A 64,742-nucleotide genomic window follows, 5' to 3' on the forward strand; every position below is an offset into this window, starting at 1 on the left:
ATGCATCAATTTTCTGAGAGCAGGGTTTCATTTGCTGACAGAATTGCAAGGGTGCCAAGATGACTGAACCCCCCCCCATCAAGATGGTTCTTGTGAAGTCCAGTTGAGACATCCAATAGCCGTGGAAGCATATGGCTATGAGTTAACCCAAAGTTTTACAGGACTCAACATTACCCCCAAAGTCGGCACCTAATTATAGTCTAAAATGCATCGATTGCAGCTTGCTGACTTCTACGACAACCGAACTGAGGTTTTATGAAAACAGCTGCAGGAAAGGCTGCAGCGTAAACATGCATTTCAAACATTTTTCCTATGCCACAGTCAAAAACGAGTGGTGATTCTTCTGCCACTGCACTTAGTTTTGAGCTAATTCTTTGTTTGCACACCTTATCATCATGAGAAATGTAAACTAAATGAAACTTCTTAGCTTTCAAGATGCCATGACACTCTTATTTATTTATTTATTTATTTATTTATTTATTTATTTATTTATTTATTCATTCATTCATTTATGTGACAGACTAACCCAGCTACCTGCTGTAGAAATAATCCCCCCCTGCTAGAAATTAAGATTTTTCCAGCATTGCCTCTGCTCACCAGAAGATGGCGTTCAAACCAAATGCGATAGGGGCAAAGGCTTGCACATGGGCATACATGGTTATGTGTTTTTGCATCTCGCCTGTTGAACAGTCCTGCAGACCTGGGAAGCTTGCACATTTGAGGTATAGTTGTAAGTTATATAGTTGTAAGTTGTATAGTTGAGTTTTAGTCATAAAGCGCCCAAAGTGGCCCTGGCAGCCAGAAGGGCAGTATATCAAATAAATAAATAAATAAATCAAATAAATAAATAAAACTACTGAAGGTATTTTACACATTTGCGCAACAATTCACATTCTTTCTCCAGCTGAATTGAAACTGAATTGATGGGAGGGGCCGGGAGGGGCGGGGCGGAGGTGGAACAGGCACGAGGCTGGCTAGATTGGATTGGCAGAGAAGGCGGGGCGGGGCTCTTAGATTGGTTGCGAGGGCGCCCCGACGTGTCGATCCGCCTCTCGCCCGCCCTCCCGCTTGCCTGGCGCTTTCTCTTTCAAGCGTCCTAGCCAATCGAGAGAGCCGGCGTCGCCCATTGGCGAAAGCGAGGGCGCGCGGGGAGGGCGGGGCGGCGCAGCCCGGCGCCGATCACGCGCGGAAGAGCCAATGTCCGGAGCGGAGGGGCGGGCCTTAGCCGGAGCGCTGGGCCAATAGGGCGTGGCGGGCCCGCCTGAGGGGATTCGGAGCAGGCAGGGAGGAGGGCGGCTCTTTTTCCCTCAGCGGTGGCGCCGCGGCGGAGGCTGAGGGGGAGGCTGAGGGGAGCGGGGCGGCCAGGCCATGGCCAAGAGCCGCGGCGAAGGCGAAGGCGAAGGCGCCGGCCAAGGACGGGCCTCCCCCGGGATGGACTCGGCGGCCCGCGCCCCGCTGGCCCAGGATGAGGACGTGGCGGCGGCGGCGGCCGGGGCGGGCGGCGGCGAGACGGACTCTCGGAGCTCTTTGGGCGGCGGCAGCAGCAGCGACAGCGAGCGGCGGGTCGACAAGTTCGGCTTCCTGGTGGCCGAAGGAGGCGACGGGCCCGGGCAGGAGGCGCCCCCGTGAGTGGCGGGGCCGGGAAGGGCCGGGCGGCGCGGCGCTCTTGCTATGCGCAGAGGCACCCTTGCTCGGCAGAGCCTCCCCGCCGGGAGGGTCACATCTCTCTCAAAGTTGGTTTTTTTATATGTTCTGGGGAGGAAGAACAAGGGCGCTCTTGCTATGGGCAGAGGCACCCTCGCTTTGCACGGCTTCCGCTTCCTGCGAGGGAGGGCGAGCGGAGCGTGGCTGGGAGTGTCGGGACTTCGTGATTCGGGCCGTCTTGCCATGGGCAGGGGCAGTCTTTTGAGGCTCTGGGTGTGAAGATGGGGGGAGGGGCGACGTGTGAGGCGCTTTTGACATGGGCAGAGGCCCCTTTTCCCCTCTACTGACTTCCGACTCTTGTGGTGCCCGGGAGCGACGCCCCTGAGGGCGAAATGGGTGGGAGGTTAATTCTCTTGAAAGGATGAGAAGATGGGGCGTTTTTGGTGGGAGAGTGGTGGAGGATGATGATGAAGCGCCTACTTTTGTGGGCTGGCCTCTCTTGTCATCCCAAAGTCTCCGGCCCTGACGGTGGTCCTGGGAAGTGGCGCCTGTGGAGGGGCAAAAGCACTCTTGTCATGCTCAGGAGCACTTTTTTGGTGGGGGAATTTGCTGCCCAGGGAATTGGGAGGAAGAAAGCTGCCCCCCTCCAGGTCCTCACTTGTGCTCTCCCTTTTAGGTGTTGGGTGTGCCCTGATTGTGAAGGGATGGTGGGAGCAAGATGACTTAATCTGTACAATAAAGAGCGGTGTGTGTGTGTGTGTGTTTGCGGTGGCCATCAAAAGGGCATCTCAGTATTTTCTCCTGAGGAATTTTCTTTCTTTTTTAGGGAGTTTCTCCTCAGTGGGTTTGGACAGGCAGCAATGTGAAATGAACAGATGCAGCCGACGGGGTTCCCTTCTTAAAGGAACTAAAGGGTCCTGTTTTGGGGTGGGAACACAGGAGGGATGGAAGAAGTAAATATACCTAGTTTACTGGCCTCTCTATCACAAGCTTGTGAAGCCTGCTACTTTCTTGTCCTGTATGGGAAAGGAATTAAAAGTGCATTGGCAATTAGTAGTGTTGGGATTACCCCCTTTTTTGTTTTTGTTTATTTGTTTGTTTCTAAGGGGAAAGCCTGCAGAGGGATTAAAGAGCCAGTATAGTGTCACCCTTGGAATGTGGATCTCTTGACCCAGTGGGGACTGGATTATAGTCGCTGCGGAGCTCGAAAGCTTATTTGTGACTTTGATCCAGCCATTCTCCAGCAGTCTGTCTGTCTTCACAGAGTTGTTGTGAAGTTGGAGTGGAGGAGAGCCGTGGGTCCTGCCCTGAGCTGATTGGACGAAGGGTACCATCTACATGTAACTGACTAATTAACTAAACACTAAACAGGGAACAAATTATGGTAGTATGATGTATGGCTATCGATTGTCAAAGTCTGCCTCACTGGAAAACCTTTCTCCCTTGCTGGCCTACTTTGAACTTAAATTTATTTGATGTTTTACTTTACACAGACAGATGCAATGTGTTTTAGTCCTCCATGCTATGCGGATAAATTATACAATACTCCTTTGAAGCTTTCCCATTACCTAGAAAAAATCCTGTGGGCAGTCTTACCAATGGTGGTAGAAAGGATTGTTCAGGTTGGTTGTCTTTGGTTGTGGTGTGTGTGTTGGTGTGTGAATTGTAGCCCCTCTTTCTCTCGATGTTAATGGTTCTATATGGTATTGGAGTGTAGGGGTAATTCTTTATGGTAGGATGTTCCTGTTTCCTAGAAATGCTCCTTGAGTGAAAATCTTATTGTAATCCTCAAAAGTTCATTGTGCAAGCCCCCAAACCATATGTTTTTAGTTCTGACTCAGATAGATTGCAAAATGTTCTTTAGGTGGGCTGCATCAGCAGAACCTTCTTTTGATTTTAAAAAAGTACTGCTGTATAGAGAAAAAGTAAATTTAGCATGAGAAAATAGCTATGCGTCGGGTTGGGATAAAGGAATCTAGCAGAAGTACGTTGACTGAGCACTTCTCCACAGGTGATGTAATGTGGTGGAGGGTACAGAATTCACAAAATATAAGAGTGGGTAATTGTGCCTCAAATATGGTAACCATGTAGGCATTGGGAGTCTGTTCAGGAAAGAGAAGATACCTTGTTCACCTATTCTCTATCTCCACCAATTTAAAAAATTGCTCACCAATTAAATTGTACTCTCTATTCCACACAGGAATTTCAGGAGGTTTGACATTTAAAGAGAGAGTAGTAATTTTTTTTAGTAACAAAGAACTTGTACTGACAGTTGAGGGAATATTTCAGCTGGTTACATTTATTCATCTATTTATTTCCCTCACTTTTTATTTATAGCTTTCCTTTCAGCTTTGCTGGGAATGATGGTGGTTACAAAAGGATGTTTTAAACATTGCAAATAAAAATACAGCATTTCAGAGTATTGGAGCATTAAAAAGTTAATGTTCAAAGATTAAAACATTTTAAAGTACATTATTTTTTAGTTGGAATGTTTGTATCAGTGTTACATCCAAGCCTAGCTCCAAAAGATGGTATTGAGCATTTCAAATATCTGAGTGCAGGAGTGAGATTGTAGTCAAGGATAACAAAACAGCATTTAACCACATCATGGTTCAGTGACCCCTTTAACATCAGTGGTTCCAGGTGAAACTGGATGAAGGTGTAAAGTGAGAATTTTCTCATTATCTCTGACTCCCATGGGTGTTTCCTGGAAAAGGGTAATTGGAAGGAATTTGGATGGGGAGCTTGTCCTTCCCTTGGGAAAAGAGGGGTGGGAGTGACAGCAAATGCTCTACTTCACTCTCTTTTTACTGTCAAGCAGGATGTGAGTGGCAGGGATAGCTGAGGTCTTGGGGATCTTGAGAAAGTGGTTTGAAAGCTGCTGGTTATAAGGCACAGTTGAATTAATAGAGTTGTTTCAAGTGTGGGGAATAAATCTGGTTGAGGTAGGCAGAGCAGCAACAGCTGAAATTGTTAAACAGGCCCAGTCAAAAGGTCTGGAGTTAGTTTTTGCTGCCCCTTTTGGCTAAAGGAGTTGGAGAGATTGGCTGGCTGAGTTCCTTGAGTCTAGGAGTTAATGTTTGGCATCTGCAAATTGTGGAGGTTCAAAGGTAGGGCTGGTGCTTATGTATGCCTGGAGTAAGAAACATGGGAAGAGTGTCTATAGCTGTCTGCAGAAAACTTTACCAGACTAAGAGAGTTTGCTAGAGGTGAAAGGATTATCTCGAATAGGGGACAAAAAGAAAGGGAGACATGACTTTCTTCTATTCCTGGTGCCAAGGCTGCTCTGTTTTGCTTTGCTCCCTCATGTATCAGTGCAAGAGTCTCCCGTGTGTGTGTTGTTGTGGAATGAGTACTTAGACATGCAGTACCAGGACTGGAAAGCTCTGAGCCCTACAGGGCTGGGGGCACTTCTCACTGTGGATGCTGCTGGGGGTGGAAGCCATACTAGATGCTCCCTCACTCTCTCCCACAGCTGGGGAGCCTTGTGAAGTATCAGCCCATGTCCTGCCCAGTGTATGTGTGCTGATGATGCCTAGGAAAGGACTTGGGATTTACCAGGAACTTCGCCTATCGTCCATGCTCCTCCAGCCAACAAGAAGTATTCCAGAAGCATGGCTTTAAATGTTATTTATTTATTGGACTTATATACCGCCCCATAGCGCTACAAGCACTCTCCGGGCGGTTTACAATTTTAATTATAAAGGCTACACATTGCCCCCCCAGCAAGCTGGGTTTATCTTTTTGATTTTAATATTGTATTCTTATAGGACCCTCGTGGTGCAGTGGTTAAACTGCTTTACTGCAGCCAAAACTGTGCTCACGGCCTGGGGTTCAGATGATCACTCACTGGGGAGGCTGTGCTGAGATGGCAGGGGAATTGGATAGAGTCAGGAGGAGACCCTCTACTCTAGGGTTGGGTGCTGTGTCATTGTTTGAGGCAGAAGCAGGGAGAAGGGAAGCCCTAGTAGATGCAGGGGAGTAAAGAGGCTCCTGTTTAGAAAATAGCAGGAATGGCGACTGGTCGTTTCTTCTTAACCCAGAAATGAATCACAATTCACATTTAAGCAGTGTCGAAGAATATTGTGTGTCCAACTTTATCCATATGGCACAGGATGAAGTTTAATCAGAGATGGGGAAATTGGCTTTGCCATTCTGGCTGGGGCGCTGTAGGAGTTGTCATGCCCCCCCCCCAAACAAACAAAAAACCATGCTCAGGCTTGCCCGACATTTCACAAGCGTTACTGGTTTCTAATTGTTATCGGTTCTCAAGTATTCAATAGCCTCTCTTTTGGTCCACAAATGTTGATGCCAACTGCTGTGTCAACAGCCCGAAAGGAGATAAAATCAGGTCCATCAAATCAGATCTGTTGTTGCCACTTGAGCAGGAGTCCATTGTCCTTGTGAGCTGTTCTTCCAATCTGTGGGTGAGTTGCTTAGCAGTTATAGAAAGACCAAAACTCCTTAGTTGGTCTGCCTTTGGCTGCTAGCTGTTTCAGTGGCCTGGCTTTTGGCTGCCTGCTAGGTATGAGGAGGACATGCAGTTTACATATGGCATGCAGCATATGGATTGGGACCCATAGAGAAGACTTTCTGCAGCTTAGTTTTGAGCTCCAGTTCCAAACCTGACCATTGTGTTGATTATTTTTCTAGTCAACTCTGTGTTCCGGGTGGCACGTGGCTAAATAAGTTCTTTTTTTTTTAAAGGCATGCACAAAAATCTAGAAAGTACTTGCTTACAGCAGTACTGGTGATGGGTTTCTTACTAAGCACACATGGTTTTCAATGGTGCTCCTCCTACAGCTGGCAGAATTGCTGAACCAGACGGTGCCCCATAGCCTAATTTACATGGTCTCTAACAATGGCCGAGTTTACCTATAATTTTGGTCACCTTGAGCCTAAATGTCCTTTTTTCCAAAAGTCAGAACCCACAATTCCCAGCTTCCTGTCTCTCTGCTAGAATGGGTACAGTATGTGTTCCAGAGGCCTGGGTTCTTCTGAGCTTCCGATATTGTTTTGATCCAAAGTATCTTGTTTCCAGGAAAGATAGCGACAAAAGGGCTGGAGAGCAAGAAAAACAAAAGTTTAGGGAAGGACAGATGCAGCTGTGGTAGAAACCAAACACATCCTGCTTGGATAGGTGCCTGAGCAAATGGAAGGAGGGCTCGAAAGCTAAGCGCTTGAGTGGGAGGCCGAAGGGAGAACTATGGGCAGTACATGTATTTCCTTTCTAGCCTTACATGGAGAAGAAGCTCTAAGGATGACAAATCTGTAGTTGGAACACCTGGTGGGACCGGGAACCTGTCTTTTGCCTTGTTAGTCTTGCTTGTATTTTGTGGACAGAGGTTGGCAAAATGTGGCCATTCAGATGCTCTTGGATGGCAGTTCCCATCAGCCTTAGCCAGCATCACTTATGGGGAAAAATACTTGGAGTTGGAGGCCAACAGCCTCTGGAGGACTGCCCCTTTCCTAGTCTGGTTTACAGAATTCAAACAAGGCGCCAAGTATGGCCTTCCAGATGTTGGACTGCAACTCCCAGAAGTCCTCACTGCTGCCTGTGTTAGCTAGGGCTGCTGGGAGTGGTGTCCAGTAACGCTGAAGGGCTATGCTTTCCCCACTCCTGCTGTAGTGTTGTGCGCACCTTGGAGGGAAGACGGGTGGACTGTGTACATTCTGCTGTAACTAATATTTTTGTCCTTCTTCTTTAATGGTCTAACAGCTGTGGCGAGGGCATGTCTCCTTGTGCTTCTGCTGGAAATAAACGGTAATACGTTCGTAGGCATGTTGAGTATAGTAAATGAGCAAATACCCAGTGTTAGTCTTTAAGACAGGGCTAGGTTTTTTTTTAACCAATACCCTCCTATCCCTGTGGATTTCTTGCATTTGGTTATCATCTTCCAGAGTTAAGCAGCTGTTCAGTACCAACCCAGTGCAGCTGGTCCAAAACAGGGCAGCCAGATTGCTGACTAGAGCCAGTAATAGGGAACTTGTAACTCCCATTTTCCAACAGCTCCTGGTCCATTTCCAGGAACAATTCAAGGTGCTGCTTATGTCTTATAAAACCCTGTATGGTTTGTGTCTAGGTCATCTGAATGGGTAAATCCTCTCATAGAAGCCAACCCAGGCTTTAAGATCTGCTGTATAGCCCCTTCTCATGGTCATGCTTAGAGATGGAAAGACGGGGGGGGGGAGAGAAATTGGGGGAAAAACAGTTTTCCCCACATTTTTTTCCAAAGCAGTTTTTTGTCCTCTTCCCCCGAAAAATTAGAAAACAATATAGTGTGAAGTATTTTCTTATAAAATGATAAATAATATGACTATGATATGGTATTCAAACCTTAATGAAAGACTTCTGAGACTATTTGTATTTCAATTAGAGAAGACTATATAAATGTATGTAAGTTCTCTTGCTCCCTTTAGGGTCCCGGGTGGTGAGGGACTCAAGAGGCCTTCTCTGTGGTTGCACCCAGGCAACCTTAGGAACTCCTTGTGAAGAAAGACTGGGTTTGCCTGATCACAGAAGGAAATAGAAATGGGGTTTAAGTCTTCAGCTGGAAGGAATGGGTACAGGTCCTGATTTTGAGATCTGATTACCGTTTGGTTTGGAGATACTTTCCTTCATTTCCTGCTGCCTGAAGCAGAACCAGATTGCCAGATTTGGGGCAGCTGTCATTTAAAATTACTGCTGGTGGAGAGCCTGTCTTTCCCATATGCTTTGGCCATGCTCATGTAGCTTGTCCTGTAAATAACATCTCTTTTAATTGGATTTAGCCCACCCTTCTCCGTTCCCCACTGGCAAACAAAATAGATCCTGCTTTTTAAAAAGGATGAGGAGGATTGAGAGATGTGGTGTGGGGAATGAATCAAGGTTTGAAATTAGGTCAAAACAAGGGCTTTTTCATTACGCATAAAAATGCCATCTGCTGTTTTAAATCACGCTAAACAGGGTGGAGTGGTGGTTGTGATGGAACTGGGAAGTTGCAAAAGTAATTAGCCTGGGGAAACACATGCGCCTATGCCCTTGGTAGTAAATTTGTGAACTGAACTCTCATTCCCAGCTGTTAACTTCCATCCGGTGAAATAAGTTGTTTTTAAGAGAAAGAAGGTTTAAAACAAAAACAAAAAACAGCCAATCCAGTAGCCCAGAGCCACGTATGAGAAGCAATACAAGGATCAGTGGATGAAAAGAAGGAATAGAGCGTTGCAGTAAATGCAATGTAGCATTTATGAAAACAGAAGTGTTAAAATCTTTTTAATTTCCCTCCACTTCCTATGCTAGCCATTGTTAAAGAGGAGAAGGCATATTGGGGGGGGGTAGGAAAGGAGGAACTTGAGAAGGCAAGGATTATAGGCAATGAGGCTAAAAAAAGTAAGAATTGGCACCAATAAAGGCTTTAGTCAGAAGCACAGCCAAACTTGGACTTGGGGGGAAAAAAACTGATTGCTGGAAAGGTTTTTATTTATAGAATTATTACTTCCCAGCTGGAAAGCTGTCAGAGCGGGTTACATAAAAAACCCAAACATTCCCTGCCTTCCAGCTGACATTCTTAAAAAGATATGGCGCGTAAGGGAAAGGAGAATGAGGAGAGCTAAGGAAAACAAGATAACTCGGGGAAAATTTCTTAACATTGAGAGACTCCTCAGCCTAGTGGAATGGCTGCCAGAGAACCTGGAGAGATAGAGCTGGCTTTTCAGGAGGGCTGATGGCGTGGCCCATCAGGGGTTTTCAGCCTACAGTAAGAGGCGAGGCAGAAGTTCATTCCCACATTTTCCCTTCATATTTTCACACGTCAGTTGCTTTCCGTCAGCCTTCTCCAAGCTGGTGTCGGAGAAGCTTTCCTGATGGTGTGGCTCTGTTTATTAAACCTCATGAAGATGAAAAATCAGACCTCAGAAAGTTATTTTTAAAAGTAATTTGTTAGTGTAATGGGTAATGTTTTAAACCACTGCATTGCTTATACTCAGCAGGAATAAAGTGAGAAGGATCTTGAAATTATTGTAGATAACAAGCTAAATATGAGCCAACAGTTTGATGAAGCTACAAAAAAGGCAAATGCCATTTTAGACTTCATTAACAGAAGTATAGTTTCCAGATCCTGCGAGGTACTAGTTCTCCTCTATTTAGCACTGGTTAGGCTTCACTTTGAGTATAGTGTCCAGTTCTGGACACCACACTTCAAGAAGAATGCTGACAAATTAGAACATGTTCAGGGGGAAAGCAACAAAAACGATCGGGGGGCTGAAAACCAAGCCGTATGAGAAAAGTCTGAAAGAACTGGGCACGTTTAGCCTTGAGAAAAGAAGACAGAAGGATCATGTGAGAACAGTTTTCAACTACTTGAAAGGCTGTCATGCAGAGGAGGGGTGGCATCTGTTCTCGATCATCCCAGAGTGCAGGACACGTAACAATGGGGGCGGCAGATTTCAGTTGAATGTACGTATCAGGAAAAATTTCCCAACTGTTAAAGTAGTACGACAGTGGAACCACCTACCTCGAGAGGTGCCGAGTGCTCCAACATTGGAGACAATCAAGAGAAACTTAGGCAACCACCTGGCAGATACCCTTTATTTTGTATTCCTGCATTATGTAGGGGGTTGGGCATGATGGCCTTAGAGGCTCCTTCCAACTTCACTGTTCTATGATTCTACTGTATTTGGGTTTTTTATGGGGGCCCCGACATCTTTGGGGGTCAGTGTTGTAGAGTTAATAAGAGAAGAATTGATCTTGAGTGTCTGTAAAATGTTCTTAAAACTACAAAGTAAACAAGGGGTTACATAAAGATAAAGTTGTTCCTACTTATGTTACATTTAAAATATAACTTCCTCAAGCTCTTGATGTAATCTGTTACTTATAACTTCTTATTTCCAAGCTTTGAAAAAGATACATTGTCAGGCAGTGGGCAAAACCCTTCTGGAGAGCAGCTGCCAGAACAGACCATATGGGACTGGATGAACTAAACTTCTAAGGCACCTTCAGACCTTGATCATCAAGCTAGTGAGAAATCCACACTCCTCAACACCATATAATAGCTTGGATTTTTCTTGTCTTGGAAGAGGATGTGAGGGTATGGATTCACATTATTCTGAATGGGCCAGAATAATTTCAAACCCAAAATGATCAGACATTTAAAACCATGCTTTAAAGTAACCTCAAGCTCTCTTGCATCACCACTGTAGGGAGAAAGGCTGCCTAGAAATGCCATAAATAAAACACAGATTTTCATCCTGTGTCACCTTCTAATTTGGCTTTTGAAACCAAAGGACGTTTAATTTGCCTAACTGGTTCTTTGTTTCTGCCCCTGTTCCGGACAGCCTGCCTGTTCCATCCGGATGCCCTTGAATTTATCCTCAGAAACCTCTGTGAGTTAAGTTAGGCTGGGGGTTGGTTACTGGCCTGACTTTATGGTTGAATGAGGTCTTGAATCTGAGTCTCCAAAGTCCACTAAGTGAACATTAGCCTTTCTGGATCTTAAATCATTTCCCCCCTGGAATTCAAACATCGGGCCTGTCATAGCACTTAAAATAATGGAACTCAGCAAAGTGATGCAGAAAGCAAAGTCCATTTTAAATACGGAAGCAAGTCAACTTGTTAAGCAAAAAAGCTGGAACCATTTTCACACGGTTGCCTGTTTTTGTTGATATATTAGCATCATTTCTTTTCTCCCTTTCTTCCAGTGAATGGGTATATACATTTTCTTTTTCTCCCCACTGTGTCATCCCAACAACTCTGTGAAGTATGTCAAGCTCAGGGGCAAACACAGACATAGTCCCGTGACCCTCGGTCTACAAGCCTATTATTACTGTTGGAGAGAAACCTTTGGTGTGCTTTGTGAAACCAGATTTCAAAGGAATGGTGTGCTTAAATGCTGAAGTCCAGTGGCTAGATGAAGCCGGCTGATTTGTATATTCCTGGTGGGGAGAAATTCCTGCTGTTAGGGATGTGTCTGTCAGAAACCTTTGTTTGTTTGTTTCATGGGGTATTTCTTTTGCTTTTGTGTGTGTGTGCACTGCTTCTTTTGTTTATCAGGAAGGGGAGCACCTCTTTCAGATCATTTTGTTTCATTTTTCTTCCTATTTGTTTTTCCGTTACTAGTCCAAAACAGCCCTAAAGAACCCAGTGGCAGCAAAAGCCAGGAGAGGAAGGGCAAAGAGCAGGGAGGGTGTAACAAGGAGTCGTGCTGTGGTGAGGCAAAGAGAATTTCCTCGCCAAAGTTTTTTTGCTTTTTTAAAAAAAATGTTTTTATTTTGTTTAATAGCAAGCCTAAAACATAAACAGGCAATCCTAAAAAAATAACGCAAAATATCCAAAACAACTGTACAAAATGTGCTCCCCCTCCCAGGCTATTTGGAGATAAAAGCAATTTTGCCTCCTTTTATGGAGTTCTATTTCAAAATTATATTGACCCTTAATAATAATAATAACAGTTGACAGTTGGTCAAGATGGCGGCGCAAGTATTTGCAGCGGCTAGGCATTCCAGAGATCGGTCTTTATTATGGACTCTACGTGCTCAGGCACAAGTAACTTACAGTCGACAAGAATTATTATCTATTGGCAGAGACAGTTGCAACTTTGAATCGAGGGTCTCAACTTACAACATCCCAGCTGAGCTTTTAAGACGGCCTGCTCTCCCTGTCAGGAAGAAAAGAACACGGAGAAAACGCAAGCAGAAAAGAGGTTGCAGGGCTGGTCTACGAGTGAGGTTAGGCAAAAATCCTCACAAGCCTGCATTGCCAAGTCTTTTTGTCTCAAATGTTAGATCTCTACCCAACAAGATTGAGGAGTTGGAACTTACTATCTCCCTACAGAAAAATATTCGAGACTGTTGCGTTATGATCTTTACAGAGACATGGCTTGACTCTTCCATCCCAGGGGAGGTAATTGAACTACAAGGACGCAGAGTACATCGAGCAGACAGGTCTATTGAATCTGGGAAGAGCAGAGGTGGAGGGGTTTGTGTTTACACAAACGATAATTGGAGCACAGATGTTAAAATAATGGACATTCACTGTTCTCCTGATTTGGAGTATTTGGCAGTGAAATGCCGCCCCTTTTACCTGCCTCGTGAGTTTAATGTTGTTATAATAACAGCAATATATATACCTCCTGATGCTAACACAACCACAGCTTTGAGTTGTTTGTTAACTGCTATCAGCAAACAGCAGCAGGCCTACCCAGATGGAGTGCTGGTGGTAGCAGGTGATTTCAATCAAGCCAATTTAAAGACCGTCCTCCCTAACTTTTATCAGTATGTGGACTGTCCCACTAGAGGGGAAAATACCTTGGATCAGGTATATTGTAACATCATGCATGGATATAAGACGAAGCCATTGCCTAGCTTGGGACAGTCAGATCATATATCTCTTTTTTTTGATTCCATCGTACAGACCCCTTGTTAAAAGAATCAGACCATCAATTAGAGAAATACAAGTGTGGCCAGTGGATGCAACTGAGCAACTTCAAGATTGCTTTAGGAGCACTGATTGGACACTGTTTGAGGAGGACAATGTTGATACTTATGCCTCGACAGTACTGTTTTATATCAAAAGCTGCATCGATGTTATTGCTACAACAAGACAAGTACGAGTGTTTTCTAACAACAAGCCTTGGCTAAATAGAGAAGTGCGCCTTTTATTAAAAGCCAGAAATGCTGCTTTTCATTCTGGTGATGAACTACAGTATAGAGAGGCCAGAGCTAAACTAAAAAGGGGCATTAGGGATGCCAAAGCTATGTACAGCCAGAGAATTGAACGACACCTTGGAAGTTCTGACACTCGCCGAGTGTGGCATGGCCTACGACAAATCACTGGTCAGAGTAACAAAAACAGTCTGTGTAGCAGCAGTGATTTTTTGGCTGAGCAGTTAAATCAATTTTTCAGCCGTTTTGAGGTGGAAACAGGAACAACCATTATTCCAGCACCTACTGTCCATAATACATCACTAGAATCTACCATCAACAGACAACCACTAGTACTGCAGATTTCAGATGTGAGACGCGCTTTCCAGAATATTAATATTCGAAAGGCAGCTGGACCAGATGGAATCATGGGACGAGTTGTTAGGGGCTGTGCTGCAGAATTAGCTGGAGTTTTTACGGATATTTTCAATCTATCCTTGTTGCAGTGTTCTGTCCCCACTTGCCTGAAGACATCTATTATAGTGCCAGTCCCGAAGCAGTCAGCTGTGGTATCTCCCAATGATTATAGACCAGTAGCTTTAACATCTGTTATTATGAAATGTTTTGAGAGATTGGTGCTGGATTACATTAAGGCTGGTCTTCCACCTTCTTTGGATCCATGGCAATTTGCATACAGGAGAAATAGATCTACTGATGATGCTGTGTCCATCGTACTCCATACTGTATTGAGCCACTTAGAACAACAGGGAACTTATGCGAGGCTGTTGTTTGTGGATTATAGCTCTGCTTTTAACACCATTCTACCAAATAGGTTGTTTTTAAAAATGATCAACCTGGGATTACCTCAGGAGATCTGCATGTGGATAAAGGATTTTCTGACAGATAGGCCACAGTCAGTAAGGATGGGATCCCACCATTCTTCTACCCTGATACTAAGTACAGGAGCTCCCCAGGGCTGCGTGCTAAGTCCCTTCCTCTATTCCCTGTACACACATGATTGCACCCCACTATATAACACCAATGCAATTATTAAGTTTGCAGATGATACGACAGTGGTGGGGCTCATAAATAAGAACAATGAGTCTGCTTATAGAAAGGAAGTACAAAGATTGATACTATGGTGTAAAGAAAATCATCTCACACTTAACATCAAAAAAACTAAAGAACTCATAATTGATTTTAGGAGGAAGAGAAATGTACATTTACCACTGTACATAAACGGTGAGGAAGTGGAGAGAGTTGGTAGTTTTAAATTTCTGGGTACTTACATCTCAGAGGACCTCTCATGGACTATAAATGCCAACATGCTAATAAAGAAGGCACAGAAGAGGCTGTATTTCCTGAGAATGCTCGGGAAGTTAAATTTATCACAGCATTTACTTCTGTCCTACTACCGTAGCACCATTGAGAGTGTCCTAACTTATGGCATTCTGGCATGGTTTGGGAGTAGCTCTGTAGCGGACAAAAAAGCTCTACAGAGAACCATTAAAATTGCCCAGAATATCATCCGGCTCCAGCTACCAACCCTGGATGACATCTTCACATCCCGCTGTCTGAGGAAGTCACACAGCATCCTGAGAGACTCTTCCCATCCTGCTTATAACTTTTTTGAACTGTTACCGTCTGGCAGAAGATATAGAACAATTAAGACTCGGACCACACGTTTTCTAAATAGTTTTTATCCTAGAGCTATAATTGCAATTAATAATGAGCTTAAAGACCACCAGTAGTGAATAATTAGTTGGACTGTGTTACTTGGCCTGAGGTGTAGATGTTTGTATTTTAGTGGGGGACTTTTAGTGGGTGGGGAGTGTTTGGGGAATGTTATGTGTGTGCATGTGTCTGGTCTCTGGGTGTCTGTGAATTTCGTTGTATGGTATACTGTGTATATACTTACAATGACAATAAATTATATTATTATTTATTATTAATAATAATAATAATAATAATAATAATAATAATAATAATAATAATAATAATAATAATAATAATAATAATAATAATAATTTATTGTCATTGTAGGTATATACACATACAACGAAATTCACAGACACCCAGAGACCAGGTGTCATTGGAAGTGCCCCCCCCTTTCTGAGCAAAGTTGAAGAAAAAGTTTAACAAAAGGGGGGAATTTTCATGTTCTCATTTCGCATTTGAGAAGCTCTCTTTTGCAAATTTATTTAAAAACCTTTTTTAAGTTGTGGAAGAGGAAGCCATGCTAGTCTGTCTGAGCACTGTAGGTAATAGCAAAATTGAAATCAAAACATAAAAAGAAGGGGGGAATGTGGTGGTACTGGAATCTGAAAGACTAACTTTTACATTTTTTAATGTGAGCTGTTGTGGACAAGGGGACGTGGTGGCACTGTGGGGTAAACCGCAGAAGCCTGTGCTGCAGGGTCAGAAGACCATCAGTTGTAAGATTGAATCCACGCGACGCCCGTCCCTTGTCCCAGCTCCCGCCAACCTAGCGGTTCGAAAGCATGTAAATACGTATTCGCGAAGGCTTTCACGGCTGGGATCTAATGGTTGTTGTGGGTTTTTCGGGCTTCTTGGCTGTGTTCTGAAAGTGGTTCTTCCTAACATTTCACCAGTCTCTGTGGCCGGCATCTTCAGAGGACAGCAAACTGTTGCTGTCCTCTGAAGATGCCGGCCACAGAGACTGGCGAAACGTTAGGAAGAACCACTTTCAGAACACGGCCAAGAAGCCCGAAAAACCCACAACAACCATGTAAATACGAGTCGATAAATAGGAACCACCTCAATGGGAAGGTAACAGCGTTCCGTGTCTAAGTCGCACTGGCCATGTGACCACGGAAGATTGTCTTCGGATAAACGCTGGCTCTATGGCTTGGAAATGGGGATGATCACCGCCCCCTAGAGTCGGACATAACTGGACAAAAATTGTCAAGGGGAACCTTTACGTTACCTTTGTGGACAAGCCCACTTCATCAGACAGAAGAGAAAGAGATTTAACATGATGAATACATGGCATCAGAATAAAGATCTTCAATACAGAGATGGTGGTTGATTGTCTTGTAATCAGCAAAGAGGTAGTAGTTCTCCTGTTCCTTTCAGATATAAAGTTTTGATTGTCTTCGCACCATGTGTTTCCTCATCTCTTAAAGTCACTTGTGAAGTTTTTCTTTGTGTTTTTACATTTTCTTTCTCTCTCAAACATTTTCTTTGGGTTTCTCCAAATCCTGTTTCCAGAACCTCTGGTGCTTCTCCATTTTCTTGTTTAGGCTTTTCTGCAACACTTAGTTTTTCTGTGATAAGAGCAGCTCAGTCAGACCTCTTTAGAACAGGAGCAACAGGATACGTGGCAGCTAGAGAGTTAATCACTGCCAGAGGCTTCACTATAAAAATGAGCAGATTGCATAATTTAAATGAGCAACAAAATTGAATACCGATGGCTAGATACTGAATTGCCTTGATGCACAATTCTGTTGCCTTTTACAAGTGTCAAAATCACACAGGGTGTACATACACCTTTTTGCTCACAAATGTCTTTAGGTAGATTTTGCCTTCAAACCCACCCACCCCCCAATTATACAAATGCCTGAACACACATGCCTTTGTTAGTGTTTGATGGCGCAGTGAAACTTGAAACAGCTTGACCCTTTGGTAAAGAAAGAGAATAAGCATGTAGTTGCAGCTGAACCTTGAAAACTGGGAGATCGCTGGCTTTTCCTGGCAATTCCTGCCACCTAGAATGGGCATTTTGGCCAGCTGAATGACATAGGCATATGAGAAGGTGAGTAAGGCCAGAGTCTGTAAAAGTCATTTTTAATTTTGTATAATTCTCACGATTTGCATAACCTTCTCAGTCTTATTGTTCAAAAAAGTAACTTTACCAGGCTGCAATTAGGAACCAGGAGGGGGAGGAGGTAGTGAGTGGTAGCTGCCAGTTGCTCAAGATCTTGCTGTCCCTCTTCTGTCAGTGATGCCAGCTTCAGGCTAAAATTGTAAAACAAGTTTTCTTTTTTAGCATTTAGTCACCACCTGCTTGACTTGCCTATCAAATCAGCTTTATCTGACTCTTCAGGTAAAGCTGTAGGAGTAACAGTGGGTGTTGGGAACATCTGCATCTGTTTTGCAAAGGTAGAGGCCGTGCGCCTGTGTGTGTTTGTACATGTGTGTGTGTTTGTGTGTGTGAGGGGGACTCCTGTCTTGGTCCAGACATGGGAAATAAGTTGCCTTCTGCATGTTACGGAACTGCAACTTCCATGATCATTCTCTGTTCTCTTGGCTAGGGTTGTTTGGGAGTTGCAGCCACACCTGGAGGATCCCCATCCGTGCTATAAAAAGGACTGTTGTGTTACTGGAAGTGTCTTTTCATATCCACACAGACCACTGCATAGAATTCAGAGGTCATCCACTATGGTCACTGTTTGTAGCCTTTACCAATTTGAGGTCATTATGTTCAAGAGACTAGATTTGCCCCACAAAAAACAGAGGTTTGAGTTCAGATCTTACTCTGCTGTACGGTCCCTTGGTGTTTGTAGGAGTACATTCAGCCTAATCTGCATGACAAGAGGATGGGGAGATATGAGGGGACCCTAAAAGACTTGAGGAAATAGTATGGTAAAGCTTAACAAGTATGCCCTTTGCACAGAAATTAGACATTAGTACACACATACCTTTGTCTCTGAGACAGAAATTGGAAGTAGCCCTCTGTCTTCTGTGAACTTTGATACTCTCTTTCCTGCTGTGGAACCAGAGACTCATGCTTGAGTGCACTGAGCATCTCCCAGAGCCAAGGATCATCTTTTTTTAATTTTGTTTTATTTTTGCTGCTGCAGGGTTTACTTTTTCTATCTTCTGAGGAATCTCTGGTTCAGGAATTTGTAACTGTGTCAGGCTTTAAAAAAACAGATTTTGGGAGATGTTGTAATGGAGTTGCGGGAATCCAACACCTGCCTGACTATTATTAGGCTCAAATATGCATGAGACCATTCACTCATTGATCTGCTAGGAATGTGTAAAATAAGTCTCTAATAGCTAAATACTTTGGGAGCCTTCATTGAGTTGTAATATGCTGGAAGAGAAAGGAAAACAGAACCACATATCTCAATTTCCACTATTGCAGCTTTCCTTGCACTTCTGTCTCCCTCCTTTGTCTCTATCATGTGGCACAAGAAGGTGTTTTAGATGACAAACCCCCTACACCTTTTGCCAGAGTGCTGTGCAGAGCTAAAATGATGTGCATGGGTTTAATTCTACACCCACTTTCGGGAGGGAAGAATATTGGGATTATAATCCTTGGGTTACACAGCCATCTGGTTGGATGCAATTTTGTGTAGAATGCTACAAATTTCTTCAGCTTTATCTTGTAGAGAGGAGTCCCAAGTACAAGAGAAGGGTGTTGTTGTTGTCGTTTAGTCATGTCCGACTCTTTGTGACCCCATGGACCAGAGCACGCCAGGCTCTCCTGTCTTCCATGGCCTCCCAGAGTTGGGTTAAATTCATGTTGGTCGCTTCGATGGCACTGTCCAGCCATCTCATCCTTTGTCGTCCCCTTCTCCTCTTGCCTTCACTCTTTCTCAACATCAGGGTCTTTTCCAAGGAGTCCTCTCTTCTCATGAGATGGCCAAAGTATTGCAGCCTCAGCTTCAGATCTGTCCCTCCAGTGAGCACTCAGGGTTGATTTCCTTCAGAATGGATAAGTTTGTTCTCCTTGCAGTCCAGGGGACTCTCAAGAGTCTCCTCCAGCCCCACAGTTCAAAAGCACCAATTCTTCGGCTATCAGGCTTCTTTATGGTCCTGCTCTCACTTCCATACTTCGCTGCAGGAAAAACCATAGCTTTAACTATTCGGACTTTTGTTGGCAAGGTGATGTCTCTGCTTTTTAAGATGCTGTCGAGGTTTGTCATTGCTTTCCTCCCAAGAAGCAGGCATATAACTGGTAAAATGAGAAGGGTATAACAGGTTAAATGTATACAGTTTGTCCTTCTTGTTGATAGATTCCTTAGGAGTTCTTCTCTTCTCCCCCCAAGTTGAGCCCCAAACAGGTTTCCAGAAGTGATTTGTAGGAGTTCTCTATTTCAAATGGATAGCAGCTCATTTGGAGACAGATGCATTTTCCGTTGATTTGGGCCAGAGGACACGCAGGAAATTCCAAGAGGCAGCAGATAGATATTCAGCCCCTCTAACAGAAACAGAATTCTTGGTTTCCAGGACTGTAAACCTTGAGGCAAAGCTCAACTGGGAAGGATTTCAGCCAGATAAAAGCCTCCTTGTTTATAACTTTAAGCTTAGTTTCTATTAGGGCTGCTGAATTTCCAGGAATGCTGTGGACTTGCTGATCTTTGGACACCAAACAAGGACGATGAAAGCTTGCATTCTGCACTCTTTGTGTTCTGGGCCAGGCCACACCCTGGTCTAAAGAGCTGGCTAACTTCTCAGGCTCTGTGGAATGCCTTCTTCTGGCTGCCTTGCTTTTTATTTCTGTCTGGTTTGGCTGCATTGCTTGTTGCTAGACTTGTGTCTCCTTTTTTGGCAACACCCGGAAAAACTGAGCAGTGCAGGTTCTTTTAGACACAACTTCATAGTGTGAGGACGACGACGAAAGCACAGTTAGCTGTACATAGTTCAGTTTGGCGTCCTGCTTTTAGAACTACTGCCGCACCCGCAGATTTCAGACTCTTGTTAGTGGTTTCTCTGTCCTGGAACTGATAATTAAGTCTAGAATGAGGCCAGTAAAGCTAGGTGGTGTGTATCGAACTGTTTATACTCCTAGGAGGAATATATTATTAGATCAACCGGTGCAAGTTGAATTTTTTAAGGAAAAGCAGACAAGTGCATATGAATGCCTACCTCAAAGCTCAGTGCTGAATTACACTGGGGCAGATGTATAATGGTTAAATGTTTCCAAATGGCTTCCTGATCAAAGTCCAGTGGGAACCTCAATTGATGATTGCCGTGGTTGGATATAATCTGTAATGATGGATGATGAGATTGGAACGTCTGCTCTCTGGAGGAAAATATAAATGCTGACTCCTCATCTCTTGGGAGAGAGTTGACGTATTCCCCAGCCTACCACATACTCAGCTTTCCACATCTGTGTACCACAAACATACAGAAGGCAGGAACATGCATGGGTGCTGATGATGACCAACCCTGCTTGTCCACCCATCTTAGCTTTCTAGGGCTATGGGTAGCAAGAAACACATGAAGGTTTCTTCTCAGGCTAGTTAAGGCAGCTGAGCTAGTTAAAGAGGTGGGTAATGAATACATGCCTTAAAAGTGGCACTGTCCTTTACCACAAACCTACATGGTTGATCTTTTGGCAGATGACTGAAGTAGCAGCGGCTCCACTGATGAAGAGGGGGCCTAAATAAATGCCCTTAACTGCTATCCAAGGCAAGTTACCCCAAGGTGTGTCCTTTCTCCAGCCCTTATACACAGTCACCCTTACCCCCATCAGCATCCTGGTGCACCCCAAATGAACTACAACTGCCAGGATCCCCAAGCCAGAGTCGCTGGCTCATGTGTTCTAGGAGTAAACAGTGTTTGCACTTTGTCAATAATATTTACAGCAGTTCTCCCTCCTAGTTCAATAGTTCCTTATACCCATGTTGCACACATGAGAAAATGAGTGCCCTGAGACTCATTTGGCAATCACTTGCCAGAGATCTCTGAAGAAAATAGATGAGACTGTTTTTATGACAGGTTTAATTTACAGTGGTGCCTCGCTTAACCACAACAAACCGTTCCAGGAAAATTGCTGTTAAGCAAAAAGATCATAAAGCAAAATTTAAAAGCCCATTGAAACGCATTGAAAACCCCTCAATGCGCTCCAGTGGGCTAAAAACTCACCGTCCAGCGAAGATCCTCCATACGATGGCCATTTTCGGTGCCTGTATAGTGAGGAATCCGTTCCTAAGCACAACGGGGAGCCATTTTAAGCACCTGGTGGCCATTTTGAAAACCCAACCATCAGCTATTTTTGATTGTCGTAAAGCGAAAATCGGTTCCCGAAGCAGGGAACTGATCATCACTAAGCAAAATTCCCCCATTTAGACCATCGTTTTGCAATCGCAATTGTGATCGCAAAAACATCGTCGTAAAGTGGATTTGTCATAATGTGAGGCAATCGTTAAGCGTGGCACAACTGTATACTGATAGGCTGTAAAGCAATAAAGTATATATAAGTGTAATCAAAGTGGATCAATTTAAAAGAGACTAATTAGCAAAGAAACAGCATCTACTAGATTAGACATATTTCATGGCCTGTGTAAAAACCAGAAGCCTGTGTGAACCCTTTTACTTTCGTCCGTCTTGCTGCAGTCAAAAGATGACTTATTAAGGTTTTGTATGAAATGGGTTCATTTTCCCCTAGAAAAAAGACTGAGAAGTGCTAATTCTGGAGATTTATTAATCCACTGGTTTGCAATTTTATTTATTTCATCAAGCACTTCTTCCCAAAATTGGTCTACCTTTTTGCAGTACCACCAAAGGTGTTGAAAAGATCCCTGTGTGGATTTCAGTCCCTTTTTTTTGCATGGCATTCGAAGGAGAGGAGGAAGGAGCCAGACCTTCCTAGGCAGCAAATCCTCACAGTCTGCCGTGACTCTGAGAGCAGCAATGACTTTAATGCAGTTGCAGGCATAACCCCCAGAAGGACCTGGACACGATGGGGCAGGTAAGGTTCCAGATTCTACCATGTCTTCTTTTGTGGTAGCTCTGTGGAGTTCTTTATTTTTCCCCCCAGCTTTCCCTGAAAAAAACAAAGGCAACTTTGTCCGGCATCCTCAGACCTCTTGCTCATTTGTTTGGCCTGCTCATTCACACCCACAAAGGCCTCTTCAGGCAGAAGTGGGTGCCTCGGGGGCTTGTTTCCATTCCAGGCCTGTAACTTGGAAAGCAAAAAATTCCCAGACTTTTATCTCGCATCCCTTCTGCTGTTTTTCATGCAGACGCTGGGCAGACCTCATCACTAAGGCATGCGGAGGGAAATGCCCTGGAAAGGGGAGGGAGGGAGGCTGGCTCTGGCCCACAGTCCTAACCTGGCCCATGAGAGTCCAGAGATGGCCTACGTGGTGAAGTTAGGAAAATTGCCCCTTGTGACTCTCACCTTGCCAGCTGAGAAGGCAAGTGGCATCTGGAAGAACCCCATTCGTATCAATGCACGTGAAGCAAAGGAGCTGCGGTTGCTTCTCTATTCGCACCATAGAGAAAGCTGGGGAACAGGTTTGTTTCCTTGTGTGCTTCTATGTTTCCCTTCTCCTCAAGCTTTATAGGGTACTGGCAGGATCTGCATTGAATCCTATCGTCTCCTTGTGGAAAGAAAAAATGTCAAACTTGGTGGCTGAAGGGATCGGTGCTTCCTTGTCTGTCTTGGATACAGTGCTGCTTGCAAAAAATGCTTCTGCTCTCGCCGTTGAAGACCTTGTGCACAGGAGGGAATGTTCCTGGTGGAATTGGGTTCCTTCGACGAGTTGGGTGCTTCCCCTTGATGTAGATCTGCTTGGCTTCACTTCAGGGAAGCAAGTGACTCAAACAGGCAACGACCGGGGTGGCTGGATTCCTTTAGCCATCCTGCGAGTTATTTCAAAACCTTGGGACCATCGGAGAATTCAGCCTTGGCTGAATGTCTGCAGTCTCTTATCTCATTGCGAGAGACTGAATGGCGAGGAAATAGACTGAGGGTTTAGCGTTTGTTTGTTTTTCCGCTAGCCATCCCATAAATGCACATTTCCGGCAGAGAAAGTAGGAACAGCTGGCTAAGCTCGGAGGAAGGCGTGTCCTTTCTGTCTGTTTCCTGGCTCGACTTCTGTGAAAGCGTAGCCTGAAACAAATTTGCAGATGATAGATAAACTGAATCAAGACTTGCTTAGCTGTCTCTTGGCCTGGGCCGGCCAGGGCTTTGCTGCCTTGTGGGAAAAAATCTGCCTGGTTTGTCCCGCTCTTGCACTGCATGAATGAGATGGAGCTTCTTCGTGGAAATACGAGCAGCTCATGCAGATCAGAAGGCAGGATGTGACATGGCAGAGGGTTCTGTTGAGTGAAAATGAGGCAGGCTGAATCCCTGAGCTAAGCAACTAGACTCTCCGAATCAGGCCACATGCTGCTTTTATACTGGTTCAATCGTCGTTATCTTTCTGTTCCCCTAATTCTTCGGGTTTGTGATTTACATAGGTTGAGAATTACAAAATCCCAGACTATCTTCTCGGCCTCATAACAATTCCCAGAATTGCTTGGAAGAGGAGATCATTATTAAAACGGTTAAACCATAACTGCTGGATAGCTCAGTGGTTTGGGAATCTGGCTGCAGAGCCAGAGGATGGGAGTTCGATCCCCCACTTGTGCCTCCTTCACAAGTGGGGGATGGATGATCCACAGGATCCGTTCCAGTACCGCAGTTCCAAGACCTGGATGCATGTTAATATTTGGCAGATTGTTATAGCTCCTGCAGGAGCTGTAAATTCGTGGTCTGCATATGGACAGATAATGATTCTTGAATCAACTGACAGAGGATGTTGATTCACAGGAATCGTGTGCAGGAGACAGAGGAGTGATGGCCTGAGGGACAAAGTCATCTCTGGAGCAGAATCTGGTTTATTTGGTACTTTCAGGGGACATGCCTGGGGAATCCCACATATGTGATCGTTAGCCAAGTACTTCCGTAATCTACCAATAGGCATTTAAATCTACTATGCCAGAGTGTGCATCCTAGATGTGCCTTAATCTCTAGTGGTGTCCTAACTGTGTCCGGTTGCTTAGGAATATGCATAGTGAGGTTGGCCCAGCTGTTAGGTTGAATGAAGCAACAGCCTCAGGCAGCAGCTGTGGGAGGGCAACAGTGGTGGATCTCCAACTGGGTTCCCCTGTCTTTTCCCTTTCTTGAAGGTCATAGAATCACACAATCATAGTGTTGGAAGGGGTCCCTAAGGCCATCGAGTCCAACCCCCTGCTCAAGGCAGGAATCCAAATCGAAGCTGATCTGCGAGGTGGTTATCTACATTTCTCTTGAAGGCCTCCACAGTGTTGGAGCGCTCGCCACCTCCCATGGTCATTGGTTCCACTCTGATACTGCTCTAACGGTTAGGAAGTTTTTCCTGTTATTCAGCCTAAATCTGGCTTCCTGTAGCTTGAGCCCATTGCTAGATGTCCTGCACTCTGGGGTGATCAGAACAGAGCCTGGTCCTCCTGTGTACGACTACATTTCAAGTACAGTATGTGAGAACTGCTATCACAGGTCCCCTCACTCAGTGCAGTGTTTGCCGCACCATATGTTCTGCATGTCCAATCCTCACCTGCAGTGCCACAATGTGGTAGAGGGAAAACTGCCAATAGCCAGGCTAGTCGTCTTCTGTACACAAAATAGAGGGAGTTCTTGCTAGTTCAGAAGTGTCTGGGTGTGTGTGTGGGGGAATGATGGCCCAGAAAATGCCAAGGAGTGGGATGGACAAAAAGATACATAATTTGTAAGTACCTGCTAAAAGAAGGAGAATATCCAAAAGCAACAGCAACAACAAATAATGGGGTACGCTTTTAGCCCTCTTTATAGTTGATCCTCTGGGCAGAATGTGAGACATTAAAGAAAATCTAAAATAATAAGTAAAGACGGCACCAGGGACAAAACTGGTCCATTGTCATGTTTCTGCCTGGGACCTGCCTGCCTGCCAGCCAATCTCTGCCTGTATCAAAGCAGGAAAGGGTTTGGTCAGCACGATGTTAAGTAACGCAGCCTGTTCCTTCCTCCTTTCCTAGGTTGGAAGAGGTGCCGCTGGAGGTGCTGAGGCAGAGGGAATCCAAGTGGCTGGACATGCTCAACAACTGGGACAAGTGGATGGCAAAGAAGCACAAAAAGGTGAGCCACGAGGCAAGCGCACCGCAACAGTGACCCCCTCCTGGTTTTCTTGCTTGTGCCAGAAGCAAATGGGCAACGGACGCAGTGTGTGCTTGGGAGTTTTTGTGGTGGAGTGGAGCGGAAGAGCGAGCAAGAGCAGTGCATTGGGAGAACCCCACTTTGCATCTGGCCTTGCTGTCAGTGTGGAGGGTGGCCTTAGGCAAGCCCCTGTCTCTGAGCCTCACTGTCCTAAGGGCTCTCGGAAAAGGTATAGCCGGCTACTACCTATGAGGTGCTCCAAGCACTTGAAAGTACCGTGCTAATGTCATTATTGCTCATACTACAGTCACGCTCATCCATCCCGTTTGCTGTTACCCTTAACAGTATTGTTGGTAATCAATCTAAGAGCCTCCACTCCTTTCCAAATCTGCAAGAGAATCCTTCTCATTTGCTGGGGATTTGAGAGGGTGTTTTCCCCATGGCCCGTTCCAGGTTGTGGAACTCCCTGCAAGGAGAACCAAAGCTTGGCCATCTTTCTTTCCTCTTTCCAGCGAAGAGCAGAGACCTCCTTGTTCAGACGTGTCTTTGACACAAGCTTGAGTTGGAGGGATCTGTATCTGTTTCCCGGTGTCTTTTAAAACATGTGGATAACACAATTAAATATATTCATTTTTATTTAATACTTCTGGTGGCTGCCTTAACTGGCCTGTTTTGAAGAAAAGGCAGGATATATAAATTGGATTATAAGATCCTATGGCTGGATGCCACATGGGAGCTGATTGCTCTGGGATCACGGAGGCTATCTGGAGACTTGATTAGACCAGAAGCCATGCCTTGCTTCACAGTTACTCCCAGTCCTCCTTTTGCCCTACTATTTCTGTTCGCGCACACACTTGAGTATCCACCCCCTCCTTGTTGGGGTAGAGGAGGTGGGAATCACACTGTCCATGACCCATATGCAGCTTCCAAGAGACTTTTCTGCACTCTTCATCAGACTCCTCTTAGCTGCTCTCCAAAATAACATTTTGGCTAAAGAAAGTGAATTAAGATCCCTGTTAAGTCTAGAGAGATCACGACCCTCCTTTTAAAAAAAGGCACACTCTCCCCTTTTCTTAAAGTTTAAGCCCCTTTAAAAAACCGGAAGTGGATTTCCTACTTCAGACATGTGTTTCTTCTTCTTTTTTAAAGTTTGGGTGGTTACTGTCACCCACTGCTGGCCTGCTGACCCTGTCAGCTCATGGGATAGAGGAGTCTGCATTACTGGCTGTGAGGCTTGAATAATCGTGATAATACTTCTGTATTTCCAAGCACTTCCTCAATCAAAGTTCTTCATTGCAAAGGCCTCCAGATGCATCTAAAATCCGGATTGCTCCGCTGTACTCTCTCATTCCTGTCTCTTCCTTTCTGCTGCAAAACCAGACAACATAGTCCAGTAAAGCAAGGAGATCTTGACTGTTCCCATCTTGAGCAAGCATCCTGCTGCTGCTCCTCAGGATGTGGGTGCCGGGCTAGTCCTGCCTGCCTGTATCCACCCGTTCCCCTTACTTTGGCCTCACTTGCCTACCCAGCAAACCTTGCCTCAGATTGTTATGTCTGTGGTGGAGACCTGGAAAGCAATCCAGTAAGCCTCGCGGCCATCCTTATTATTCTGAATCAGCACCTCTTCTACACAGGCTGAGAATCCTAGGACGTCCTTTTGTTCATTCACAGACCTGTTTTCACTATCGGTTCATCCCAAGATAACAAATTCTGGTTTGCTGCCAGCTTCTGACTGCAATTGTCTGCCTTCCATGCCAAGATCACTGACTGACAATTCTTTCTCTGCAGGATCTGTAGAAATAACACTTTGCATGTCTATAGCACTTTGATTATCTGAGCACATCTCTCTTGAGTAAGTCCATAGAATCACTGTGGAAGAGGGTGGTGGCGAGAGGATGCCTCAGACATAACTTGACATACAGTAACTCTCCTCATCAGAACTCACAGAAGCAAATTGCTCGGATTGCATCTCCCAGAATTCTCGGCCAGCATGGCACCTGGCTGGAGGATTCTGGGAGATGTAGTCTATAAAGATTATGCTTCCAAGTTCTGGACAGAACATAGACTTCCCCTTCATCCTTTTATGCCAGAGATCGGATACCTCCACCTATCCTCCTCAAAAGCATAGTGACAACCCAGTGTCCTTGGTTACCTTCCTGAAGCTGCAGGTGCAGCTTTTGCACCCAGGTGCTTCAGGTTGGGGGACCATTTTGCTCCTACCCTTTCCCTGTGAGCATAAGGAGGAAAAGTAAGCATAGTTAAGAGTCTTCTGGTGGTTAAACTGCAGTATGCAGCCAAAACTGTGCTCATAACCCGGGGTTCAGTCTAGTAGCCGGCTCAAGGCTGACTCAGCCTTCTATCTTTCTGAGGTCAGTAAAATGCGTACCTAGCTTCCTGGGGGCGGAGCAATGTGTAGCCTATGCTGCTACCACTCCATACAGAGAAAAAAACCCGAATACTTTCACAAATTGTAGAATGAACAAGTGGAAAAGAAGTGCTACCCCCCTCCCATTCGCCTTAAAACCAGGCTTGCAAGTTTCATGAAGTTTATTTAAAAAGAAAGTGAACAAGGAGAAGGACGGAACAAAAAGATGGTGTCAAAAAGAGAAAACAGTTCCAAAAAGGTGGATACATAATATAGCATGGAAAACAGAAATTCCAATAATCTTTCTCTAACGTAGAGAGATAAGTCCAGAGCCACAAAAATCTACTGATGAGTCACAGGAGAACCATTGCATAAACACCCCCTCCCTTCCAAGAGAGACCCTAGGCCCACTCTTAGAGAGAGACATGGAAGTGAGACAAAGACCCCACTGTTACTCTATTCACTCTTGGCTGTCTTGTATCTGATTCCCAATTTGATGTAGAGTGGCTAGAGTTGATGGAGTAAGGCTCTGAAGAACAGGGTTCGAATCCCAGTTCACCTGAAACTCCGTAGGGCAATGGAGCTGGTAAAACCGCTCCTTAACTACCTCACTTACCTTGAAAACCCTTATTAGGGTCTCTATAAGTCATTTCCAACTTGACAGCATATCACACACACATGCACACCTGGTAATTGGTTATAATCCCCTTAGAACTCAGCAGGGAGCAAAGTAAGCAAAGGTAACAATCTCCAGCACCCTGAGCTGTGAGTTCTTACTTAGCTCTTAACATGTTGCCGTGTGATGTCCCCGACCCTTGGCAGTAGCTTGCCTCCAAAGCTGGTTTGGGCATCAGCAACACAAGCTGTTTTTCCCCATAGGCAGCAGGTGGAAAATGTCAGCTTCCATACACTGTCTCTGATGTGGACTGGATGAAACGAAGCCTGTCTAAACTGCTGTCCTCTCTGAATCTTCCACATTTTCTTTATGCTTTTGCAGCAAATTTTGGTGCCTTCTTGTGAAGCCTGGATTTGCTTCCCCTTGAGCCCACTGAAGTGCTCTCCCATAAATTCTCTGAGGTACCCTGTGGGAAAAACTGTAATCTGGGTCTCTGGAGCCCCTGAACACGTGCACCTTCTAACTTCATCCAAGATCCTTGATTTCCCGAAAGAAGAGTGAATAAATCCACAGTGTGTCATTTTTGGAACTTTTAAAATGTTTGTTGATGTGGTCTTGAGTGTTACAGATCCAGTCAGTTGTGCAAGCTGGTGAAAATCTGGTACTGTATAATCTTATTTTTCAAGCTGCCTTTCTGTGAATTGATCTAGAGCCATATGGTCACCGCCTGTGGTCTAATGGGACAGAAAGGAACCTAACCTGTCTGTGTGGGGGTCAGAATTTTTCATTTCCACATTTAGTGTAATAACAGTTTGTCATTTATTTATTTATTTATTTATTTATTGGATTTATATACCGCCCCATAGCGCTACAAGCACTCTCCGGGCGGTTTACAATTTTAATTATAAAGGCTACACATTGCCCCCCCATCAGTCATGTTGTCTGATCAATTTTTTGATCAGTTTCAATAAAGAAATACAGGATTAAATTCGATTGTTAAGCCTCACTAGAGTAGACTCATTGAATGAATGAGTTTTGTTAAAGTGCCATCAGGTCTGCACTAGTTAGGAATAACCAATTTGCTTTATATTCTGGATATATGTTTATATTTTTCATGTGTTTGTGTACAAGCAATACTGAAAAATGTGAATAGTAGCAAACAAGTAGCAAGTATGTTTTTAAAGTTTGGTTTACGAATTCCTTCCTTGTATGGTGAGAGGAAGGTTTTTTTTCATATCAGAATCTCTCTCTCTCTCCCTCTTTGACCAAGCCAATATGAATCCTGCCATAGATTCCTTTGCTCCAGGCATTCTGAAAACCTGGCCTGGATCCAAGGAATGGATCTGCCAGCATTTAAACTGCTTTGGGTGATCTAGTTTCATTGACTGGGGTTAAGTGAATCAACAGATACTGATGCCATGGATGAGTTTCTACTGTACTTTACTAGTAAGCTTAATCTCTGTGTCTTTTTTTTTATGCCAGAGGAGCAGTGCCAAAGCACTGTGACACTTAAGGCAAAGAACAAAATGTTCCCCACCCCCAGTTTCATGCACAAAGCCAGCTGGACTGATAGTTGGATTTTTCTTCAGCACTGGTAATGGAACAGATGCCGTCACTGTGCACATGATTCCACACCTTAACAATGGCTTCTCTGCCTTTTCAGATTCGGCTGAGATGCCAGAAGGGGATTCCGCCATCATTGCGAGGTCGAGCGTGGCAGTATCTGTCAGGGGCCAAAGTCAAGTTGGAGCACAACGCTGGAAAATTTGATGTAAGAACCACTTGCTGGAAAATGGCACAGTAGCAGAAGAAATGTGTCTCTCTCTTGCACTTTAGAATCCCTAGGACTGCAGTAGAATCAATTACCTACAACATCCCCTGGGCCATACGGTGTTTCTTGCGATTTAAACATGCCTCCTAGCAATACAGATCAGGGATTCGAACACAAGTAGTCTAAGCAGTAGTGGAATTGTATAAAAACCTGGACACAAGACAGCCACGCGATCCTTGTATTCTTTTGGGTGAGGAAGCAGAGAACTTCTAATTTTACTTGCTGTTGTTTATTTCTTTGATTTATATTGAACCATTCTCTATGAGCTGGGATCAAAAGCACCTTACAACAAGGCTGAAATAGATAATATTAAAAATAGATTTTTTAAAAGATACACGTCCCTGAGTACTATAAAATGTGGTGGTTATAATATCTTAAAAGGCTAAAATGCAGTTAATGCAATTACAAATTGAAAAGACATCAGCTAAAGAAAAAGCACAGATCACAAATCCATTAAAAACCACTTTGTCAAAACTGGGCTTTTGGAAATCAAAAAACCCACCCCTTAATGGTTTTGTGGTATGTTTATCACTAGATTGCAGCCTGTTTTTTCAGTCTTCTAATATATGGCAATGCTATGAGGTGGTATCATTAAAAAAAACCTTCCCAGATCTTGCAGAACTGTCCTCCTTTATGGAGTCCCTCTCATGCTGCCTTCTGCTCTTCCCAGCCTTCTTGTCTTTTCCAGATCCTATTGTTGCCTCTTGATGGGCCCAAAACACTATTGCCTTTGTTTACTTATTGTAGCTTCTGTTGAGAATTCAGCTTAGGTTCATATCAAACCCATACATTTGTTTTTCTGGTGGTCCATAGGCTCTGTAAAACTGTCCTCCAGCATCACAGCACAAATGAATGGCTTTCTCCCCCCCCCATCATCTTTTTTCATTGTCCAGCTTTCCTATCTGTACGCTGTAATTGGGAATACAGTTGTACAGATGATGTTGGCCTTGGTCTTGGTCTCAGTGATACAGTCAGCAATATTTGGGGATCTTTTCTACTTTCTTCATATTTGTTTTTTTCTAAGCTCCATCCTTTTTCTGACTTCTTGGCTACAGTGCCTGTTCAAATTGGTACTGGAACTAATAGATAAAGACAATCAGTAGAAAGAAAATAAGTAGAAAATTTTATCACAATTTCAGTTTCTTCATCAGTATTAAAGCTGTGTAATTCTTTTATAATTATTTCCATCTTTTTCATCATTCAGCTGTAATTCTCCTTCTGCACTAGTTTCTTTAACCTTCCTTAATACTCAGTTCAAGTCATTGCTGTTTTCTTCCAGTAATGTGTGTCATTTTCTATATTAAATATTTCATGTTTCTTCCACCAATTTTCCCTTCTTTGTCATCTGAATCTATTCCAGCTTTGCCAATGATGTATTCTGCATAAACACTGAATGGATGAGGAGATAAAATACGCCCTTGGCTCACACTTTTACCCATGGCAAATCATTTTGTTTCTCTCTATTCTATCCTTGTCCAGAGTTAAAATTCTGCATCAGTTCTAGAATGATCCATAGCTTTTCATGATCACACAACCACAGGCTTTACTGTCATCTGATATCTGGTCATGGAGCCTGAGGTTGGGTGTTGGATTCCCCCACGGTGCCTCTTAAGAAAAGAGGCCGCCTGCATATCCTGGGACAACTTCCAAAGTCCCAGAGCAACCCTAGAAAAAGGGACTCGCAAACTGCGTCGCTCTATTTTCTACCTTTAAAAAAACCTGAAAAGGGTTGCCGTACATCAGAATTGTTTTGTATCGTCGTTATTCTTATTAATGAAAAAACAATTTTTTCTTTGGAAATTCTTTCTTACGTTGCACTAATCAATATCCATTTGCAGTGTGATCTTTAATGCCTCTTTTATTCCTGAGATGTGCATTTCTCCATATTTGAAGGGGAAAAATGTAAAATTCTTTACAGAACTTTGTCCACATGGGAAATTTAATGCAATGATCCTGTAGTTAACTGCAGCCTTAGGCATCTTATTTGTGTGGGTTTGGAATGGATTTTTGGTACTTTTGGTCTGTGATCCTTTGTTTTATATTCCGTAGTTCAGCGTAAGTCCATCCAGTACAGGCTGAATCCCTATCCCCTGATTTGCCTGAACAGGAATACTTCTGTTTTGTCTGGATTAAGTTTCAGTTTGTTAGCCCTCATCCAGTGCATATAGACACTGGTCTTAAGCCCAGAACAACTTCCTTTCAATTGAATGGAAAGGAGAGATAGAGTTGGGTGTCATCTGCATACTGATGGTATTGAACCCCAAAACTCTGGACAAGCTTTCGAGCAGTTTCTTGGAGATGTTGAATAACATGGAGAAAAAGACTGAGCCCTGAGGGACACCATACAGGCAGCACCTTCTGAGTTAGGTCATCCAGGATGGATTGGAGTCATTGTAAGACAAAATCCATCTGTGAAAGGTGCTTCAGAAGGAGACCATGGTTGATGGTATGGAAAGCCACTGAAAGGTCCAGCAGAATCCACAGGGACACATTTCCCCTGTCCAGTTCCCGGCGTAGGTCTTCCACCAGGATGACCAAAGCTGTAAACAGGCCTGAAGCCAGACTGAAATGGATCTAGATAATCTGCTTCATCCAGGAACCCTGTTAATTTGCTCATGAGGGCTAGATTCCAAACACAGATTGTAATCTCCATGGAAGCTGCTATTAGTAGAAAGGTGATTAAATCCTTGAAATGTGGCTTTTCGTTGTGACCTACATAAGAGTGAAAGTAATCTCAGTTCATGAGTTCTTTTTAGGACTTGACCTATAATTTTCTCCAGTAGGTTAAACTTCCTTTTACAGAAACGCTAAAAGTCACCAGGTGTTGTTGGCAGGTATTCCGTGCTTCGAACCATTAATCTGATCTGATTGAGATATTTAATTCTTTCTCTCATCCTTGACATACACCTTCACATTTTGCATTTTTTTGCTTTTACAAGTAAAGTATCTGACTTAATTTCACATGGTTTTCTGCTTGCCTTTGGGAGGCTATGTGTGTTTTCTGTGTGTGTGTGTGTGTTGCTGGGTCCTTCCGTGGCTTTAGAAGAGTCGATCAGGAGGAAAACAGGTCGTTGGTAGAGTATATGCTTAGCAGACACTCAGACCTTGGTGACTCCAGTTAGAAAGCTTAGGGAGAAGGTGACAGGTAGACAGCTTGGCTTGAGTGTGTCGAGAATGACGGCTAGCCCAACGACACATTGTGGAGCTAGATTCTCATGACCTTGTTATAAGGTACGTTCCTCTCATTCGGTCTCTTGCTTGTAAGTAATGTCTTTGTTCACTTTTCAGCATTCTACCTAAACTTCTCTCCTCTCATATTGATTCCTTTTCTGGGTGTGGGGTGAATTCTAAAATGTGTTCCTTTCTCTGGAGGTCCTGTGTGACTTTTGCTGTTTTGTTTCCGATAAGTCGTCCTCGTATCCTCAGCTCCAGAATCTGTTGGACGTGTCGCTCTCAACAATAAGGAGTGCGGCTTGTCCTTGTGATGTCTCTCATTTCTCGGCGGGAATCTCTCAGCGGTTGCTTTTTCTGATCTGCAGGAGCTGGACACGGCGGCAGGGGATCCCAAGTGGCTGGATGTGATTGAACGGGATCTCCACAGGCAGTTTCCATTCCACGAAATGTTTGTTTCCAGAGGAGGCCACGGGTAGGCTTTGACGCTACTGATCTCTCCTTTCTGTCGTGTGGGGGTATCCCTGTGGAGGGTCTAGTCGGGCTGGTTGGATTTTGACATTTTTTTTGTTATTTACTCAGTGGGCATCCTTAGCAGGAATTTACCATTGAAATTTGCCTGCTGTTGCCATTTATAAGTTAATAGAATTCTCTGCCCAGCATATTCTTGAACTGTGGAACTTGCTGCCACAAGGAGGCATTTACCAAACTGGATGACTTTATGACTACAAAAATAAGTGTGCCATGGGCTATATTTTACCTCTAGTTCTATCAGAGGCTGTATTTAACTTGGGGTTATCTATCTTTCTAAATTTTATTAGCCAAATGACAGTTTCACTTGTCAAATGGCAATATGGCCCTCTTAAGTCTAAACAGTACCGCTCTCCAACCTGAACTGTCAAAATGGAAACCCTGTAGACTTTTGCTAAAGTGCTGTCATCAGAGTGACTATTTTATGCAGCAGAAAATGCAGAAAACCACTTACTGGAGGAACACCAGCCGAAGGGACTATCGAGTTACCTGGGGTAGGAATAGAACCCTGGGCCAGATTCACTATGGATTCTTCTTTGTAGAGCAACAGATCTCACACAGTGTGTGGATGCACACACAGAGATAGATGCCCACACTCTCCTGGTGGCTTGGAAAGCAGGTGTGCTTCAAAACATTTCCTTTACGTGTCTGTCGCTGGTTCCTTAACTATTGGAAATCTCTGTGTGAATGCCACACAGACTTCTTGGCACAGTGGCTTCCTGGCAGGGCCGAGAGGAAGCAGATTTGCGAAACGGCCATGCCGAAAGGGAAAAACTCTGCCAAGTTGCCTTGACCACCCTCGGCGTGCCTAATGTACAAAGAGCAGCCTCTCTGGGCATATTGAAGAACCTTCTAGCGGGTGGGAGGTGTCCCGATGTGGGGGAGGAAACACTGGCTGTGATGGTTTGCACCTTCTGGAACCCAGATGCAGCTGGGTTCTTTCCGTCTCTTTTTATTCATGCTTTTTAAAGCAGTTACAACTCAGAAGTTACTCATACGGTTCCTATCATCGCTTTCATAGAGTGCCATGGTGGTGTAGCAGGTAGAATCTTGGGAGTGGGGTGTAGATCTACTAAGCCAAGGGATCCATGGGTTCCTATTGTTAAGTTGCACGCTCTCTTGGGCTAATTTACCCCACAGGGTTGTTGTGAGGACAGAGTGAAGAGGAAAGGTGAGATACAAATGCAATTAAGAAGAAGTACGGAATAAACAAACACATGCCGTAAGACATTCTTTTAAACCAGTGGTCAGAGTAAGAATCCTAATGAATTGGAATAAAGATGTTTATATGCACATGCACAGAAGGGAATTGTGCATAAATAGGATAGGCAGGCAATAAAATCCAGCCTCTAAAAGCAAAATGCCTTCCAAAACAGGGAGGGTTTAATAGTTCCACAGAAGGCTGAAAAGAAGAGGTGACCACTCTTCCGGAACCAAGCCTGCATGCAGTTTTTGGGAAAGGCCCTTTCTCTGTTTTCCAAACTGAAGCTGGGCTTGGAACGGAGAAGATTGACACCTTTGTTCTCTTCTGTTTTGATTTCATTGTAACTTTCCTTACTGTAACTATCATTCAGCAGGTTTGTCTTGTCCTCAGGAGCATGTTAGCTGGTGTACGGTGGGGTGTGTGTGTGTGTTTCAACATAAAGATCAAATCTTTTCTGCCCTCCCACTGAATTGTGGAATATATATACATTCCTGGATACTAGCTTGAAGTTTCCTAAGGTCACTTCGAAGCCAGTGGAGCTGAGAATTGGGTTTCAGCATGTGAGCATTTTTATGTGCATGAACCGAATGTCTATGTTTAACCCTTATTTCCTTCCCACAGTGGCATTTCCTCAGAAAGGCATGCATCAACAAAAGTAATGGAACATTAATTCCACGTTTACCTTGCAGTCACCAGCCACAAAACAAAGCACGAGAAATGCAAGATCCCCGGAGGAGGAAAGTCACGTGCCATGATGAGCAGATATCTTTCACCCCTTAAAAAAGACATAATTTCTAAAAATAGATTAAATACATTATCTAGTTTGACCTCTGTTCAGTTCTAGGGCTTATGGGTGAGAAGGCATTTTTCTCCTCTACCTTCTCTCCATCTTCACGTCCCTTATGTGGGCTGTTGTTTCTGCAGGCAACAGGATTTGTTTCGGGTGCTGAAGGCCTACACGCTGTATCGGCCGGAGGAAGGTTACTGCCAGGCTCAGGCACCCATTGCTGCCGTTCTGTTGATGCACATGCCTGCAGAGGTAGGTGAGGCCTCATCCTGCACTTGCTTAGAAGGTCCCCTGTGGGTCCGGGGGGGGGGAGCATGATGGCCAAGAGAAGCTTGAGCCCCTCTCTGTGGAAATAGCAGGAGATCAAGGGCTGGCACCTAAACTGCGGTGGGAATTTCTCACCCACTCCAGCAGCATTCCTCTGAAATGGCACTCTCAAAAAGCTTTAGACCGCTGATCCCATCAGCCCCACCTAATGTGACCCATAATGAAGGATCATGGGAGATGGAGTCCAAGGCATCTGGAAGGTATCGGGTTAGGAGATATTGCACAACCATCCCTTGGCTTCTAAAGGGTTGTGACTGGGAGATCTGAAATGGATACAGGAGGCTCTAAATTTAACTAGAACCATACCATCTGAGGGAGAGGTGTTTCCTTTATACACATCATGCTGTGTTTTTAAAAAATTATTTAAAATAGAGCTGTGGAGCTTTTGGCTCACAAATGTGTTTGACTTCCACTCTTGAGAAGCCTCAGCCATCGCGACCAGCAACAAGAGGTTGTGGGAGATGAAATTGAGAACAATATATTCGTGAAGGCTTTCACGGCTGGGATCTAATGGTTGTTCTGGGTTTTTCAGGCTCTTTGGTCGTATTCTGAAGGTTGTTCTTCCTGACGTTTCGCCAGTCTCTGTGGCCGGCATCTTCAGAGGACAGCAACCTGTCCTCTTTGAGAACCTTTGGAAAGCCAGAGATTCTGCCATCTTGGCTTTAAAAGAACAGGAATGAGCATCTGGTGGCTTCCAGGGTGTTTCTGCTCTGGGTGGTTGAAACAACTGGGACTGTATATGAGTTTAGGGTTAAGATCCTATGCCTTGCTGTTGTTTATTGGAGTCTTTATCCCATTGCTTAGCTGCCATGGGACCCTGCAGCAGCTTACATGCAGTCAATAAGGACTATCCACGCTTGCAGGCTGATAATCGAGAAAGTTACAACACTAAAGGGAAAAGAGGGTTGGGAGGGAAGGGGAAAATAAATTTTAAAAAATAGCATTTTCAGCAGGTCTAGTGGGATGACCTGACTTCCCATCTCATTTTCCTCTTCTGTGTCCTGCTGGAATAGCTGCTGGTGGATTTGAGGGAGGGACCTCAGATGGTTGCAGTTTTCCAGTGTATACAGAAACACAGCCCTCTTCTGTGGAAGCCGAAGGAGGCTCAGAAAGCACTCTGAAAAGGCTGCACAGAAGGCAGAACCCTATGTTGTTTGAGATTTGAAAAACTCCGTTTGAAGGGCGTTCGTAAGTCAAGGTGCAGGACAGTCATTTCAGACGCAGTTCGAAGCTAGCTATGTTGCCGTGAACAGCTCTGCGCCAAAGGCTAACACTTTGTGTTGTTCTCCATCTTTCCTCCCCCAGCAAGCTTTTTGGTGCCTTGTGCAGATTTGTGAGAAGTACCTTCCTGGCTACTACAGTGAGAAGTTGGTGAGTGATGCTCACTTGTGGACGACCGCCTTGGACCTTCTCCCTCTGTTCCAGACAGGCCTCAGACTAGTCCTGCTGCCACTCTGGGGTGCGACCGAGGGGTCAAAAAGGACGTGGGGTCTCTCACCACTCTGGTGCATGCGCTTGTAGTCTCGAGATTAGACCACTGTAATGCGCTCTACGTGGGGCTACCTTTGAGATTGCTGCGGAAACTACAGGTGGTGCAGAATGCGGCGGCCAGACTACTCAGTGGGCTGAGAAGATACCAACATATCTCCCCCACTCTGGCCGCATTGCATTGGCTACCCATCCGATTCCGCATTGATTTCAAAGTGTTAACGCTTACTTACAAAGCCCTAAACGGTTTAGGACCTCGATACTTGGCGGAACGCCTTCTCCCACCTAGATCTATCTGTGTCACTCGCGCGAGCCAGGAGATAAGGCTGAGGAGCCTAACGCCGAGAGAGGCCCGAAAGGAAAAGACCAGAAACCGGGCCTTCTCGGCGGTGGCTCCTCGCCTTTGGAACAACTTGCCCCCTGAGATTCGCGCGGCTCCCTCGCTGGGCATTTTTAAGAAACAACTAAAAACATTGATGTATAGGCGGGCCTTCCCAACAGAAAACCCTTGACGATCTTTTTTCTTATTCTGTTCATTATTATTTTTTTTATTTACGTTTCTGTTGTAAAGTTTTAAAATTACATTGTTGTTTTTACTGTAAGCCGCCTAGAGTGGTCTAATATGATCAGATAGGCGGGATAGAAATAAAATAAAAAAATAAAAAAATAAAAAAATAAATAAATAAATAAATAAATAAATAAATAAATAAATAAATAAATAAATAAATAAATAAATAAATAAATAAATAAATAAATAAATAAATATAAATAAAATAAATAAATTCCGGCAAGAGATACAAAAGCGGAGGCCACTGGGTCAAGCATAAGAAAAATCCCAAAGCCCCTAGTATTGTAGTCACTTTTTGAGGCCAGCCGGAATGGCACAGAAATCTGAAGATCGCCCTTCATGTTGAAGCCATGGTGTCTTGTGCGATATATTGGGGTGCAATGAGAGACAAGGGGGGTCTTCTGACACTCAGATGAGTCTCTCAGGTGAGGGCTAGGGTGAAATTTCACCCGAAGCTGCCCTTGGGGGTTGGGGGGGGAGACAAGGCAGTCAGAAAACATTTGGCCTTCCATTTTGGGGGGCGGGACCCCGAAACAGAACCTGGTTCTGTACTCAGTACTGTCACCATCCTGGCCATAAGCGCCCCAGATCCTTGATCAGTGGGAAATTAAGTGAAACTCGATAGCCTTTACTTTCACATGGCTGGAGGTAAATTTTGATACTTGAGTGTTTGGGTTTTTTAAAAAAGTCAAAACAGGGGTAGGCAAAGCGCACCCCCTCAGACATTGCTGGCTGGGACGGATGGGGGTTCCTGTCCAGTTAATGTCTGGGGTGCTGTGCTTTGCTGTCCCTCACAGTTGAATCTGAATGATGCCAATTGGCTTAGTAATTGGAGGGGATGGACTTCAATGGATGTAAACCCTTTCTCCGAAGTAAGCAGGGCCCTGAACAGATATCCTGAAAAGGGATGGGCGGCCGGACTGTCTCCGGGTGGCGTTTGCCTTTCCACTAAAGCCTTCCCTTCTGTCCTCTGCAGGAGGCCATCCAGCTGGACGGGGAGATCCTTTTCTCTCTCCTGCGCAGGGTCTCTCCCGCGGCTCACAAGCATCTGAGCAAACAGAAGATCGACCCCATCCTGTACATGACGGAGTGGTTCATGTGTGCCTTTTCCAGGACCTTGCCCTGGAGTTCAGTGCTGCGTGTCTGGGACATGTTTTTCTGCGAAGGTATTGGGGGGTCCCTTTTCGGCTGGGCCAGTTTCACATTTCTTTCGGGGTGGCCCTAACCGGGGGCAGTGGGAACAGGCATGCATGCTGGCCACATTGGGAGGGGGGAGCAGTTCCTCAGCAGTGGAAAGGGGGGACCCACAGGAAAATAGTTTTACCCCACTTCAACCTCTGAGGATTGTTAATAACAAGTCTGTCCTTCTGTTGGCTTTACATTCGACATGTCAGGGGTATAGTTAAGTGGATAGTATGTTGGACTGGGACTCGGGAGATCTGGGTTCAAATCCCCACGTTTGGACCGAGGGAGAGAGAGAAACTGAAATGAAACCATGAAGCTCATAGGACCTCAGCCATGCTCCCTGTTGTCTTACCTACTTCATAGTGCTGTTGTGAGGATAAAAACCGGAAGAGAGTCCCGGAAGCTGCCTTGAGCCAATAGGGACCGAGTGGGGTATAAATGTGACAAATAAGCTGTAGATGTAAAGATGGAAGGCCACTGCGCTGCCTCCCTTGGTGAGTAATTGGTGGTAAACCCTCTGGGTTTTTTGTTTCTGTTTTCCCAGGTGTCAAGATTATCTTCCGGGTGGGCCTGGTGCTGCTGAAATACACGCTGGGTTCGTCTGAGAAGCTGAAATCCTGCCAGGGGCAGTATGAGACGATGGAGCAGCTGAGGGCCCTGAACCCCAAGATCATGCAGGAGACATTTCTTGTACAAGAGGTAATAGGGGAAGGGGTAGTTTTCCGAACCAGCTCAATATCCCCCCCCCCGTCTAGATAAATCAGGACACACATGGCAGAGATGCTTTTGTCACTGGGTCTTTTAGCACTGATGGCTGCCTCGGTTTCCCTGAAGACCATAGGTTGGTTACCAACTCGGGATTCTCAAAACTCAGTCTGTCTCTTGGTCCTGAAGAAAGGGACCCAAGCTGGGCTTTTCTGACATTCATAGCACTGTGTTCTGTTTTTGAATGACAACCGTGGTGTTCAAAATGTTTAGGTATTCCATTTGCCGTAATATCACCTATCCGGAGTTTGCTCAACCATTGGGAGAGCAGAACTGGTAAAAACACTCCTTAAATATCTCACTTGCCTTGAAAGACCTTTTAGAGTCGCTATAAGTCAGTTCTGACTTGACATCACATAACAGCAACAGACAAAAAGAAAAGCAAAGCATGTTGCTTATAGCATTTAAAGCATTCTCTGGGCAGATTTCAGTTTAATTATGCAAGCTACATATTGCCCCCCTACTCCTCCAGCGGTCTGGGTCCTCATTTTACCAACCTTGGAAAGATAGAAGGGTGAGTCAACCTGGAGCCAGCTACCTGGGATTGAACCCTCCGGGTGGTGAGCACAATTTTGGCGGCAGTAGTGCAGTTTAACCACAGCGCTACAAGGCGCAACATACCGCTTAGTGGCTGAAATCCTGTTGCAGAGTTACAGAAATTGTGTAGCTTTTAGAGGTGAAGTGCCATAAGTTAAGAAATCTCTGCAGACCTTATCTGTTGCATGCTGAGCGGCACAACTCTGCAACATAAGGTCTACAGAGACACAATCGTGCCTGAGAAATCTCTGTTAAGATATTTCTCATGTTTACTTGTTTACAAAGGTTATTCTGTTTGCATAACTGAGCAACAGGATTTCAGCCAATAAATGGAACTTGGGGAGCTGCTTTTGTGAACAGAAGAAACAACACATTTTGAAGCTGCCCAGAACTCTTCGAGAGCGTGCAAGTATTGTATATATGCCATAGACATCTCTGCAGACAAAGCAGGCTTACTCATTTATCTTTCGGCCAATTTTGGAGTCTTCTTCAGCAGTCAGTATAGCAAGAGTTTCTTACACCGCACACTGCACGTTAAAAATGCTTGCTTGGCTATTTTAATCTTGCATAATAGGTCTGGTGGGAATGTAGAGCATCAGGGAATGCCAAAATCAATGTGACCCAGATTGTTTCCACTCTGGGATGTTAGCAGGGCCTGTTCATATTTAAAGTCAAGGAATAATAGAGGTGCAACAATTGAATCAGATTCTAACCAATAGATCTGTTTTAATTTGCTACAAATGAGCAAAGCTTGCTAATTCCTAATGTAAAACAGCAAAATAATATATATTTTTAAATGTCTCTGGCTTGGCCAGCTTTGTTGCTCATTTCTCAACCTCTGTGTCCCTCACCTGTAAAATGGGAATTTTAGGGCTTTGCTTGGATTTTGTGTCTGAATCTGTGATCTAACATTCCTAAATGCAGGCACACGGAGGTCTCGGGGAAAGTAAATTACAACACTCTGAACTGCTGCTATGTCTTTAGCTCCCGCCCACCAGTAACTTTGTGCCTCCCTTTGTTTGGTCAGTAAAATCCACAGAGTAGACACCGCAAGTGCAGATTGGAACAGGAAGGCATGGGGCATGCCTCAGGGGCCCGGCTTGACCTTCCCAGTACTTCTCCACTTAAAAACTTCCCAGAAGCCAGACTGAGGAGGACTCTTGCCAGGTTCCTTGGTGAAGCTACTGCTCTTCATTAAAGAACTGGTTAGGTGGACCAGCAATGATGATAAAATTAGAACAACAAAGTGGGCGTGTGATCCAGGATGAAAGGAATCTGGGTTGAGTTGAATCAATATAATATTTATATTGGAGCAATGTATAAAAGTTTCAAACAAGGGGAGCTTTCTCATCCTTCAGGAATCTTTGTGGGGGGGGGGCTGTGGAAAGAAACAAGAAGCCCCCACCCGCCCAATTGTGGCCAGGTAGCACACCTTCTTTCTTGAAAGCCTATTGGCAAAACAAGGTGGAGACCGGTGGTTCCCCGCTGCAGAAGGTGGCTGCAATGTGAAGGCCCACAGCTGGTGTGGTTGTGTTGCTGTGCTAAAAGGCCCAGGCTGCCCCCTGCTGGAAGAGCAGGCCTCTTTGAGGTAGGCAGCCTTTGGTACCCTGTGTTTAGATCCCAAGTGGGTGTCTTTTTTGAAGCAGGAAAAAAAATCCTGGTTGCTTCTGCATCATAGAGGTCTTGCCTCTGGGTGCACCAGTTCTCAAGCGTCAAGCTGTGTTCCTGCTTTTAAAAAAAGCAGATGCAATGTGGTAAACACACAGGATGGCAAAGGAGGGCGTTTTGAAGACCATTTTTGGTGTGTGGAAGAACTGCCAAGGCACCTGGGGGACGACAGTCCTTGGTCCTGGGTCTCAGCTGGGAGTCAGAAGGAATACCGCCTAGCCCAGTGGTTCCCACACTTTGACCCTTTGGACGGTTTTGATGCCGGTTCCCAAAAGGTGTAACCGGCCTGGCCAGTAGCCGCGGATCCTGGGAGCCAAAGGTCAAGATGCCTGGGAGGCCAAGGGCCGACCTCTTCTGGGCTAGCCAGTATACTTAAAGCAACAAGGTGCCCATTTTCCCACAACTGCTGCTGATCCTGATGGCTGGGGAGGATGGGAGTGGCCATCCTGCATATCAGAATGGGCTCCCGACTGGGGAAAGCTGCCACAGAGAGATTCACACCCCCTTGTCTGCAGGCACTGGTGAGGGGACCCATCAGCGTTGTGCTTCCAGCTGAAGAAAATGCAGTGGGGCTCTTCGCATGGACAACACAGGCTTGCAGGTTGTGCCTGAGGGACTCATGAGTGTGTATCCATAGAACCAAAGGGGAGACATAGTTCTTGACTGGATGTGAACATAAGCGTATGGCCGTGTCCAAAGTATTAGGCTGGGCCTCATTCAGCCACACTTTCTGCCTGTATACTCTTTGCTCATAGCCGGATATCCAGAGATCTCTTTTGGCTTCACTTCCTCTAGCGGAAATGTTCTCTTTTATCTCTTTTTCAAAGTGTTCTCTGTGACCAGAAGCTCCCTAGGAAGAGTCCCAGCTCCCCTAAGCTTTTCACAAACAGGTAGTTCGAGAATAGCAGCCGCTTTCCTCCTGGGACAGGAGGTCTGCTTGAACAGACCTGCAATCTTGTTTCTCATCTCATTTCAGCTTGCCCTTCTCCATGCCAGAAGAGGTGTTATTCCAAATTCAAATAAATGTTGCAGAGGGCAGCCCTAATGTTCTGTAAATGTGAACCCTGCTTGCTCCACTCCCAGCATGTTTGGGATTGGTATACAGTGGTGCCTCGCACAGCGAGGTTAATCTGTTCCGGATTAACCCTCGCTGTGTGAAACATCGCTGTACGGAAAGAAAAAAGCCATTGGAATGCATTAAACTTAGTTTAATGCGTTCCAGTCGCCTGATTTACTCACCGTACAGCGATGTTCCTCTATGGCCGGCAGCCATTTTTGCGCCCTCCCCTCGAAAATGCTGCACGCGGCCATTTTGGGGCTTCCGGCAGCCATTTTGTAGCTGCGGAACAGCTGATCGGTGGGTCGCAAAACGAAGGTCGGTAAGCAAACCGCTTACCGACCTTCGCTTTGCAATTTTCGCCCATTGGGGCCGTCGCTCTGCGATCGCATTAGCGATCGAAAAAACGTCCCCGTAGAGCGAATTCATCACTCTACGGGGCGCTCGTTGTGCAAGGCACCACTGTATTTTAAAAAAAATCTGAAGAGATGTTCTGGGTGAATTCAAGTGAATGAGCTGTGAATCTTTTGTGCTGATCACACACAGAGAGATCCATAGCAGGACAAGTGGGGGGGCTTCCACCCACCACTGAGAACTCTCCTCATGCATTATTGTGCCCGCACAATCTGGAGCGTGGCTTGCCTCTGAGCCAGAGAACCTGCAGCACTGTAGACGTTGTTGCCCTGCAGCTCCCATCAGTGTCCGGGGGGGGGGAGTCTTTGCAGGCCTCCCCCCAGGCCAGAGAGGATGAGAATGGAACGCCAGCAACCTCTGGAATATTGACAGCCTCCTTATTCCTGGGAAGGTCCGTTGTGTTCAGGGTTCAGCACGCATTCAGGTTCTGCCAAGGGAAGAAGGCAACAGGGATGCAGATATAGACGTGTTGTCCTGTTCTTCTTTTAGAACGGCACCTGGTAGAGACCGGGAGCTTGAGGCAGGAAGTGTCACAGGGAGAGCAGGGGATAACTTCTCAAGACATTGTCTTGGAAAGACCCGGTCTCCCTGCCATTCCCATCTCCGTCTCGGCCCTCCTTTCAGCGTGTTCTCTCAGAAATGTCCACAGCCGTTTACGTTTGTTCCCGCTTTAGATCATAGAGCTGCCCGTCACGGAGCGCCACATTGAGCGGGAGCACCTGATCCAGCTGAAGAAGTGGAAGGAGAAGCGAGGAGAGTTGCAGTGCAGGTCCCCTCCCCGCTTCCACGGCGCCAAGGCCATCAATGACTCTGAGCCTCATTCCCACAAAGCCGTGGAGCCCTCGCCTTCCATCATCCTTCCCCCTGGCGCCACGTTGTCTCCCAAGGGCCGCAAAAACAAACTCCCCAAAGGGCACAAGAAAGAGGACCCCAGGAAAGACCGCTTGGCCAACGGGCCCCTCCCGGAAGAGGAGGAGCCTCCCACTTTGCTGGAGCCCAACGCCTCCCTCCTCCACCAGTCCAAAGAGAGCCTGAGTTCTCGGGAGAGCGAAGACACTTACCTGTAGAACTTGGCGGGTTTCTTCCTCCCCAGCCAAGCCTTGCTTCTGGAGCTCTTCCTGGCCGCCGGTAGAGAGAAACCATGCTGGCACCTTACGGGCACAGGGGGTGGGTAGTTGGGAGTCAAGGGTATTTCCTGTCGCCACCGGGTGACTTCAGCTGTATGCAGTGTACACCCTGGTCCAGCATGCCTTGGGCATCTCAGGTAAGCAAGGCTCAAAGAGGGCACGCAGGTACCCCCGACCGTGGGGAGTTCCTTCTGAGTGTGAGCTGGCAGTGTTGCACTCGCTGCTTAACCAGCAGGGGTGCAGGCAGCATAGAAGTGTCTTTCTGCTACACACGCACCGCTCCCACTGCGCTGCAGGCGCCTTGGTCCAAGCCGAGAGGCTGTCATGTCTCCCTGCACATTGGCCTTCTTAGTCCCGACGGACGGGGCGGCATCCATTCCTTGACTTCCTGACACCACCACTCATGGATGGGGCATTCAATGCGGCTTGCGCACAAAGCTTGCCCAGTTGTGGGATTTGCAAAACCACCCTCCCATCTGGGGAGCTGCTGCGCTGCTTTTTGTTTACCGTGGCCCACCTGTCGGCCCAGCCGGCCGTTGTTCCTCGTGCTTCGGTCTTCTCGATAGCTGCCCCTGCCCAGCTCAGTGGGTATCCTTAGCTGGATTTGGAAATTCTTCCAAGTCTGTGGCATACTGGTTGTGTCTCACTATTTCAGTGTTTTTTGCCCTGTGCATAGGAGCAATCAGGCCAGTTTGGTTTTCTCTGTTACTCGCATACCTGATTACAATCCACCTCCTACAGCAGGAGAGGAATCCACTAAAGCCAAAGTTTCAGCTCACCAGAGCTTATTGAGGGCAGAGAACCTCATGGGTTCTCCATATCCTTGTTCTTCTGGACCAAATTCTCAGGTTCTTGATGCTGTATCGGAAACGTCATTTGGAATTTTTGAGGACCATTTTTTTTATACATAGGAAACAACTGTTGGCCACAATCTGATTCTTGCACCATGATAGGTGTGACTTGGGTTCCGGCAAACCATTCCATTCGGAGAGGTCCCCTTCGGCAGACATCCAGCTGTTCAACAGCAGCCCTGCTCCAGGACACTTAAGTTTTTTTCCATGCCTTCTCTGTCTTCTAAGAGTTGGCATCAATTTGGAGTCAACTCTTGATTTTTTTTCCCCTTTTGATGGAGATGAAGCTGAACTCTGAATGGCCAGAGACAAAAGGGAATCATTGGGGCCCACTGGTTGCTCCCTGTTTCATTGTCAATGGGGCATCGCCGATAAAATCACAGATTCCGAAATGCAAACGGTTGCTACGGCCCCTGTTTTCTCTGGCCCACTCAAGTTTGGCTGTGTCTCGTTGGAAGGCACTGAAAGCCAACAGAGTCATCTGTGAATGAAGCCAAGTTCTCAGTGCATCAAAGGGTGATTAAGGAGGTTTGAAAAGACTGCTCTTCTGCTCCTGCCCGTCCCCAGCCCTTTTGTGGTGTGAACAGGTACTTCGGTTTGGGGAAAGTGGGCAGCGGGAGCACTAGCAGTCATTTTTTTCTGGCATGGAGGATGTATGTCTAGATGGGGGGGGGGAGACTTTTTTCTCTCCTTCTCTGAGATTATGACTGCTGGGTGTGTGTATTTTTTTTTTTAAGAAAATCAATAAGAGTAAAATTGTTTGGTATAAAAAAGCAAAATAAACCAGAATTATGAACATGGCATTGGTTGTCTGTCTGTGGTGGGCAGAAGAAAGAGAAAGAGGCGGCGGGTGGGCAGTTCGGAGGGTGGAAACCTGCAGACGCCTGCCTGCTCTCCTCTGTTGGCCTTCATTCTGGAACCGATGCATTTTGCTGCACATCTGGTTTCTTTCCCCCCCACCCTTTCCAGTTTCCTTTGTTGGAGATGATTCAGCTTGGCCTTGAATGTTCAGCTTGAAGAGCCAGGTTCCTCCTTGGGGATCAGCAGCACCAGTTAGGTCTCAAAGGGGATTGCTTTCCACCACCATGGGGTCATCACGGGAAGTCCTTTCCCCATAGTCTCTCCGTAAAGTGTTCCCCCACGCCCTGGGACCGAGGGAACGGCCTTCCTTGAAGATCTCAACGTTTGGGCAGGTAAATCTATAGGGAGAGAGTCCCTCCGAAAGGAGAAAGGCCCTGAGCTGTTTGGAACATCAAGTGTCATCGGCAGCACCCTTAAACTCAAATCCCAGACGTAGTACTTCCTTTCAAACCTAAGTGGTTTGATTTATAGGTGGTGGTTCTTCCACCGCTGGAGCTTTGAACCGGAGAGAGCACAGTTGAAGTCCTCCTGCCTTCAGCTTTGATCCCGTCTCAAACAACAGTGTTATTTTGTCTATTGAAGCCACTTCCTCTTTCTCTGCCACATTCCATTCACGTTTTAATCCTTAATCCACAGCCTTATGGTATCAGCAGTGACATTTTTGCTGAGTCTGGAAGAGAGAGTTCTCAAAGTCCAATGTTGGATAAACGTTTGTGAATTAACGCTGTAGCCCGTGCACATTTCACCCGCCCCGCCATGCCCTGCCCCATCTAGGAATTGCAAGGGGCCCCTTTTCAGAGAATGTGAGCCCTCTGTTTGTGCTGCTCCAGAAATGTTTGCAGAACTGTCAGATATTTTTTTCCCCTTACGTGGATGCTGCTCGTTTACAGGCCCACAGCTCTGGCTGGCTGGCCGGCCAGCCGCTCGCTCTTATATGTCTCGTTTGTGATACCATTGTTTTGTCCGCATCAGATGGAAAAAGACTGTTGAATCTACATCCATGATCTGAAATCCGAATCTGATTCTACAATTTTGCAGTCTCCATTTTGGAATGTTGCTTTTGAACAATCGGACCCCGAAACCTCAACGTCTGGCTAGGCTGATTTTTTTTGGACTTGTCTGTTTTTCACCCTGCACTACAAACCTGATGATGGAGAACCCTACAGGATGGGAAAGTTTACCTTTTTCTGAGATTTGGTAGTCAAAAAAGGGTATTGCCCACTATGTACTTTTTTTATTCCCCCCCCCCCAAAGACCCCAGTGCTTTTTTCTTGTTACTTTATCTCTCCCTGCTGCAGCCAACTGAGATTTAATTAATCAAGTCTGAGAACCAATCACTTCAGATGGGGCCACCACCAAGAAAGCCTGGTTTCTAGTTAAGGTTTTCTTGACCTCTCTCAGGATAGCCACTCTTTGAGGAGCAGGGGAGAGACGCTCCGTCAGGCAACAAGGTCCCAGACTCTTCAGGGCTTTATATGTCAATACCGAAACCTTGAATTTGGCACGGAAACCGACAGGGAGCCAATGCAGACAGGCTAGGGTCAGGAAGATGTGATCAAACTTGCCTGCAGCTGAAATAAAAAACTTTTTGAACTTGCTGGGCTTTCCAAGCTGTCTTTAGAGGTCATCCCACAGAGAGAGCTTGACAGTACAGTACTGGATTTTTTAGATTTCCAGTGCCAGAACCAACACAGTTAGGGATCATCCCTAAGACTTCAGTTACCGCCCTGAGACCTAGCAACCAAAGTGAAATCGTGACATAAATCCGTATCCCTTTCCTTAGATGAATTCTTAAAAACAGACATGTGAACTCAGCCACCATCTCGGGCAGTCTCCTGTTTTACAGACGTTTTTAGAAACCCTAGTTCTTAGCCACCAAGAAAAGGTAACAAATCTTACAATTATTGTTTGTAGTTTAGTAAACATCCAACTTAAAATTACAATTTTTGCCAGTTTACTTCCTTTCTGCCCTCATACACAGGATCATTCTAAATTTACCACTGGGAAAGTTTTTTTCCTTTCCAAAGCAAACGAACAAATAAACCCTGCCGCTGCTGATTTATAAAAAGCAAGATGAGAATCAGAGAAGGAAGGCAATTATTTTTCACCATGTAAACTTGGTAACTTGTTGCTCCGCTAATACTCTTATCACAAGGTCTGTCTTTTGTTTACATTGGATCTGCTAAGTACCATGTGTGTTTACACTTCTTGCATGTAAGGCCATCCAGGACAAAAGTAAAGTTCTTTGCCCATCATTATTTATTTTCACAGTTTATTAAAGCAATCCTTAAAGTTGTAGCTGGAAAGAAAGGTGTTACAGCCGTTAATGGACGTGTTGAACATTAGGGTGGCAGGACTCTTTTTTTTCCCTTCCATCATTAGCATTATGATGTTATTGTGGTTGTTTGTACAATAAAGTCCATGGTATCTGCGGGGATCGGTTCCAAAATACACTTTGCACAGTCTCTGTACATTGCAGATAAGTGAGTTAGAGAGGATAATGTTCCTCGGGTGGGAGGGGGTTTACTACTGTACAGTAATTCTCTCTAGCTTTTATGCTGCTAGGTAGTGCTGGCGATGGCATAATACAACCATCACATTCTCAACGATTTTGAGGTCCATTATGCCTGACTCTTCAATTAGCAATTTTTAAATTATGGCCCAGCTCTTAGAGGGCGGGGTCCTCCCTTTCTGCTTTTTTGAAACTTGAAGAGTTTCTCTTTTTCTGCGGGGGATCTTGAAATGAACATTCATGCTGCAGCTGTCCCATCTAAGAAGCTTACCTGGCCTCTACACCACCAGCCGTGCAATTTTTGGGACATTAAAAACAGCATTTATTTATTTATTTATTTATTTATTTATTTATATATATATATATATATATATATATATATATATATATATATATATATATATATATATATATATATATATATATATATATATATATATATATATATATATATATATATATATATATATATATATATATATATATATTTGATTTATACCCCAACCCAACTAGACCGAAGTAGTCTACCCTGGGCGGCTAACAATAAGACATAAAAGTAATACTGTACAACAAAAACAACGGTAATAATTCAAAATGGCAAGGTAATTAGGTGATGACAGGAGGGAAGGCCTGCCTAAAGAGCCAAGTTTTAAGTTTGCTCTTAAAAACACCCAGCAAGGGAGCCAGGCCGATCTCTGGGGGCAGACTGTTCCAAAGGCGAGGGGCCACTGCCGAGAAGGCCCAGTGTCTTGTTCTTTCTCTCCGTGACTCCCCCCACCGCCCCTCCTGTCTAGAATGAGTGATTCGGGTAGATCTACATGGGAGGAGACATTCCACTAGATATCAAGGTCCTAAACCGTTTAGGGCTTTATATGTCATCATTAAAACTTTGGAGTCAATGCAGAAGCGAACAGGCAGCCAATGCAAAGCAGCCAGAGTGAGGGAAATATGCTGATATTTCTCGTCCCACTGAGAAGTCTGGCCACCACATTCTGTACCATTTGAAGCTTCTGCATCAACCTCAAAGGTAGCCCCACATAGAGCGCATTACAGTAGTCTAATCTCGAGATTACAAGCACATGGACCGGAGTGGCAAGCGCCCCAACATCAACATTGCAGCTGGGCAATCCGCCACAGATGGAAATAGGTGGAGCGGACCACTGATGCCACCTGGGTTTCCATGGTGAGCGCTGGACCCAGATGGACCCCCAAGCTGCGAACCTCACTCTTTGTGGTGAGAGTCGCTCCCCCAAAAGAGAGGGGGTTTCCCAAACCACTGATGGAGGTGCCACCCACCCTCAGGACCTCCGTCTTGTCTGGGTTCAGCCTCAGTCCATTCTCCTGCATCCATTGCAGTACGGCCTCCAGGCAGCGCTCAAGAGACGGGACGGCATCCGTTGTGGTTGGAGAAAAGGAGATGTAGAGCTGGATGTTATCAGCATATTGATGGCACGATGCCCCACACCCCCTGATGACCCCACCCAGCGGCCTCATATAGATATTAAACAGCATTGGGGAGATGATCGAGCCCTGCGGAACCCCACAATTGATGCTCCATGGGGCCAAAACACTCTCCCCAAGTTGTAGTCTCTGGGGACGGTCCTCCAAGAAGGATCGGAGCCAGGCAAGCGCCAGGCCACCGATTCCTAACTCTGAGAACCTCCCCAGGACAATACTGTGGTCAACGGTATCGAAACATCTAAATGTTGCTCACCTGGAGGAAAGGCCGAGCTGGGAAGGCTTCAAGGCTTAGCACAGCTGGGCCTAGGCTAGGCCCGGAAGCCTTCCTATCTAGGCCCTGTCTCCAGATGAGCCACATACAGGTGTCTGCAGCTGTAGGTCTGTCAGGTGCAACTCCTAGAATGGAGAATTATGGGATTTGTAGTTCCAAAAACCTGATAATCCCCTGCCTTAATGGTTTGTTATTTAATTACTTGGTGTTGCATTTTTACAGCTGCGTGTGTGTGTGTGGAGAAGTACTTCCGAGATTTTCTACCTCCTATTTTCTTGTCTTTGGAAGGAATCTTGTGGATCTGCCACAGATAAAAGGTGGGACCACTGAACACTTTAACACGTGCAAAATTAAGGAGGCCAATCTGGTGGACTCGTTAGGGAGCATCTAGGTCCAAACCCTGATGTAGCTGTGGCACTCACAGGGTGGCCCTGGGCTGCTCATTCTCTCAGCCGGGCTACATTACAGGACTGTTGCAAGAAGAGAAAAGAGGAGGAACGGAGAACCACGAGGAGCTCATAGACCAGTAAAGAACAATATCTTTTGGCCACAAGAGGGAGACCTGAACACATCGGAGGATGATTGACTTCTAAAATGGGTGAGAGAATTGGTGTGTTGTTGTCGTTTTTAAAGAATTTAAAATTCATCATTTGTAAAATGGGAAGATTTAAACCGTGCCATCAAGAGAGAAATACAGAGTTTGGATAGGCGGGCACGCCGTTCGGAGGGATTAAAGCTACAGCCTTCAAAGTAAATTTTCCAAGTGCTTGGGGGGGGTGTGGAATTGATAATATCTAGCCATCGAGGACTTTGAGCACTTAACTTTTTAAAAGTCCAGTTATGATTCCATCTCTGTAGAAACAGACATCACAGATCAGGCGTAACTAGAACTGAAAGCACATTAGTGTTGGAGACACGCAATTCAGGCAGGCTGTTGTGTTTAAGAATTTTGAGTTAGAAACAAAGACCACATAACCCCAGTGACAGCGGCTTTCCTGGCTGCCGATCTGCTTCTGGGCATAACTCAAAGTACTGGTTTGAACCTATAAAGCCTTAAATGGCTCCAAGGACCGTGTCTTCTGTTATGAGCCTGTGCAGGTGTTAAGATCATCAGGGGAGGCCTTTATCTCAGTCCCGTCACCCTCAGAGATGCTTTTGAAGAGGGCCTTCTCCCAGACTCTGGAACTCCCTCCCACTGGAGGCCAGCGTGGCCCCATCTGGCTGCTTGGGTGGGATTTTTTGAATGAATTGTTTTGCCTTCCTGCTTTGAATGTGTTTTTAGTATTGCTTTTGTTTACTCTTTCTTGTTCGATTCTTTTAGTATTTATATACTTCCTGTTTTTAGCTTTAAATACAGTATTGTCTTTCAATGATATAGACCACCTCGGGTCCTTTTTAAAGAGAAAGGCAAAGTAAATACTGTAAATAAATCCTGAAGACCCATTAGATTTAGCTAATTTCACTCAGAGACCATCAGTCCTTCAGGATTTTCCTCCTGTAAGGATGAGTTCCCTGTAACTTCTCTATTTGCCCTTGGTGTGAGCCCATGAACATCTGAAATTCATGTGCCCCATTTTATGCACAAGCAATGTATCTTTGTCTCTCATACACTGTTTCCCCCCAAATAAGATAGGGTCTTATATTAATTTTTGCCCCCCAAAACTCATGAGATCAGAGACGTTTGCATTGAAATGCAAACCAAATATAGTCCCCTCCACTCCATCATCTGTAGGGGAAAACCTCCTGTGTTGCCCAGAACTGAAATAGCTCTGTGTGTGTGTGTGTGTGTGTGTGTGTGTGTGTGTGTGTGTGTGTGTGTGTGTGTGTGTGTGTGTGTGTGTGTGTGTGTGTGTGTGTGTGTGTGTGTGTGTGTGTGTGTGTGTGTGTGTGTGTGTGTGTGTGTGTGTGTGTGTGTGTGTGTGAGTTCTGGGCAACACAGGAGATTTTCACCTACAGATGATAGAGTGGAATATATTTGGTTTGCATTTCAATGCAAACATCTCCGATCTCATGCTTTTAAGCCAATAAAGGAGATTCCCATGCTCAGTTATCCTTTAAAAATGTGACGTTGGCTGTATGCCAAGCGTCTCGAAAAGGGCTGGAGGGCAGCCCGGTTTCTAAATACTGTAAAGCAAAAGAGTGGGCTTATATCAGTAGGTGGAGGATATTAGCCCATTGGCCCCAGCGACCTCTGCCATGACTTCTAGGTAGCGATTATTTTCCCCAAAGAAGACGTGCAACATTACAGACCTTGCTGTTTGCCTTTCATCAGGGCTCTTCTGCGTTTCTTTCCTTGCAAAGGTGCCCGATAAGATGGCATCGTCACCCGTTTCTGCTGCTTTGTGATTGAGCCACCCTTCTTATCTTGTCTTCTGCAGGCTCTGCTCAAATCTATCTCATGGCCTTTGGTAGAGGTCCGGGCTGTCCTTCCAAGCGAGAGAGTCCCCTTTTCCCTATTACATGGAATATCGCTGTCCCTAAATTAAGGCTTTACAGGTTTAAAGGAGCTGTCCCTTGGCACGCTTCTTTGCCTCCCACCCCACGGGGTGAATACCATTGAATATATTGTGTGTTGCCATCATTTGGGGAGAAGTAGGAAGAGATCGTTTTTGGAGGTTAAAATAACAAAAAGTCCCGTTGCTTTTTGCTGCCTCAACTGCCTGCTGGGATTACCCTCCTATGGAATCTGCAAAGTTTAACAGTCTGTTAAACATTCTTACCGTTCTGCTTAAAAGAAAACACACCCAGCAAGTACAATAAGAGCCGTTTCTAACTTGGCATCTTCCAGATGGGTCAGATTACAAATTCTGCAACTTTTCGCCAGCAAAGTGACCACAACTTGGCCACCTTGAGGCTTATTCTAATAACGTTACTATTTATTTTTATGTCTTTAAAACATGCCTCTCCTTAAGAAGGACCCAAGGGAGCTTACATCATTAAAGTATAACATTTAGAGCTTATTGTATTGCTATATAGTTTACCCTCACCCCAACAAAAGGAGTATATGACATACATACCTTTCTGATGCACTCATTTTGGCTTCTATTGGCCAATTATGCCACTGAGTTTAATCGCCAGCTTTTCTGATTAAGGGGATTGCTAAATTTCTGAGTGCTTCTTTGTGGATTGAGGGTGCATTTCTTAATCCTCTAATACAGTGGTCCCCAACCTTGGGCCTCCAGATGTTCTTGGACTATAATTCCCAGAAGCCTGCACCATCACCTCTCCTGGCCAGGAGTTCTGGGAGTTGAAGTCCAAGAACATCTGGAAGCCCAAGGTTGGGGACCCCTGCTCTAATAGAATCCTTTCCCAGAGGTGGGAAGAGCTACTTTTAAAGACAGTGACTTCTAGAGCAGGGCATGAGCAGCCCTCCTAGCTGCGTTATCTGGCAGAATCAGTCCTGTATAATAAACAAGCAACTGCTCTCATCTCCGTGCTTTTCTCAGTGACGCCTGCCTGGTCTGACATTCTTACCTTCTCATCATCAAGTAGATCCTTTTCTTCTAGGGGTGGTGCTCATGGGAGGTGATAGGCTGATTTTAAAAGATGAACCTAATGGCAATTGATGGTTCCTATATGTTCTCTTTGATAGGAAATGTCCCTTTGCATTATATATTGCTGTTTGTTTTTACATATTTTAAATGTAAAATGCTTTCAGTCACTTTTAGAAAAGGGATCTAGTAATAATAATAATAATAATAATAATAATAATAATAATAATAATAATAATAATAATAATAATAATAATAATAATAATAATAATAATAATAATAATAATAATAATAATAATAATAATAATAATAATAATAATAGAGAAAAATTACTTAAGGAGATGAAAATTGAGAATATTTTGAAAACAGCAGAAACAAAGACTCAGTATAAGAAACAACAATTTGAAAATAAATTAAACAGTTCAAAAAATAAACCACTACATGGACCACACCTGAGAAATATGGATGGAAAGCATGATCATAATTCAACATGGGCATGGCTAAAACTGGGAACCCTAAAGAAAGAAACTAAAGGCTTAGTTTTTGCTGCTTAATTTTTTTTATGTATATAACTTGCCAGCCTCCAATGATCATGGTGATGGCACTGACAATAATACAACTACAGTCCTGTTCCCAAAGCCTTGCAGCTGGACCAGAGTCTGCAAAAGTGTTGCAATTGTATTGGCCTTGTTAATTCTCTACCACCACTTCTGGAAGAAGACAGAAAAGTCAATATTTTTGTATCCTTCTCTGGGGGCAATCAATGATTATCCCTCCTCTGGGTCTTTTTGACCCTCCATTAAAGAATTGTGGCATTTAGCTTCAGCCAAGGACTCAAGGCCAAAGTAACTTCTATTGACTAGGATGTCGTGGGCGAGCTGTTTATCGAAGGAAGGCCTTTGATGGCAAGGGAGTAGCTTGTTACCAGCAGACGGGCGGCCTTGGTTTTTATCTCGGACTCCTGTGTTCCCCATCCTCAAGCTGTGTTGCCTCTAAATGTGCAATTTTGCAGGATTGCAGCTTTCCCCCCTCTTCTTGGCACCAATTCCTGTCCATGCCCTGCTCGTCCCCATAACTTAGAAACGTTGATTTTTCTACGGCAGGTCCCAGAAACCGGTGTGTTTCAACACTTGATTGTCCGGATCGTAAGTTCGATTGTAAGTTGCACTGTGGACAAACAGCCACCGCTTTAGACAGAATTTGGAGAGACAGGATGGTTTCCTACTGACAAAAGCGTCAGACAAGTGCATTTTCCCCCCTTATCTGTTCAGTCTGTACGCAGAACAGGTCATATGGAAACCCAGACTCGATCCGGACGAAAGAGAAGTGAACGTTGGTGGGAGAAACATCAATAATTTAAGATAGGATGACATCATCTTCCTGGAAGAAAGCAGCCATGACTTGAAAATGACTTTTAATAAAAGTGAAAGGAGGAGGACTGCAGGTGAGCATTAAGAAGGCAAAAATCACAGCTACAGAAGAACTGCACAATTTTAAGATCAACAATGAAGAAATTGAAATACAGATTTTGTAAAGTTTAATTCAATCGTGAATATAAATGGTGATTGCAGCCAAGAAATCAGAAGAAGGCAAAGGCTCAGAAGGGCAGTGGTGAAGAAATTAGACAAGATTATCAAGTGTAAGGATGTGTCACTGGAGACCAATACCAAGGTCATCCATGGTCTTGTATTTCTGATTGTCATGTATGGGTGTGAAAGCTGGACAATTAAGAAAGCTGGCAGGAAAGAAATTTGATTGGTTTGAAATGTGGTGCTGGAGGAGAGCTTTGCGTATACCCTGGACTGCCAGAAAGACGAACCACCGGGTCTTGGATCAAATCCAGCCTGAACAGTCTCTGGAGGCCAAAATGTTGAAACTGAGGATTTTTTTTAAAAAAGCCCTTTCAATGCATCACTGGTGCACCATGTCACTTAGCAACAACTGAAAAGAAATGGAAAGCATCCTCTCCCTTCTCCTCTACAGGAGACTGGGAAGGACACTTTAGCAGGATCATTAAGTGGCTTTAGCAAAGCAGGTAGGATAAGACAGGAAAAGATTGTTGTGGCTTTCTTTAAAAGGAAAGACAGTTGAGCTGGACCGTGCTAAATACGGTTGCTTGAGGAGCGGAGTGTTCAATCTCTTGCATGTGGCTGCAAATGATGGCTCCAGATGCATCTCAAAGCGATTTGGTTTAGTACAATTTAGTCCAATCCAGGCTGAAATAATGGGACTATCTAGTCACACTGTTTGCTTGATTTGTTTTTCTCTTGCCCTCTTGTTTAATCTTTTTCTGGAAGTAACCTCTCTCGGCTCTCCCAAAGTAGTGATCAAGTTAGATGACAGAAGACCAGAGAGAGAAAATCTAGCTGAGAGATGATCAGAGCCGGGAAACCTCTCTCTCTCTCTCTCTCTCTCTTTGTCCTACAATGTTTAGAATCTCCTACTCAGCATCGCTGAATCCTGCGTGAAAGCTACGGAGTCCTTTGTACTTGTCATTTTGAAGATGATAAAACACCCTTGAGCTGAGCCACTAAGCTGTTCTTTCTCTTCATTTGGGCACCAACCGCATTTCATGGGTTTTCCCCAGATTGTGGGAAAATTCCATGTTTGAAAGAGGATATTTTGATAATCCTCCAGCCAACAGAGTCACTAGCCATGACTCTGGGGGCATTCAGAGAGCGGCCCTCTGAAAACAAAGGTGGGCCATGCCTAGGCAAATCTCTCAAGCAGGCAAGTTTTTGAGTCCTGCAGGACTCTTCGTCGGGCATTACAGAGATACAGGGGGTGCCAAAGAAGCAACAAACTGCCCCAAAAATATTGTGCCTGATGGAGAGATTTTAGGGGGGTCTCGCCACTTCTTTTCGGATTGTGCACAAGGACCACCCAGCTTTTTTTTTCTTCCCTCATTGTGCTCTGAAAAGTAACTTTTCTAGGCTCCAATAATGTCCCGTCTAAGCCTAATTTGATTTCTCGGGTCTAAAACTTTGTTTTAGGAGGGCCTGGCGTGCTCTGGTCCATGGGGTCACGAAGAGTCAGACACGACTAAACGACTAAACAACAACAACAAAACTTTGTTATGTGAATCCATAAAGTATTTGTGGAATTAAAAGAGGCCTAAACAGGCATCCCACGGCCCTGTTGGGTTTGCCTGTTGATTTATGTCTTTTTTGGTTTTATACCAAGAGAAGACTCCCTGGAAACGACCCTGATGTTGGGAAAGTGTGAAGGCAGGAGGAGAAGGGGACAACAGAGGACGAGATGGTTGGACACTGTCATTGAAGCGACCAACATGAATTTGACCCAATTCTGGGAAGCCATGGAAGACAGGAGGGCCTGGCGTGCTCTGGTCCATGGGGTCACGAAGAGTCGGACACGACTGAATGACTAAACAACAAAATAGTTCTTAGAGCACTCTCTGGACGGTTTACAACATAATTACTCAAACAACAACTTGTTCCCCCAGTGAGCTGGGTACTCAATTTACCGACCATGGAAGGCTGGAAGGCTGAATCAAACTCAAGATGTCTACTTAGATCTAACTCAGGTAACGAGCAGAGTCTTAATTGCAGTACTGCAGTTTAACCACTGCGCTACGGGGCTTGTTTTCCTTTCTTTTACCTTTTACCTTCTTTATATTAGGAGAAAGAAGTAATTCTCCTCTGTGCGCCTTTCCCTCTAATCCCTGCCAATCATTAACGACCTAGAGGAGTGAGGTTAAACCAAGATGAGTTACTTGTTGGTTTTTCATATCTTTGCAGCTTTCTCCCTTTCTATGATTAACCTGCACAGTTTTGGCATTGCTGTTTCTTTCCCTAATAACCACGGATAGATTCACCCCTAAATCTGGGTGCCCCGGGTTCAGAGTCCCAGTGGGTGGACCCTGGTTATAGCCCTTGAGAACACTACCATTGTTGGTGACCAAAATTACTTACAATCCTACGAAGACCCCATATATTCTGTTAACTCAATATTACAGCACTGACTGGCAGCCGTTCCTCAAACAAGCAGCTTTCCTAGCTGTATATAGAAGGAAGCTGAAAAAGTTTGTTTGTAATCTTGGGGAATTACTGCCAGTAATTATTGCCAGTTATTCTCTTCTTTTCTCCTTTTTAACTTTCACATTCCACACTGTAACATTAGATATAACATTGAACACCAGGAAAGGGGGTATATTTAAAATACAAGTAAAAATAATCAATGGATATTATTCAGTGGGGCTCGATTTCAGGTTATCCAGTGGTGCCTCGCTAGACAATAATAATCCATTCCACTGAAACCGCTGTTTAGTGAAATCATTGTCTAGCGAAAAACATTTCCCCATTGGAATGCATTGAAACTTGTTTAATGCGTTCCAATGGGGAAGAATCGTTGTTGTCTAGCGAAGATCGGCCATAAGAAAGCCGCTTTGCGAACCGCCGATCAGCTGTTTAAATTGCTGTCTTGCGAAGCTTAAGTCCCGAAAAGACCCGTTTTGTGAGCGTGGAGGGAGCTGTCGAAATCATCGTCTAGCGAAAATTGGTTTGCGAAGCAGGGACCAAACATTGTCCAGCGAAATTCCCCCATAGGAATCACTGCTTTTGCGAATCGCTATAGCAATCGCAAAAAGTCAATGTCTAGCGAAAAAACTGTCATGCAGGGTAACATGCGAGGCACCACTGTAATTTGTTTTCTCCAAGACATTTAGCGTTCTGCAGAATGTCTTTCCAAAATGTTTGACCGAGTCTTTGCAATCCATGCGTCTGTCCGGAGGTAGTCCTCAAACCCATAAAAGGGCACCATGTCTTATAGATTACATCTTGTACCTGATCATTAAATTGAATTGATTACAGTCAAAGACCAGCACTAAACAAAATGTACAGTACACAACAAAACAGAACCTACCCAGTGATTCTGTCATCCTTTTTCTTTTCAGGGTTAATTTCTCTAAAGTTGCTTTTCCCCATAATTTCTCCTCCTCCGCGTGTGCACTGAAACTGTCAGTATTTTTTGGTTATGTGCTATATCGATTCTAGTGAATGCTAAACTGGAACCTTTTCCATGTAAAGAGCATCTGTTCAGCACAACCAAGATCAAAGCCCCAGCACTTTTTGAGTAACAGGATATCAACCCCCCCCAAAAAAAAACCCTTTTATGTTCCTTCAGAGCTTAGCTGCAACCCTCAGAATAGCTGGAGGAGAAATGGGTATTCCCAGAACGCATTTCTATACATGAAAGTCATCCCTATTTGAAGACGGTTTGGTCTTGAACGAGCAGTTAAGAGCCATTAACCTTACAAAATGTGCTCTGGGACCAATTCAGGCAATTGTCCTTTTGGATTTCTCTGGGAGTCTGCTACACTGCTGCTCAAATGGTCATGAACACAAATTCCTTGTTACAGGATGCAGGTTTTGAGCAAGGTCTGACCCTGGGCATTACATATTCCCACGAGCACTGCCTTAAACGTGCAGATCGAATTTCAAGACTTCTTAGCTGTCAGTCTTGTTGGGTGGTCTTGGCGAAACCTTTTTTTCTTTCAAACTTTCTCAGCTAAACTGGTTTCTAAGGGTTATTAGAAGGATCAATGTTGGGCAAAGCTCTTCTGGGAGAGGATAACGTGATGAATCAAGAACGAGCACAGACCATTTGGAAGCGTGCCATCAATAACAATACCATGAAGTTAATTATTTGGTGTTTATCAAGGGAGGAGATTAAATGATAAAAGCAAGGGAGCTGCACAATCCCGCAGACCAAGTGCCCTCTTTCACTGCCAGACAGACACTGCTTGAAAACATTCATGTCTACATTTGGATTTGGATTTTTTTCCCTTACCTGCTCAGGAATCGATGGAACTTCGCAGAATTTGAAAAGTTTGCTTTTAGAACTTTATTGCCACCCTTATAATTCAAAGATTTCTAAGGTTAACTAATTCCCATGATAATTCCCACCTAAAAACAGGAGCTCTGCCTTTCTCTTTCTAATAAGTAACTAGTTACCCTTAGTTACTTTTAAAACATTGAAAGGCTACACATAGTTCCCATTCATCTCATTATCACTTCAGTGCCTACATGGCGCATTATCACTTCAGAAGCCTTGTGGCGCAGTGGTTAAACCCCTGTACTGCAGACAAAACTCTGCTCACGACCTGGGGTTCAAATCCCAGGTATCCGGCTCAAGGTTGACTCAGCCTTCCATCCTTCCGAGGTCGGTAAAATGAGTACCCAGCTTGCTGGGGAGGGGGGGCAATGTGTAGCCTGTATAATTAACTTGTAAACCGCCCAGAGAGTGCTTGAAGCGCTATGGGGTGGTATAGAAGCAGCACGTTTTGCTTTGCTTTGCTTTGCTTTACATCAGAGACACAGGACGGAATATGGCTAGAGTGTATAAGCAGTACGCTTTTGCTTTGCTTTGTTGAAGAAAGACTCCAGAAAAATAATCTTTGCCAGTGCTCAAGGCCAACCTTCTCCTTAGGCAGATTGAAGCAGCAACCCTAAGCAACAGATCTGGTGTTCTACTGTTAGAGCACAGGTTGCTGTCCTCTGAAGATGTCGGCCGCAGAGACTGGCAAAACGTTAGGAAGAACAACCTTCAGGACACGGCCAAAGAGCCCGAAAAACCCACAACAACCAACAGATCCCGGCCGTGAAAGCCTTCAAGAATACAGTTACTGTTAATTTGTATTAAGTCTTCACCATCCTGACTGGAAAAGTCGAGGTCTTGTTAGTGTTCTAGAGACATGATTCAGGGAGTCTTTTGTGTCGTGCTTGCAAGAAAGGATACGGCTTTGTCCTGAAGCCCCACCACGGAATCAAGTAGGCTGTTTTGCCAAGTTGGGGAAGTGGGAAGACCTCAGGCAGCGACATTCATGCCCGATCTGCATTTAAGGAACCTACTCTTCTAATGCTGAGTTATCTGGATTTTACTCCAGAGTATGTTGTGTGATTCTTGGTGGCTAATTGACAAGGTGCCTGTTGTGTTCCCGGTCATGTTCGTGGGGGTCACGGGACCAGGCCTGTGGCTGGCAGAAGGCTGCAGATCACCTCTATGACTCAATGCAATTTCCCTTACTCCAGAGTAAAATCCCAGTGGCCATAGTTTGGCCTTTCAGGCAGTTTACTGGGCGGCACTGGAAAGGGAACCAGCAATGATCTGTATCGGACAGTTGCCTACAGCTTTCCTGATTGTTACATGTTGGGATTCCTGTGTTAAGAGGCATCATCTTAAACCAAGGCCACTTCTGCTCCTGCTACAGAGCTATTATTTTGAATCCTAGGTAAATGTGTGCAGTTTTATGGAAAAACTCGTATTGTCTGATAAAGACCGGAGGTGAAAAATGTCTCATTTTGGACTACTTAGCTCCGAGAATACTGTGACCATGACAGCTGGGGCATTTTGGCCAATGATGTCCACACAGCTGTTAAGCAGTACATGACGGTGCTCAGAATTCCGTGGGTCTGACCAAAATGCACGTTTTTATGCTGTGATCATACAGTATATTTGCCAGCATCAATCAGACTGTAATTTCGCTTTCATCCTTGAGCTAATGCTGCTGCCGTTTCCTTGACTTCGATAAAGCATCGCCTAAAATCTGGATTTACTGGAAATATAACTGAAGGGGGGGGGGAGTGTAGTTGCCTCACATCCCTCTATTATCGTCACCCGGCCGCAGCAGCATGTAACTTTCCACAAAATGTGTCCGTAAGGCGGAAATTTTCCACTGCAAGGTTAACTCAGAAAAGCGACCTCCCCCACCCTCACCCCTAAGGTGATGCCATACAGAGTTGTGGGGCAGAAGTCAGAGGCCCCATCATCCAGCGAGACGGACCTGGAGGGCTTCGCCCAGCTCAGTGCCTTCTGAAGCAGAACTAGGAGGGAAAAAAAACAATTTAGCGTATTGCAGGATTTTTACTGGAATACATAGGGTGGTGTTATGGATAAAGGACTCGTAAGGCCTGGGTTCGAATCCTCCCAATTAGCCACAGAAACTCATGGGGAGTGTGGAGACTAATAAAAACACTCCTTAAATATCTCACCTACCTTGAGAGCCCTAGTCATATTGTAAGTCGGTTCCATCTTGAAGGCACGCAACAACTTCTGGGGTCTCTGGAGGGGCTCTGTGTCAGCCATGCATGCTCTAAAAGTGATCTTGGCTGGTCTCTTTTTCCGGGAGGCCCAGTGAGGATTCGAACTCCTGGCTCCGGGGTGCTCCCAACCGCTGAGCCATGGATGTAACTGAGCAGTTGCCAGCACACTGCAAAAGAGTGACATCAGTTGCCCCACAAAGTACACACAGCTTAAGGAGACTTTCGTTACTGGAAAACAGAAATAATCTGTGGTGTGAACACCCCCAGGGCCCTGGAATAATGGCCACGGGGGAGCCTGTAAACATGACGTGCGGAATGAGGACTTTACCAAGGAGAGGGAAGGGCCGAGCCGTAGCAACCACACCTCCGGTTGTTCAGATGTGGCAAGATCAAGGCCATTAACAAAGGCTGGTGTCTGTTTAATTTTCGGGCAGGAACATTTGCTTTTGGCATTCTGAGATTTCTGCCGCAACTTGAATCATCAGCTGCCTTTCATCTTCCTGGACGTTTCAGTCTCAGCCACGAAGAAGACAAGCCTCTTGGGAGTAAAGAAGTGGAAGCCAACTGGAGGGAGAGGAGAATATCTGATGTTCCAAAATGTAAGGGTGTGGAAGAGAGCAGGCCTTGGGAAGGTGATCCGAAGACGGAGCATGTTAATACTCATCTGGTGCTAATTATCATGACGTGAGGACTCATGGAGTGCTTGATACTCCGTATCAAGAGCCTTGTGGCACAGTGGTTAAACTGCAGGACTGCAGCCGAAACTCTGCTCATCCTCTGGGTTCAATCCCAGCTTGTTGGTTCAAGGTTTACTCAGCCTTCCATCCTTCTGAGGTTGGTAAATTGAGTACCCAGCTTGCTTTTTGGGGGGCAGGGGGGAATGTGTAGCATGCATAATTAACTTGTAAACTGCCCAAGGTAGCTTTCATCATTGAAAGACAATATTTAAAACCAAGATGTATACAGATATTAAAAAGGAACAAATACCACTCTGAGAAATGATAAGGACAAGCAATAGTAACCCCTCTGTAAGTTTCGTTGATTTAATGGGCCTACTCTGGCTGCGACTGACGATGGGATTGCAGCCACTGTTGAGACACGAGGATTTTTATAATTACCGAAAATGGTCCAAAATCGCTAACTCAGCCTGACTCACCCCCAAAGTACTGTTTTTGCAATATCAAGTAAATGCACAATATAGATTATGTCTAAATTGCAGCGTTTAGAGTGAACATGCTGGTATGTGCAAAAAAAAAGTTGCTGATTCTGGTTACGTGAAAATTATAATTCTTTACAAGCAACAACATTTTTAATATGTTCCACTCAAATTCTGGAAGAGACTTTGCGTATAGCTGGCTGGTACGCCACGCCATATGGGCTGATTTGCCCTGTTGAGCCACCCCACTGAGCTGGCATGGGCTCTTCATCCGTGGCTAATTCCTTTGGATGACTGCAAGGTGTTCTCCAGGGCAATGGTCCCTTCTTTGTTCCACATTCCAGGATTCACCTATGATTCTGGCCCTATCATTAGGCAGATTGAGGCAGTAGCCTCAGACAGCAGATTTTGATGGACCTGCGAGGGTAGGAAACTTTCTTTCTTTCTTTCTTTCTTTCTTTCTTTCTTTCTTTCTTTCTTTCTTTCTTTCTTTCTTTCTTTCTTTCTTTCTTTCTTTCTTTCTTTCCCAAAAAATGGGCAAGAATAACTTACAGGCTTTCTTTTTTATGTGTTAAGGCAATCCTCCTCCCAGAGACCTCTGGGTAGAGTGGGCGGCATATAAATAAAATAAATAAATAAATAAATAAATAAATAAATAAATAAATAAATAAATAAATATGCTCTGCGCATGATTATTGAGGGAGATAAAACGCATCGTTGTTTGACACATTTGTCAGTGGGAAACCATTCTTTCTCTTTTTTTCTGTAATCAAATGTTGTGGCACATCCATTTCTCTTAGAAGGATCCACAGCTTTCCATCATCCACAGTCAAATTCTTGTAATTTATACAGCACAGACTCACTCCTCTGCACTGAAATTCTTTGGTAGCTCCAGTCACCTATCTGTCTTGGCAGTATGATCTCTAGTACCTCTTTCTTTTCTGAATCTAGCTGGCATTTCTTAGACCATCATGCTGATTAATACTTCTCAAAAGAAAGGGAAAAGGTTGTCCATTGTCACTGTCCTATACAATAAGACCTGTCTTTGCCTAATCTTGTAGGAGTCTTACACTTGTATGCCTAATCAAAAGTAATTCCCACTAGTTTCAGTGTGGCTTAGTCTCACACAAGTGAGATGTGGGATTGTGAGTGCCATTGCACAAAAGATCTAGAAGTGCATTTACCCCTTTCCTATGGAAACAAAAATAATACTGCAGTTCTTTCTTTCGAAAGGTTTTTTTTTTCTGTTTGAGGAACTGAAATGGACTTTGCACATGCCCAGAAACAAAATGCCACACAAAAAATATCCAAGAAAAGGGTTCGG

General features: G+C 44.9%; 1 protein-coding gene across 2 annotated transcripts; it reads left to right on the forward strand.

The window, feature by feature from the left end:
* The first annotated feature begins 1,281 nt into the window (after positions 1-1,281).
* TBC1D10A (TBC1 domain family member 10A) lies at positions 1,282-46,407 on the forward strand. Of its 2 annotated transcripts, none has more exons than XM_072983669.2 (9): positions 1,282-1,625; positions 24,997-25,096; positions 29,759-29,866; positions 33,466-33,572; positions 35,757-35,871; positions 37,252-37,317; positions 38,979-39,168; positions 39,732-39,886; positions 44,303-46,407. In XM_072983669.2, exons 1-9 carry the CDS (start codon positions 1,369-1,371, stop codon positions 44,693-44,695), a joined length of 1,491 nt encoding a protein of 496 aa, XP_072839770.2. In that variant the 5' UTR covers positions 1,282-1,368; the 3' UTR covers positions 44,696-46,407. The 2 variants fall into 2 exon arrangements, with proteins under 2 accessions (XP_072839770.2, XP_078237734.1); XM_078381608.1 differs by lacking the exon at positions 1,282-1,625 and adding an exon at positions 1,637-1,733.
* Positions 46,408-64,742: the final 18,335 nt, after the last annotated feature.

The sequence above is a fragment of the Pogona vitticeps genome, chromosome 14, assembly GCF_051106095.1.
Source record: "Pogona vitticeps strain Pit_001003342236 chromosome 14, PviZW2.1, whole genome shotgun sequence".
Taxonomy (NCBI): Eukaryota; Metazoa; Chordata; class Lepidosauria; order Squamata; family Agamidae; genus Pogona; species Pogona vitticeps.

Bases quoted from the DNA above. Each gene is read 5' to 3' on its own strand.
- TBC1D10A (XM_072983669.2), top strand. From the start codon at position 1,369: ATGGCCAAGAGCCGCGGCGAAGGCGAAGGCGAAGGCGCCGGCCAAGGA. The intron at 33,573-35,756 runs GTAGGCTTTGAC...TTGTTTCTGCAG, and splicing joins GTTTCCAGAGGAGGCCACGG to GCAACAGGATTTGTTTCGGG. The intron at 39,887-44,302 runs GTAATAGGGGAA...TTCCCGCTTTAG, and splicing joins AGACATTTCTTGTACAAGAG to ATCATAGAGCTGCCCGTCAC.